Source organism: Hibiscus syriacus, unplaced genomic scaffold, assembly GCF_006381635.1.
Source record: "Hibiscus syriacus cultivar Baekdansim isolate YM2019G1 unplaced genomic scaffold, ASM638163v2 tig00111088_pilon, whole genome shotgun sequence".
Classification (NCBI taxonomy): domain Eukaryota; kingdom Viridiplantae; phylum Streptophyta; class Magnoliopsida; order Malvales; family Malvaceae; genus Hibiscus; species Hibiscus syriacus.
In genome coordinates, this window is record NW_024062978.1 from 1,411,127 (window position 1) to 1,483,215 (window position 72,089).

Sequence of the window (72,089 nt, forward strand, 5' to 3'; positions counted from 1 at the left end):
TTATATTTACATTTTTACATTTGCATATTTATATTTGGCATCTTTGCATTTGTATTTTTATGTTTGCTTTTGTATTGCACAATTTGTATTCTTATTATTACATTCACATATTTACATTTGCATTTGGCATCTTTGCATTTTTTATGTCATAATACATTAAAACATTCATTCATTAAAATAAGGATTTCAAACGAAGTGATCTTGGTTTTTCCTTGAAGCAAGAACGCTCAGAACGACACAAGAAAAATGTCTAAAGAAACTGAAGATAGGCTAGCCAAATTTGAGATAGAGCAGAAAGAAATACAAGAGGAATTGAGGAGCAAGTTGGCACAAATAGAAGCTAATATCACAAATTCTCATATCGATCTACTGAACAATATGAAAGAAATGATTGAGAAGCACCAGACCGCTGGAAAGAGTCTTGTTGAAAACCCCATAAATTCTTTGGGTGTTACACCTGTTCATATTCCTGAGTTCACCTCTGTACCCCAGGAAATTCAATCACCGATTTACTTCGCTGTTAAGAACTCACCATATCAAGCTGGAGCATCGTTCCCCACTGATTGTTCTACTACTTCTGAGTTGAAGCCTGGTGAATTTTGTATTAGTAATGAGGTCCTTGACCTAAACAAATCAGTTGAGAAGGAAAAATTCACTCAACGACTGGAAAATATAGAAGAGGTGATAAAATCTATAGAGACAGTTGAGTCATTTTATGGGTTTGATGCCAAAGAACTAAGTTTGGACCCTGGCCTGGTTATTCCACCAAAGTTCAAGGTTCCAGATTTTTAAAAGTATAATGGGACCACATGCCCTTCATATCATATCACTATGTATTGTCGTCGTATGACTGGCTATGTAAAGAATGAAAAGTTGTTGATCCACTATTTCCAAGACAGTTTATCTGGGTCTGCATCCAGATGGTATAATCAGCTAAAACGTACTCAAATACGTTCTTGGAGGGATTTAGCTCAAGCTTTTTTGGGTCAATACAAGCACATGACTGATATGGCCCCTGATCGAACAATATTGCAAAGCATGAATATGAAGTGCAATGAAAGCTTTCGACAATATTCACAACGATGGAAAGACGTTGCTTCTCAAGTACATCCACCATTGACTGAAAAAGAGTTCACTACTTTGTTCATCAGCACATTAAAATTTCCTTATGTTAATCACATGATAGGGGTTGTCCCTAATAATTTCTCTGACATCATCATAAGTGGAGAAATCATCGAAATGGCTATCAATAATGGCAAGATAAGAGGCTCTGACAATACTAAAGTCAAGAAAGAAGCTGGGGTTAATACAGTGAGGTCTTATTCAGTTAAACATGGTGCCAAACCTTATAGAGTGATCAAGAAGAAAAAGAATGTGCAGGGATTTCAATTTCCTCCCTTCCATTGTTCGAGTGAAAAATTGCATCCAAAAATGCTCTCAGCCAGATCAATTACTCCACAACTTGATCAATCACAGTGGCCTCCAAATAAGAATTGGACCTATAAGGAAGTTCCTTGGATAAATCATACTAGAATTCCAAATTGTTCAGCTAAGGTTCCTGGTAACCTTAAGGGAAATTTCCAAGACCCTTTAGAGCAAGCAATTCAAAAATGCAAGATAAAAGAAGGGGTTAAGGTTCAATGTTCAGAAACCGTTGTTGCAACAGAAACTAATGTAACCAAATCCTACGAAGAATATCGGGCACAAGAAAATGGGAAAAGAAATCAAAAGGCTCCCATGGATGTAATTCGAGATTGGCCTATAGGTCTAAGAAAGAATGAGGCAGATATAACCCAGAAGACACCTCAGATACATGTATCAGATTTTCCGAAAACTAGTAAGGCAAAGGACAACTTAAGAAATATGGTTAATATTACCCCAGTTATAGCTGAAATGAGCATTCAGAACCCCCTCGATAACATGAGAGCATTCATTCGTTCAGAACGATCAAAGAAAGTGATAGCCTCGCGAGCGAGAAAAACTCTGAAGGTGTTTCAAGAATCTATCTCAGACCTGTACCCTCATTTGGTTAAAGGTCAATACATTACACCAAGATTAGTAAATGTGTCACCAAAGCCTTATGCTCATTGCTATGATCAAAATAGCTTCTGTAATTTTCACTTGGGAGTATCTGGACATTCAACAGGGAATTGTTGGTCACTGTTAAAGGAAATAGAGATGTTCGTCGACAAGGGAGTCTTGACACAAGAAATGATCAAGAAATGGGGGGCAAATAAGGATAAAAATCCTGGGCCAAGTACACACCCAACAATAGAGGAGTAATAATGCATAAACAAGTGGAAGTGTTATCTATCACTGTAGTACTTTCTATTTTCAGCATCTTGTTTGAATATGTTTTTTGTTCCTTTCTCCGCCTTTTGTGCAATAAATAAATATGTGTTTCTTTTATGGTTATGAGCAAGGAGTCAAATTTTAATCTTGAGATTATTGAGTATCAAGTAGATTAAATATTCTTTTAATTTTTCAAGAGTTATAGATCTATTGGCAAGTGGTAAAATTATATCTTCAATATCCCATCCAATGTCAATTACTCGACCCTTACCAAAACCAAATGTTGACACTACATTTATCTGAGACTCTGAAGAAATGTCTCTACCTGTTTTTGAGACACCAACTCTAGATGTTTACCTTATCGGATAGAGTTGATTGATGATATTACCTTCCACCATATACATGACTTTAAGAGTCACACATTTGTCCTTTCAAACACAAAACCATCATAAACCAAAAGACCTCAAAAGAACCAAACTTTCAATTATCCGTGAATTTTACTGCAAGAAGAGACGAGATGAGGCATCATGGACCAACTCATTGATGATAATTTCGAGTGATTAGGGCATACTCAAAGAAGAAGGGGAAAGTGATTGATTGAAATAAATATATCATGCATTAATTACATTTTTCATGTAAGTAAAATTAATCTTGAATATTCATCCCCCTGGAGATACCTCTTTTTACAAAGGTTTCTATGTATGAGATGACGAACGGCATTATTTCATTTATCCTTTAATATATATATATATATCCTTTGTTATCCCCACTTGAGCCTGAATGATTTTTCTTCTAATTCAACCCTAACCAAGGATCACCCTCCACATTAGGGGGAAAGGTGAAGGATATTTGCTCACAAGAATAAAGATTGTCAATACATTTTTATTACGAAGACAAGTTTCCATGATGTCATGAAAGTTTTGAACTACAAGGTATGTCAAATACAGAGTGCTTGTGTAACATCCTCCATACCGGGTTAGTGATTAAAGTGTAAGATTTTAAAATGTCAGTGATCAAATTCAATTAATCGAAAAGTGAAGGAATTAATTAAAGATGTTGGGTAGGATGAATTAGTAAGTGAATGAGAACTAAAAGGGTAAAAGGGTCATTGAGCAAAGGTAATAATTAAATAATAGTTAATGGGTATTATAATATCCAAGTGAAAGAAACAAGAGTTTCCAGATAACTCTTGATTCTTCTTTCTTCTTCAACGTGAAGAGCCCAAGCTAAGGTGAGTTTAATTTCTCTTGATTAATCCTTCAAATTCAAGCATGGTTTTAATTATGGAAGCCTTAAGATAGATTATAGAAGGAAAAAGAGTTGTAGAAACTCAAAGAATTGTAAGTTAAGGGAGATTAAAGGTTAGAAGCCATTGAATGAAATATTGGATTAGAGGTCATAATAAGAATTTGAAGTTGGATTTGACTTGTTATCAAGCTAATTAAGAAGTATAAGGTGATAGAATTAAAGTTAGAACATGTTGGTATTTGAGTATGATTCTTGAATATCATGTAAAAGATAGGATTTTGAGTTTAAGGAAGTGATTATGGAGTAGAAACGAGTTTAATTATGTGTATGAAAGTTAGGAATATTAATGGAAGTGAAGTATGAGGTATGGAGCTGAAAATGAAGGGATTTTCGAATTCAAAAATGTAATTCTGGGCTAGGGGAACCGATACCCCTTCAAGCGAATAAAATTTCCAGAATGTCATGGGGGAACCGATACCCCCACAGGAGGGAACCGATTCCCCCTAAAGGAAAACTGTAAATATTGGTTTAATAAGTTCGTTTAAGTTGCTAGTATCAAATTACAAGGTGTATGTATCTAATAATTGTCTTAAAATGTATAATTATGTAGATTCAGAGCCTAAACGAGTTCCGGAATCATTGACAAGTAAGATCAATAAAAGGGAAGATAAGAGATTAGAATGGACTAGTGAGGCCAGGTGAGTGCATACAAGTTAGTTTATGATGTTTAATGGAAATAAGACTTGCGACGAGTCTATTTCCTATATTATAATGCATTAATTTATGATCATAGGCATATGTTTGATTTGGGTATATGTGATATATATTACAATATGTGTTAAATGATTGTGTGAATACATGTATTGTGATAAGTATAGGAATTAATATGAATGGTCTATATGATTGCATGGGAATGTGAAATAGGTTATATGATAAGTGGCCATACATGTTAATAGTATAAGTGATCAATTATAAGAATTTATATAATAGATGTATATGACTACATGAGAAAGGTGATGAGTTAAATAAGATTAGACTATAGAGTAATATGAGAATAATATATTAGTGAAGGGAATTGAGTATAAATGATGATACCAAACCATAAGATAAGTATTTACTTATAGGATAATATGATATTATATGAATATAATATATAACTTTATGAGGAAGAATTGGGTGTTATATGATTTAGGTATGAAAATGATCTATGCGTAAGTATATTACGTGATTATGTGACTATGTGTGAAATAAAGTAAACTAGGTAAGTATAAGATATGTAAATATATGGCTATGGAACAAAGTATGTAATAATACAATGTTATTTGATTTATGATTTTGATATGTGTATGGATACATGAAATGGATATAGGTTATTATATATGTTACATGATTATATGCATGTGTGATATATGCTATGAGACATGCCCAATGTGAAATGAAATAAGCCAAGTGACTATATTAAATATGTGAGATATGAATATAAAATCATATGAGAAGTAAAAAGAATTACATGAAAATAGACTAAGTGATTACATGTATATGTAAAAGAAGCTATGAGCTTATATGAACATGTGATATGATATGGAATACATGATTACACATACATATGGTATGTGACAGAAGAGAAATGACAAGTAATGTGAACTGTTAAATGACAATGCCCATGTTATATGTCATGAGAGCTAGGGGTATAGTTGGCATGCCAAGAGTCGAGGGTCTATGTGGTCCTTCGGGACATATATGTATTCTTTGGAACATGTGTGAAGTCTGGTGAGACACATACTTGATCCCTAGCATATGTATATGATTCTTAAGGAATGATATGTGGTCCTTCGGGACATATATGTATTCTTTGGAACATGTGTGAAGTCTGGTGAGACGCATACTTGATCCCTAGTATATGTATATAATTCTTAAGGAATGATATGTGGTCCTTATGGACATTATTATATGGCACTACGGTGCAATTCTACGCGGCACTACGGTGCAATTTTATGTGGCACTTCGGTGCATTTATATGAGCTGTGGTGACAGCATTAGTGCACAACCTCCATAAACTCACATATCTATAGTTCTCACATATGTACATGGGCTAATCAAGAGATATAAACAAATATATGTTAGTGATATGATAAATGTTATAGAAATGATATGATGTTGTGTGTGTATAGTGTTTGATTGAAAAGGCTAAGCATAAAAGTATGTGATTACATGATGAACTGTTAATGATGAGTTATGTGTATGTATGTATGTATTTACTGTAATTAATCTGATATGATTTTATATGATACAAAGAAAGCATGTAATTTGGTATAACATGATAGAACAGAACATGCATGTATTGATATATATTATAAAGTGCATTATAAGTTTTTATGCCTCACTAAGTCTTCGACTTAGCGTGTGATTGTTTCACACGTAGGTTTCGAGAAGAGTAAAGAGTAATGCGGAGTAAGACAGGTCAGTTCTCCTTACCAAATGTCAGATCAGAAAATATATGTACTGTTTATAGAGTGTAGTTGGCATGTAGTCTAAAGATATAAATTGTATGAACTCTGATATATTTTGTAAACGTTTTGAATAAGCTAAATGTTATCAAAGTTTTTAAATTACTCATTATTTTATACGAATAAATGTTTGAAAAGTCAATGTGACACTTCGAACTCGTATTCGGGTCGGATACGGGTTGGGGTGTTACATTTAATGGTATCAGAGCTAAGGTTTAGCCGATTCTCGGCATAAACCGAAGTCCAAAGTGTCATAAAAGGTGTACATGCCAACATAGATTGAAAAATTTCTGATCTGATAGTGTAAGGAATATGTTGTCTTGCTAATAGAATAAGAATAGTTTAATACAGTAGAAATCCGATCGTGATAATTTCGAAGTAAGTGAAAGGTGATATTCCTGATTGTGATAGCTATTCACCTGCCCTGGCCAGGTAGGATGAAGAGCGGACACCTCAGGAAATGCCTAGTAATATCAAAAGTTGATTTCAGAAAGCTGAAATCATATCTGAATAATGATAGAAAGTTTTCATTGTTTTGAATCGGAAACACGATATAGAGTAGTTTTGTTATTATGTGGATAAGATAGAATATGGTGAACAGGTGTCACCATAAGAATGTTAAAAAGATCTAATGACGTGGTGAGTACGTATAGAAGAACTCAAGGATAAGTGCATCCGTGACAAGTGTATAAGATGTATAAAGTCAGAGCTTATGAGTTTGAAACGAAGTGATAGTATTGCGCATAAACAAGAGTATGTTTATGATAAGGGTTTGCAGTTAAGATGGAAAGAGTTAGCATTGGCTAACTAGAGTATGTGATAAAAATGTACTGGAATTATAAGATTATAAGATATTGTCAGGATATGATAACCAAATCTGCAATGGATCTGGATACAGTTGCATATTTGGATCATAGTAATGTGGTATAGTAAAGGAAAATGAAGTAAGAATTTGTATATTTAAGTAAAACTGAGGATTGATAAGAAGAGTTTGAGAATGTGTATATCGATGATCAGATTATAGGACACAGGAAGTCAGAATGTTGAGTTTGAGCAAAAGAAATTTCAGGATGTATGAGAATAGAAGTGAAATTGATAAGTTGAGTAAGCGAATTTTGAGATAATTTAGATTGGAAATGATGTATATGATTGGTATAATAGGGATTGTGCCCTAGATTGAACAAAAGTTATTATCTAGCTGTCAGAGTAAATGTGCTAGAGTTATAAGATTGGAGGAAAGATAAAGTGGAGTTAATCAAATATGATATGAATCTGGATGTGGTTATGTATCTTGATCATACCGATATGATGTAGGCAAAGAGATAAGCATTGGTATGTTTTAAAAAGTGGCTTTAAAGAAGAAAATACAAATACAAGAGATGATAAAGAATAAAGATCGGTAGAAGAAATAGGGATATCAAAGTTATGAGGATGCAATGAAGATGGTTACACAGAGATAAGAATAAGTGATAAGACAAGAGTATGTGAACATGGAAGGAAATATATGATTTGTATATAAGAAGATTTTGATAATAAAAGGATAAATGGATAAAGAAATGAAAAGATGGTGTTTAAATGAGTAAATATGATAAAGGGTTATAAGGAAGTGCAAATTATAAGTTTGATTAGAAGTAAGAAAAGTATGTAAGGTTATATGAAGAGATTATGTGTATCGTAATACAGACAATGATGAAAGAATGAGTAAAAGTTTGGATTGTGGTGAATTAATTAGAAAATGAGGAAAGAAATGAATTGATTGATTTTTTATTTTTAGTGATAAGAATTGATGTTACTGTCTACAGGATAAGTAACATTATATGAATGAAATCAGAGTTATGAATCTGAAACAAAGGGATAGTATTGTGTATAAGAAAGAGTGTGGAGATGATAAGGATTTGTACTTTAGAATGAAAGAGTTAGCGTTGACTAACAAGATTTTGTGATGAAATTGTATTAGATATAGTTGTATATTTTGATTACATAAACGTGATATAGTGAATGAAGTGAGGATTTGTATGGAAGTGTAAATGATAAGTTCGATATAAAAACACGAAAAGTGTGCAAGGTGATGTGAAAATATTGTTTGACTCCTTAAAGTATATGTTTAATCACAATTGAAGAAGATTTAAAGTTGTGTTTTGGTCAAATGATGACGAAATACAAGTTGGTATGGTTATAAGGTAATTAAAGAGTTATGAAGAAATAGATGGATTCATGATATAGAGTGATGAGATGGATGTTACTGTCAACGTGATGAGTGACATTATATGGAATTTTAGAAAGGTCAAAGAAAAATGCATAATCGAACGAGAGAAAAGACAACAATGGATTGGTATTACTGGTTATTGTTTATATGATAAGAAACAGAAGATGAATGTATAAACGAAAAAGATAGTTGGAAAACTAAAGGATTGAAAAGTAAGTTTCTGATGATGACAAGAAAGAATAAGTCAGGGAAGCAACATAAGAACATTAGAAGATATGTTCTTATTAAGATGTGCATTGAAAATTCGAGGACGAATTTTCTTATAAGGAGGGGAGATTTGTAACATCCTCCATACCGGGTTAGTGATTAAAGTGTAAGATTTTAAAATGTCAGTGATCAAATTCAATTAATCGAAAAGTGAAGGAATTAATTAAAGATGTTGGGTAGGATGAATTAGTAAGTGAATGAGAACTAAAAGGGTAAAAGGGTCATTGAGCAAAGGTAATAATTAAATAATAGTTAATGGGTATTATAATATCCAAGTGAAAGAAACAAGAGTTTCCAGATAACTCTTGATTCTTCTTTCTTCTTCAACGTGAAGAGCCCAAGCTAAGGTGAGTTTAATTTCTCTTGATTAATCCTTCAAATTCAAGCATGGTTTTAATTATGGAAGCCTTAAGATAGATTATAGAAGGAAAAAGAGTTGTAGAAACTCAAAGAATTGTAAGTTAAGGGAGATTAAAGGTTAGAAGCCATTGAATGAAATATTGGATTAGAGGTCATAATAAGAATTTGAAGTTGGATTTGACTTGTTATCAAGCTAATTAAGAAGTATAAGGTGATAGAATTAAAGTTAGAACATGTTGGTATTTGAGTATGATTCTTGAATATCATGTAAAAGATAGGATTTTGAGTTTAAGGAAGTGATTATGGAGTAGAAACGAGTTTAATTATGTGTATGAAAGTTAGGAATATTAATGGAAGTGAAGTATGAGGTATGGAGCTGAAAATGAAGGGATTTTCGAATTCAAAAATGTAATTCTGGGCTAGGGTAATCGGTACCCATTCAAGGGGAACCGATACCCCTTCAAGCGAATAAAATTTCCAGAATGTCATGGGGGAACCGATACCCCCACAGGAGGGAACCGATTCCCCCTAAAGGAAAATTGTAAATATTGGTTTAATAAGTTCGTTTAAGTTGCTAGTATCAAATTACAAGGTGTAGGTATCTAATAATTGTCTTAAAATGTATAATTATGTAGATTCAGAGCCTAAACGAGTTTCGGAATCATTGACAAGTAAGATCGATAAAAGGGAAGATAAGAGATTGGAATGGACTAGTGAGGCCAGGTGAGTGCATACAAGTTAGTTTATGATGTTTAATGGAAATAAGACTTGCGACGAGTCTATTTCCTATATTATAATGCATTAATTTATGATCATAGGCATATGTTTGATTTGGGTATATGTGATATATATTACAATATGTGTTAAATGATTGTGTGAATACATGTATTGTGATAAGTATAGGAATTAATATGAATGGTCTATATGATTGCATGGGAATGTGAAATAGGTTATATGATAAGTGGCCATACATGTTAATAGTATAAGTGATCAATTATAAGAATTTATATAATAGATTTATATGACTACATGAGAAAGGTGATGAGTTAAAAAAGATTAGACTATAGAGTAATATGAGAATAATATATTAGTGAAGGGAATTGAGTATAAATGATGATACCAAACCATAAGATAAGTATTTACTTATAGGATAATATGATATTATATGAATATAATATATAACTTTATGAGGAAGAATTGGGTGTTATATGATTTAGGTATGAAAATGATATATGCGTAAGTATATTACGTGATTATGTAACTATGTGTGAAACAAAGTAAACTAGGTAAGTATAAGATATGTAAATATATGGCTATGGAACAAAGTATGTAATAATACAATGTTATTTGATTTAGGATTTTGATATGTGCATGGATACATGAAATGGATATAGGTTATTATATATGTTACATGATTATATGCATGTGTGATATATGCTATGAGACATGCCCAATGTGAAATGAAATAAGCCAAGTGACTATATTAAATATGTGAGATATGAATATAAAATCATATGAGAAGTAAAAAGAATTACATGAAAATAGACTAAGTGATTACATGTATATGTAAAAGAAGTTATGAGCTTATATGAACATGTGATATGATATGGAATACATGATTACACATACATATGGTATGTGACAGAAGAGAAATGACAAGTAATGTGAATTGTTAAATGACAATGCCCATGTTATGTGTCATGAGAGCTAGGGGTATAGTTGGCATGCCAAGAGTCGAGGGTCTATGTGGTCCTTCGGGACATATATGTATTCTTTGGAACATGTGTGAAGTCTGGTGAGACACATACTTGATCCCTAGCATATGTATATGATTCTTAAGGAATGATATGTGGTCTTTCGGGACATTGTGGTCCTTCGGGACATATATGTATTCTTTGGAACATGTGTGAAGTCTGGTGAGATGCATACTTGATCCCTAGTATATGTATATGATTCTTAAGGAATGATATGTGGTCCTTATGGACATTATTATATGGCACTACGGTGCAATTCTACGCGGCACTACGGTGCAATTATATGTGGCACTTCGGTGCATTTATATGATCTGTGGTGACAACATTAGTGCACAACCTCCATAAACTCACATATCTATAGTTCTCACATATGTACATGGGCTAATCAAGAGATATAAACAAATATATGTTAGTGATATGATAAATGTTATAGAAATGATATGATGTTGTGTGTGTATAGTGTTTGATTGAAAAGGCTAAGCATAAAAGTATGTGATTACATGATGAACTGTTAATGATGAGTTATGTGTATGTATGTATTTACTGTAATTAATCTGATATGATTTTATATGATACATAGAAAGCATGTAATTTGGTATAACATGATAGAACAGAACATGCATGTATTGATATATGTTATAAAGTGCATTATAAGTTTTTATGTCTCACTAAGTCTTCGACTTAGCGTGTGATTGTTTCATACGTAGGTTTCGAGAAGATTAAAGAGTAATGCGGAGCAAGACAGGTCAGTTCTCCTTACCAAATGTCAGATCAGAAAATATATGTACTGTTTATATAGTGTAGTTGGCATGTAGTCTAAAGATATAAATTGTATGAACTCTGATATATTTTGTAAACGTTTTGAATAAGTTAAATGTTATCAAAGTTTTTAAATTACTCATTATTTTATACGAATAAATGTTTGAAAAGTCAATGTGACACTTTGGACTCGTATCCGGGTCGGATACGGGTTGGGGGTGTTACAGCTTGAAGATTAATCCAATCAAGAATAATGGAAAACCTCCAAAATGCAAAAGGAAAAGAAGGTGCTCAAAGCAATTGAAGTATTACACTTATCCAGCAAAGAAAGAAGAAGGAAAAAAGAAAAATTGAAAAGCAAAAAAAAAAGCAAAAAAAAAAAAGAAGAAGAAAAAGGAAAATTGAATCAAGATGGGTGACTTATTGAGCCTCAAGTTACTAGGTTGATCAAGTACGAACAAGAAAAGCAAGAAATGCTGGAGATATGAGAAAATGGAAATGAATCCAAAATTTGGCAGTCTAGAGGGATCCAAATAATGGAAAAATCCCCAACAAAGCATATCCAATTTAAGCAAGGCAAGGTGAAGGCATCATAATAAATTGATCATTGGTTTGATTACCCTTAAACACTTATTTGGGCCTTTTTATCCCTTTCTTTCGTAACCATAAGCCATGGCCTACGTTACGTACCTGAAAAGTCCATTTTAATCATACATGGATTTCTAAGTAAAAGAGAATATTTTTAGAATTCATTCCGCCTCTCAAGATTGATTTTTATTTACAAAAATTGGTTTTTAAAATCTTTAATGCATGATATGAAAAATGATAAAAGGGGAGTTCAAGATGTAAATTTTTAAATAACATCTTAGAACCAAAGGGGGATTCGAGTTGAAAACCTGAAAAGGCGGCTCGAATAATGAATGGTGCAACAATGACATAAGAGATGATCTTAATGAAGCACCACACATCCCAAAGACGTTCATGAGAGTCTGGAAACGAGAAGCATCTTTACAAGATGAGCATAACAACCATTTCTTCAAGTTAGTGGAAGCCCGAAGCGACATACTGAACCAACTTAAAAGAACTTGAGAAACCTACTTTACCAGAATCCACCTACACCTTAAATCAGTCAATAATTTTGACACTTGCCATAGGACTATGATTTTTGAATGATTTAAAAGTAGTTGATTTATATGATATTCATTAAACTCATTGTTTATGATTTGATTCTATTGTGAACCTGAGAAGGGCATTACTTTGCAAAATTCTTTCATTCATCAATAAAGAAATGAGAAAAAACATTTTCAAACAGGACAGTCTCAAATGAAGAAGGTCCTTGAAGCAATTATTGCTTATTCTACCTCTGTTGTAGAAAAAGAATGAACGAGGCCAGAATGATGAAGCACTTCACATTTTTGAAGGCAAGTGGTCCAAGAAGCCAGAAAGTCTGGAGAATTGAACTTATGACACTCTCCTATGACATTATTAGCAGCTCATCAAGAAAGATTATTGTTTATCTCATGTTGAGGGCGATAAGCATCACCAGACAGATTATTTTCCCCAACCATCAATTCATGTTCTCTAGAAGATTACATCATAGAGCCATGAACAAGTCACTACCTGCACTCTGGTTATACCGTGATGCTGGCTCAAGTCTTGATACATCATTGCTACTTCTTCTATGCCGATCATTTTCTTTGTCAAGATGATATCCATTATGTCCTTCAGAAGATTTCTGAATTTGAATTTGAGGACTTATGGCACAGAATAAGACATTGGAACAGAATCTACCATTATAGGCCTTTTATATAGGGTAACATTGGTTACAGGATTCCAAAAGTTGAAGATGACCAGTTTTACTGTCAACTAAACCATTCCATGATATATTAGAGCAGCAGAAGAGACAGTTGTCGTAGCAGTCATTACAAGAAAATGCACCAACAAAAACTTATAGTTCATCCTGATGATGTTTATTTCTTCCAGTAAGGTTGTTACGCTGGATGCCACCGACAACAAGGTCGAATTCGATAAATCTACTCATCAATTACTCCAACTGATCATCATTCAGTTCTTGCACATCTGTTTTCAAAGATATACCAAGACAGTAGAAGGCGACCTCGGCATTACTGATCCCAGAAGAAAAAAAAGACAGGAAATTGATATCACCGGAGAACATGTCTCTAACAGCTCCTCATGTATGGTTTTTAGGGAAACCTAGAAGCATTTCCACCTCATCAGGTTCAAGTGGAATAATTTTATTCCTTCCAACCCATACCAGATTCCATTTTCAGCACTCATCAAGAACATACTTCTGGACACTTGAAGGTGACTCATCGTCATAAGCTTCAAGAGCCTTACGGATCCTTTCTATCAATTTGGCACTTCCTGTACATGTTTGTAAATAGTTCAACCTTGTTCGTGGATCCCAGGAAGGCCACCATTTTGTCAATGGAAAAATATCATGTATAGTGCGTGGAGAAAACAAGATAATAGGAAATTTGTTCTCAATTGACAGATTATGAATATAGCCCCTTTTCAGTGTAGCAGCATGAAAATGCTTCGAATCTACAAATTCTGGCTCTACATCGAATAAGTATTGTGATATTCCAGTCCAAACATTAACTGGAGCAAGTGCCACGTTCTCGTAGTAGAAATAAGGAGACCCAATAGCATCTTCTGGAAGTGTTCTTTGAGTTATCTGATCTGATTTGGTATGAACCCCAAAACCAATCATTGGATTTGAAAGATAAATTTGCTCATAGTAGAAATAAGGAGACCCAATAGCATCTTTTGGAAGTGTTCTTTGAGTTATCTGATTTGGTTCGGTAGGAACCCCAGAACCAATTATTGGAATTGAAAGATGACCTGCATGATCGTCTTCATTAAGAAGCTTCTTTTCAAGATTCTTCTTCTTATTCCTTTCCCAAAAATCATAGCTCGAGTTTAGCCTTTTTTTGTAATTAGGATCATTGCATAATGCTTCCTATCTTCTACTTAAAGAAGTGCATCAACAGCCTTAACCATTTGAGCAGCATATATAAAATTTGTCAACTTTGTAATTGATGAATTCGGACCACATCTCTCCATGGCTATTGAAGCCTCAACCTCTTAATATCCTATTTTTGTCAAGTATAACAGTTTATTCTCCTCATCAGAATAAGAATTCAGGATTTCCTCGGTATCAGAAAGAACTATCAATATCTGTGAAATCATCCTGAAAGATCGCTTCATAATCAGATGAATTGCTATCAGAATCAACATGTTGCATGGGTGTGGATTTTTGATGAGCATGTACCATTGTATATGTAGTCTTGCTATTTCATCAGATTACTGTTCGCATAAATTGGTTTCTCTCACACAGTAAGGTATATTTCAGAAATGGCCTTCACTGAAAGATGATAAGCCACTGTGTCAGCCTAGAACGGATTACCAAGCTGTTTATATTGCTCTGTCTGACTAAATCCCTCCATATACAGAAAATGGTCACCTCATTCAAAAGACACATATCTCAGACGTTTTTGTCAGAATGATTGAGTACTTCTTAAGTTTGTGACAACATGAAGAGAATTCCTCCAGTTACTTGACAACACTACTGTTAAGTAACACCAGAATGAGAGTATTCAAGATAAACAGATTTGGGGCATGAATAAAGCCACAAGTACCCATAACAGTGCATGGTCAAAATTGGACCTCATGAGGATCATGATATTCCAGTCAAACATACATTGAGAGTGAATCAGAAGCAGAATATTGAGGCATCTCGAAAGCCCAATTCAGACAGATCTAGAGGGACATCTTAAGGGCCCATTTTCAACCAGAAATAGAATATTGGGGCATTTTGAAGGCTCACAGCAATATGAAAATGGGGCATTCTTGGAGGCTCATCTCAACAAGAAATAATGTGAACACACTTTTAACATCTGTATCAGTAAATGTTGGGGCATTTTGAAGGCTCAGATCAGCAAGAAGCAAATGATAGGGCAGGCTGAAAGCCCATTTCAATCAGAATTAGGATTGTTGATGCATTTTTGAATATTTGTATTAGCAAATGTTGGGGCATGCTGAAGGCCCACATCATCATGTGTTAAAAATCATTGACTTGAGCAGATATTTCCAATGATACAGAAAGATATGAAGAATGAAAATGGTAAAACAATAACAATCAATCTGACTACACATAATTGCTTCGTTCATCAGGCAGTTGCATTAGGGTCCTGTTGTTGAACAAATATTTATTCAAGCACGTATGGTTTCAAATACCCAATCTTCTTAAACCATGTGTCACATGACAGTGTGTTCTTTGTTAAGATACATCACGGTTGCATGAATAAAGATGGTCCCCTTGTAGACCATTCAATCCAAGGATCAGTTCCTCGAGATCTCGAACTCTGAATTTGGCCTTTTGTGTGTCAGTGATAATTGAAAATATTTCTTTGAGATTCCTGTCAGTTAGTTTCAACCATACTGTTGAGGTTACGAAGATGTTTTTCACATCAGTTTTGTTTAACTTGATGACATTGAAGAGAGAAGCTCATGTATATTGCTCTTTCCCGATGTTACTGGGGTTATCATTGCCAGCCAGACTGAACTGAATTTTTATCTATTTTGGGTGCGTTTCATTCCCAGCAGCAAGAATTCCACGGATATCTTTATGTACATGGATCCTATAGCTGAAGTATTTCTACTTTCTACAATGCTCATTAAAGAAGAAAACGTGATCAGTATTACACTTGCCCTTGCCCGAGATGATATCAAGATCAATTAGTGTCTCCTATTCAATTCGACACCAACATATTTTGTGAATTTGACCAACTTTTTGGTCATACCAGTATTTCACTTGTATTCCCATTGAGTTTTGTTCTCAAGTGGTTTTGTGACATCATACAAAAACTTTGAACACCATGCAAAGAGCTTCATTGACCAGTAATTCGAGCAGAAACCACAGGAAAGGATAAATGTGTTGCCAAATGTTTTACATCTGAGTAGAAACCACAGGAAAGGATGAATGTGTTGTCAAATGTTTTACATCTGAGTAGAAACCACAGGAAATGATGAATGTGTTGTCAAATGTTTTACAAACCAGTTATTCCGATGCTAAACCAATGTTGTTATCATATGGTTTTCCTTTATTGATCCAAGATAAATTTTGTCTTCTTCAACCCCAAGATTAGAAATGATATATGATGAAGATTTCTTTCCACAGAAGGAGAACTGAAATTTTAAACAAGAAACTAGTGGCACCAACTAAGGTTGAACGACAGGTTGTTGTTAAGTATCTTGACAAGATATGGTCCAAGTTGCCTTATTCGAGATCTGATTATATGTGGAGACATGGAAGGAATTGGAATAAATCTTCCTTGTGATGTGTTTCAAGAGTTAAATTAGAACAGACTCTACTCTCCTAATTAATCCCTACTGAGTCAGGCATATCTACATCTACACTCTTAAAAGATGATAGATTATCTTTTAAAAGATGATAGATTCTCTTTTTAAAGATGATAGATTATCTTTTCAAAGATGAAAGCTTTATTGGATTTCTACACAAGTCCAGACAAAGAAAGCTGGTGTTACCAAAGACAAAATGGGGCATCAAATTCATAGTTCTGACTACGGCAAGAGTTCCACAAATAGAACATTTCTTCTGAGACTTAAATGAAGCAAAGAAGACACAAAGATACAAGTTGATCAGATGATTTTGCAGAAATGCAAGCTTGATAACATGAGTTGTTACACTGATATCCAGAGGTGACCCTGGAAATAAATGATGAAGTGAAGGAAGACCTAGTTCACCACTTTGAAGTCAAATGAAGATTGCATCAATATTCATGCATTCATAAGAATATCATTTACACAATAGACAATGCATTACATTGATACATATGATTGTATTCAAACATAAGGTTTTGCAGATCTTCATATGAAAAAAGAAGATTCATGATGAACAATACCTTACAAGAAGAAGGTAGAATCCAAAACCTCGAATACAGGAATCACTCCAACATCTGAAGAATAGATGGACGTAATCCACAAAAACAGCCTTATCTTAAGATTAGGGCATGTTACCCAATCAACATGTTATTTTGAAAAATAATGAGAAAATGATTTCCATAGTTTCTCATTCAATCTTTTCTAAAAATGAAATTATTGAAAAGTAAGAAAACAATTTCCTTAGTTTTTTACTTAGTAAACTATTTCCCACATCTGTAAGTCCTGCAGTGCATGATGTTTCCAAAAAAGCCTTCGGGAGCTTTTTGATGTTTTCAAAGCCTTAGGGTCATCTATAAGTCCTACAGTGCATGATGTTTCCAAAAATCCTTCAAGAGCTTTTTGATGTTTTCAAAACCTTAGGGTTATCTGTAAGTCCTGCAGTGCATGATGTTTCCAAAAAAGCCTTCGGGAGCTTTTTGATGTTTTCAAAGCCTTAGGGTCATCTGTAAGTCCTACAGTGCATGATGTTTCCAAAAAGCCTTTGGGAGCTTTTTGATGTTTTCAAAACCTTCGGGTCATCAGCATTTCCAGAAGAATTCATAATGAGAAGAACTCATCTGAAGAATGAAAAAGAAGTTCATAATGAGAAGAACTTGTTCAACCTTTTGCTCGAATTCATCACTCGATGGATCAGTATTACCAGAAAGCTCATAATGAGAAGAACTTATCTGAAGAAGGAAGAAGAAGTTCATAATGAGAAGAGCTTGTTCAACCTTTTGCTCAAATCCATTACTCGATGGATCAACTTTTCCAGAAGAGTTCATAATGAGAAGAACTCATCTGAAGAAGGAAGAAGAAGTTCATAATAAGAAGAACTTGTTTAACCTTTCGTTTGAATTCATCATTCGGTGAATCAGCAGTGCCAGTTAGAGTTCATAATGAGAAGAACTCATCTGAAGAAGGAAAAAGAAGTTCATAATGAGAAGAACTTGTTTAACCTTTTGTTTAAATTCATCACTTGATGGATCAACTTTTCCAGAGAAAGTTCATAATGAGAAGAACTCATCTGAAGAAGGAAGAAGAAGTTCATAATGAGAAGAACTTGTTCAACGTTTTGCTTAAATTCATCAGCATTTCCAGAAGAAGTTCATAATGAGAAGAACTTGTTCAACTTTTTGCTTGAATTCATCAGCATTTCCGGGTCGAGTTCATAATGAGAAGAACTCATCTGAAGAAGGAAGAAGAAGTTCATAATGAGAAGAATTTGTTCAACCTTTTGTTTAAACTCATCACTTGATGGATTAACTTTTCCAGAGAAAGTTCATAATGAGAAGAACTTATCTGAAGAAGGAAGAAGAAGTTCATAATAAGAAGAGCTTGTTCGACCTTTTGCATGACTCTATCATAGAAGGAGATATATCATCATCAGCATTTCCAGAAGAAGTTCATAATGAAAAGAACACATCTGAAGAAGGAGAAAAATTTGTTCAACTTTTTGCTAGATTACATCACAAAAGAAGATAAATTATCATCCCCAGTGGAAAAGTTCATAATAAGAAGAACTAATCCCAAAGAAAAACTTGTTCAACATTTCCAAGTGAAGTCAAATAAAAAAAAACTTATTGTCTTTTCATCTTTGCTCTATTCTCGTTAACACAAGAATGAGTAAAGAGGGGCAGCTGAAGACACTAGTTTTTTTTTTCTCTCTCATTTGCTTATATTATTTATTATTATTATTATTATTATTATGTTATATTATATTTATTAAATAATTTATTAATACATTGTAGGCCCAAAACCATAAGCCCGATTACAAACCAGACTGGCCCAAACTTAATAACAAACCCTAAACCCTCTTAGGGTTTCAGCATCATCTCTCGACCGCCTTTCTTCTCAACCGTTGGATCTGGCCTTGATACAACGGTCCCAGATATGCCAGAGGAAACCCTAGGATATCATCACCCTAGGGCCACGTCGTTGCTTCCCTTACTGTTGCCACCCCGCCGCCTCAGGAAGTTGCTGGCACCGCTTCAACAGAACGCTCTAGAAGATCCAGCTGCCCCCCACACGTCGCGGCTATGGGGTGAGTCACCACATAGCTTAGTGACTCACCGAACTTCCCCCTCTGGACTGGTTCGAGCATGGCTCCGTGGTGGCTATAAAAGCCACAGGATCCTGCAAAACGAAATAGAGAGACAAACACAGAGGAGGGGGAAGAAAAACATAAACGAAGAACCCAAGAGCAAAGGGGACAGCAACACCAACAAGAGATCATTCGGAAATAACGGAAGAAAAGAGAAGAAAGAAACTTACCTTTGAAGCCTATTCTGCAAACGGAAGCCAAACGTCGTTGAACCGTCGTTTAATCGAAGGTAGAACCCTTCGATTTTTTTTTAGATTTATGTTTAGTGGAAGAGTTTTAGATGAAAAATAGGTTAGATTTGGGCTTTGGGGAAATAGAGCTTCGATTTAGGCCATTTTTCCAGAATTCCGACCACCATGTACAGTGGTCGGCGGTGGTGTCGGCGTCGGAGTACGGCTGCCGGCCGGAATTGGACTCCCTCCGATGGAGGGTTTTAGAGAGAAGGTAGAGAAAATATTTTTTCTCTCAGCTAGAGAGAGAAGAAGAAGAGAAGAAATGAGGATGCTGACCCTTCGGGCCAGCCGTTTAGGGTATTTATACCCGATATAAAACGACGCCGTTTCATGATGAAACAGTGCGTTTTGGGAAGAGGGTAAACCTTGTCCGCAATGCTCCAAGTTTGTAATTATTACAATTTAGTCACTGAAATTGATTTCTGATTATTTTAGTTTAGTCTTCTAATTTTATTTTATTTTAATTTAGTCCTTATCAGCATATATATATATTTAGGGTAAATATCAAATTTAGTCCCTCATAGTTTAGTAATTATTATTTTAATCTCTTATTATGAATTATGGTTAAATTACACTTTTAATGCCCATCTTTTATATATTTCGAATTAGGACTCTAGTTTTATAATTTTACATTTTAATCATTAAATTTTCATTTTTGACTATTTATTTTTAATATTTTACATTTTAATACTATATTTTTAATTCATTTTATTTTAATCATTATTTGCAATATTATTTTATTATTATTATTGCTTTAATTATTATTTCATTATTATTATTTTTATTATTTATATAAATATTTGTTTATTTATTCTATTTGTTTTCTATTAAAATCCTATATTTCATAAATTACTTTTAATAATTATATTTTAATATATATTTATTTTTCAATATTAAGAAAAGGACTGTCTTAAAACACCTAGAAGTCCGTTTTCTGATATTTTTACTAAATATCCTATTTTTATAAATCCTATATTAACTTTTAATAAATGTTTTATTTATTTTTATATCAAAGAAAAGAGCTGTCTTAAAGCACCTAGAAGCCCTTTTCTGATATTTCTAAATAAATAAATATCTTATTTATATTAATATATTAATATATTTTCATAAAATCATAAATTTGAAATAAAAAAATATTATAAGTTAAATATATATTTGAATTTTTAAATTTATAATGATAGAGACAATTTATAATTAAAAAGTACCAATTTTGGGCGTTGTAGGGGTGCTAATCCTTCCCTAAACGTAACCGACCACGAATCCCTTTTTATTATTAAAAAGAACGAATTTTTGGTTAAAACGCAGATCAGTTTATCTTTTAATTGATGTTTTCTTAAAAACTCTTTTAAAAGATGATTTTTAGGTATTCGACCTATCTGACCCAAAAGGCCGATGGCGACTCCCAAATTATTTTAAAAACCATTTATTCACATCACTTTTCCCGCCAAGTAAAAAAATTCGTGTCCGGACGAAAACCGATTACGACAAACCTCATGATCTGAAGATCTTGGTCTGAAACACTGAGCTAATTTCCCAGTAGTTATGCAGAAGAGAGTTGACCTTTCATTGTGGAGTATGCATCTCTCAGAATTTTCCTAAGAACTACTGAAGGAATACAAAACAAATTCGGATATACCCTGTTTAGTAAAATCTTAGCTTTCAATTTCTTTTGCTTTTTCTCAATACTGGAACATTGAACTTTCCCTATACTTTTTCCGTGTCAAGCCAAAATCTTTTTTTAATTGCTAATAAACACTCATGGTACTGGTTAAAGATTGAATCTTCATTACAAAGTTCCACTCTTTTTTCATTTCGAAAGAACATTAGACAAAGGACAATGATACAAGCTTGCGTGTATGTATTCTTGTGAGTGTATGTATGAAACAAAGGCTCATAAACTTGAAATTCATGAGTTTTTTTTTAGAAAGATATGGTTTCCCATTCATTTGCTTAGTACTTCCAATGCACCAAGAATCTCTCATATGGGTTAAACACCATTCGTTGAGAGAGCTTTGTTCCTTACAAGTCCCTAATGAAAGTCTTAACTTCTTCTCTTCCTCTTACGAAATACCAGTAGCATATAATCATTTACAGGAGTTAACGAGCATTTACTTTTGATTCGAAAAATGCGTTCTCCTTTTGTTTTGATTTTCCTTAAAAGTGGAATCTGTCTGTCTAATCTATAATTATTAAAACTAGTTGATGCAGGAAGACACCGATGCCAATTAAACTTTTTCATCATGGAACCACCACCTGGTCTGCTTCGGAGATCGACCATTTCTACAGTTCTTTACATAGCGATCGTTGTCTTCAGGACATTGCTGCGAGACATGATTAATAATAGTATTAAAAGGTTTGTGGGATGCCTCATGATATAATCTGGTGTCGTTTAGGATATGCTCATGATTTACAAGAGCAATAGTGTACCCATCCCAGTTTGGAAAAGTTTAGCCCCAAATAAAAAATTGGCAGTTTGCTTTATGCATGGCTAAGGGATGCTCAACAAGAATGCCATAAGTATTGTGTGGAACAAGGCACTCAGAAAATCAAAATTGAATGTGTAACCAAACCTTTGCAGTTGCGCTTGATAGCATGGAGAGAATGCTGATACAGATAGAACTAACAGTCATGGCCGGGGACCATGAATCATATAAGATGTCTACAAAAATAAAACAGAACAAAAATGTTTATACCCCTCTCGTCAAAATCTAAGCAATTAAGATAGCACATACATGTGGAACTTGAGCAAGAATGATACATGTGCTTGTGCAAGAGTGAGAGAGCATCAGAATTTTAAATATTTGCTGCAATAACAAAACCAACTATGCTTTGAATTTGGCAAACATATGTTGGAAAGGCACAGCAAGTGTATAAAAAACGTTATCCTTCGCTCATTTCCAAAGAGCTATTTTATCCCCACCTTGTCCATTTGAATGAAGGACAAAAAGAAATAAAAATCAAGCCAAGACCTTGTGAATGGAGCTATGTGCTTCAAGAGAATGCAGCACAGATAACCTAAAACCACCCGTTACTGTAAATGACAATAGCAACACCCCACATCCATGACCAAGGAGAAGAAAATGATAGAGCATAATTCTCAAACAGCACAATATAAAGAACTCCCCATAAAAGAAAACTAATTTCTGTTTATATCCTGCAAAGCTCCTTCTCAGAGGAAGGAATATCTACACCCCTCAAAGCAACCATCTTTAAGTTTCTTTTCCCTATAGTTATACACACAATACATCTATACAACTTAAAGCAACCTTCTTTAACATTATTTCCTCCCTTTATTCCATCACTGTACAGTAATAGAGACGAAGCTATTGACCGTTGTCAGTTACCAGTTGTAAGGAACATTTGGATAGTTGGAAATTGAACTTCTACCCTTTATTTTCCATACATTATATATTTTTTGGTGAAAAGGATAGGATGGTAGAAAAATGATAAAATAGTATTCAAATATTAGCTAACATAATCTCACATGAGCATCAACAATTCTATTAACAATGTAAACATTTTTAAAGGTAACGACAGGATCCCAGAAATCCCATCATTTTCAAAGGATAAATGGATAAAAATTTAAAATGAAAGCAAAGTGAGAATCAGATCATGACATGTCTACTGCAATGCATATATATTTATAAAAAAGATAAAAATCTACAAGAGCAAACAAAAATGGCTAAAAACAGAGCATAATTATAGCAAACTAATATAAATTCATACCTAAACAAATATGGCCATTGCTATAAATATGTGGATGGATAGGTGCTGGTTGAAGGAATATCACCTGCAAACAATAACCCGAAACAGCAAATCATTAAAAGGAATTCAAAAGAAAAGAATACTAAAAAAGGGGTTTAGAATAAAAATCAAACCTGAGGGGCTTCCATAGGGTAATGTTCAGGGAAATCCACCTGAAGCTGATAGGTTTCATTGGCGTACAAAGTTCCCGCAGCTCCATTGACTTCAATTACCCACCTTTTTTTACAACAACAAAAAAAAAGTATCAATTTTTTTCTAAGGAACTAAACTAGAGAAAATGAAAAAGGATAAACGATCTAAAACCTTTGAAGATTATCAGTGGCTTTGTGCTTGAAACCGGAGAGAGGGTTGACCTGCCACTCTACCAGCTCTTTTTGCAGGCGATTGCAAGCAATCTTACTAAGTGCCTAAACAAAACCAGACAAAGAAAAAACCATATACACATTAAAACAAAACAAAACAATACCCAAATTGAAAAAGAATAAAAGGAGTGTGAGTAAGGCGAAGGAGGAACGGAACCTTGCGAGAGGAAGCGGATGAGCTGCTCATGCTTATACGGTGGCAGTTTGGGGGGGTAAGGTTCTGTTTTTGTATTTGAGTGTTGTTTGAAATCAGAAAGAAAATGAAATATCAATCCACGATGATAGGAAATAGAGTTTATAGAGCGATTTATGAGGGGGGAGGAGGTTGACCCCTCTTTCTGTTCCCCACCGTTAACTCTCTCTCTCTCTCTTGAATCCGATGGCTGATATTTGTTAAGCAGTTTATCTTTTGACAAAAAGTCGTCCTAGTCAATTGTTTTTACGGCAGACCATACGGCGCCGTTTCTTTGTCTAAGACCTCGGTTTTCCCTGAAGAATTTTAAACTTTTTATCTATAGAAAATTCATTTGTAAAGGGGAAGGATGGTCATGTTTAAATTCGAGACCTAATCCACAAGTCTTCATTTCTTTCCCTTTAAATTATTTTTAAGATAATTTTTAAATTAAATAATTTTTGAATTATTATTCTATCCCATCTATTCATTGATTAATTTTGATTGAGTTTTGTAAAAAACTTATTAGAGGATGATTTTTGAATTCAATATATTACATTTACAATTATCAAGATTCAAATATTTAATATTATTTAAAGAATTAATATACTAAAAATTATAAAAACTTGATAAAGTTTAAACATCATTTTAATAAAAATAATTAAAACAAATTAAATGTCACTTTAAAAGATTATCAAGTTGAAGGACTAACTGATACATCAAACCTTTAAATTTATAGTAATGTTGAAAATTGAAATTCCTTTTACTTTAATCTTTCGGCAGGTATATGCTTCTTCTTTTGACTACTGCAACTACGGGTGTGTATTTGATGGACTCGAATCGAATTAGGTTAAAAAAAATTAAATATATAAAATTTTGCATTTTTGAGTTTAATTATGATTTTATTTAAATTATAAATAAATTTAATTTAAACCATATTATATATAATATAATGATATCTCGTACTTATAACTGAAAAACAATATACCTTGAAGGGAAAGTAAGATGTGGAATCTGGAGCCCTCCACTAGCATATTATCCTGCTATGCTTTGCGTTCCACCATCAAACAAAGGATGTTCTGGAAGGACAATCCGGTTGTCTGAACATTGAAGAAAGGCTTATCTATATAGAAACTTGGAGCAAATGACTAGATCCGATTCCAAGACTATTCTACAGAGAAAAGTAAAGAGATTCGTATTTAATGATTTGACAAGAAATGTGGAAAGAATGTAAATTAGTCTTTCATTTCAACAGAAATCTTTGACCTGTGAAAATTATGAGTCGCATGTTGGGAGGGTTCCTGGTATGACCATAGTGTTATGCGCAATTACTGCTTAATTTGCTTATTTTCCTTGTAAAATTTATGTCTCCTATACCATTGTATAAGCTCAAACAGCCGGAAATATGTAATCCTATAGACCTGGTCGGGACGTTGTGACCAAATCTAGACGGTTACATATCGTGTTCAGAAGCTCTTTTTATTCTTAAAAGACGTTAAAATTCATGTAATAGTATAATATGAAATTAGTTATAAGAAAGATTCATACGATAAACACACACACATATATATATATATATATATATATATATATATCAGAAAACAATATAAACATATACAGAAAAAATATTAGTAATACAAATATACCAAGATAGTAGCAAAAAAAAACTTATCACCAAAGTATAACTAAAATGAATATAGAGATATACAATGGTTCAAAATAGGAGTAGTCGGTCCTCCTGATATCAAGTTTGCTAGTCTACAGTCTGCTGCTATCTGAAAAGGTTAAAATTTATAGAATGAGCTAAATAGCCCAGTATTCTCCTTACGGTGTATAAAAACATACATATAAAATACTTCACTAAAAAAACAGTTCATCAAACATGTTTTAAAAATATGAACACTACCCCCATCAGATCACCAGAATGTGAAGGTTCTCTAGAACCATACACCTACCCGTACACCCGGTAAGGGTTATACATATAGCATAAGAACTTGCGGTAAGGATTTACCCTGTGCACAAAGCAGAGGAGTCTGCGGTAAGGTCTTACACGTCATAGACTAGGCATGATATAATTCCTCCAATAATACACCCAATGACAGTAATAAACATGTATTTATTCGGGTGAAAATGGTAGTTTAATCCATTAAAACATGAAAATATTTCATACTCAAAAATTATATACAGAAATACATTAACCATATATCATATCAGAAATATACAGTAAATCAGATATCAAATAAACAATATTAAGAAAATCATGTATCATGTCATAAAAAATATTTTGTATCATCAGAAATCTAAAACAATTAAGATAAATAGTTTAAAACAATAATGTAACACCATCAAGAAACAAACATGTACCGATCTGAGTAGTCTGATAAGGAAGCCTACTACCGAGTTTGCCGATCACAATCAGTGGCAGAGCTAGATCCTACGAATCGGAGAATCTATATTAGAATATTAATATGAATAATAATAACTTCTAATTAAACAATTTACATAAACCTACGAGTAACTCTCAAAGAACGCAGATCGAGCGGATCTGACGAATGGGAAACACCGGATCTAATCGACCTTCTGTCGGGGGGAAACACTAGTATCTTTATAAAAATATATACTTGAATCAATTTCATAATCAAATCTCAAATAAATAAATAAAAATAATAAAAAATAATAAGCATTTTCATATTAACGGGCTCAATTCATGACTTTTGGGTTAAAATTTGGTAAAACGGATCGTAAAATCAGACTCATGACGTTGAAAACGTCAAAATGGAGGTTTTCGAAAAAAGTCAATGTGCGGTTAACGGTTGGTCAAAGGTTAACGGCTGACAGGTTCGGTTCGGGTTGGACCGAGTCAGGTCGGACTGGTAGGTCGGATCAGGCATGCGGGTCGGATCGGGTAGACGGTTCGAGTCGGGCAACTTCTAGAAACCTACTAGGCGGTGGACCTTTCCCACGAGCAGTGATGGCGCGTGCAGGGACTTCGGGGGTCGGAAAAATTATGAAAAAATCCTATATGCATTTTAAGGTGTTTTGAGATACTTACCAAAATCGATTCACAAGGGTGAACGGCGGAGAGCTCAATTTCGCAATGTCGAAAATTTGATTTTCCTCATCCCCTCACACGCCGATGACAACGGAGATAAGATGGACATCGGTGAACTTGGGACAAGACAAGGAACACGATGGTGCGAGATGTGTCAAAAATGGAACAACGGTCGACAACGAAACGTAGATTAAAGATTTATTTCTAAGACAGAAAAGGTTGAAGAGAGAGAGAGATGAGATGGGTTTAAACTTTTCAGAAATGTTTATTATTTTTGGGCTTTTAAACCCACATTTGAAAAATAGTATAATTATGCTATAGATCCTTCAATTTTTGTTGTTTTATAATTTGGATTAAATTTAATCAAAAGTTTTACTATGATCTTCGAATTTAATTAAAATTTTAATTTAGTTCTCGAAATAAAATTGTGACAGTAAGTGGAGGCATTCAACAGCCATTATTTACAACGCAATACCATTAATGTTGTGAAACCTCTTATGCTTTTTGATACGATCCAAACAAGCTCCAACTTTCTCCATGACTTGAACACACCATGGATGTTCTTCAAAGCTGTTTCTAAGGGATTTCTTCATTACCCTATCTTATACTATATCATTTATACATTCTATTCTATCATAAGCATGCATTCACATGTTAGTATAAATTATCATACTATTATTTCCATCCTATGCTTATTTGATCATGTTTTTCATATTATTCAAATATATGCTATGATTACATATCATTTCTTAGGTTATTATTATTACATGTTTCCATTTATCATTTATGAATACCATGTTATATGATATTCATGCATACAACATATACCCTATCTTTATGATTGATACACAATGTTATAACCATATTAGGATAGTCTTATAATCATATTAAGCATGATTATCATATATACATCAAGGCAACATCATTATAAATCATTTCATTAGTTCATATGCATTCACATTAGCTCTTAAGCTTCATGCATTATCTTACACATACTTTGAGGTGATATAATTAGCTCATGACCTTCAAACTTAGCTCACATTACCATAAACAAACATAGCAGCAAGGTATTTAGCTCATATCAGCTCAATACCATGGAATTACCTTGTTTCCTTGCACATGTAGGTACATTGGAGCATGATGCATGTTGAGGTAGCTTGGTGAATAATTTGGACGTCGTATGCAGCTCACAAACAGCTTACAAAGTACAAGGCAGCTCATGGAACACTAAGGGAAGCTCGATTCAGCTGGAGGAGCTTAAGGCTAGCTAAACTTAGCTAGTTGGACTATTTGGAGTTGAGTTGCCAAAAGTGATGTCAAAGGTAGTTGAATGTAGCTGAACATAATGTTAAGGAACTCACAAGGACTTAGCTAGGAAGCTTGTTCACAAACAACCCATGTTTGCTAGCTAGCTCCACAACTCAAGCTAGCTTGAAGAAGACACATGCACGCCCAAGAGAGAGCACATGACCAGCCATCATTCCATGCACATGACCAGCCATCATTCTATGCACAAGGTTGCACCACAAGGCTTCCTAGAACACCCATGTGCCTTGCATATGACCAGCCCCCATGTGCCTTGCATGTGGATCATTTAGGCACCAAGATGAAGAGTTCTCTCCCTATTCAGCCAAGCCATGTGTTTTGCATGTGATCAGCCCCTATGTGCCTTGCATGTGGTTCATTTAGGTGCCAAGATAAAGAGTTCTCTCCCTATTCGGCCAAGCATCAACTACCATCCAAATTGGCGCCAACATGAAGTGATACAAGAACTATTCGGCCAAGGGTTATTACCCTCCATTTAAACTGAACCGTCATCTCTATTTAGCATTAAATTATGTCTCTATAAGAAGGCACAAGGCTGGCCGAATCTCCTTGTAATTATTCGGCCATGTCTTTCCATTTCCTATAAATAGGAAATCATTCATCATTTGTAATCAGATCTTTTTTTGTTTAATTAAAGTGAGATTATTCTCTTCCTTAGGTCCTGGTGACTTTTATCGACTTATCAAGTATAATTTATACTTATGGCGTCAACCCCTTCTCTTTCACCTTGATACTTATGGTTCCTAGTTCTCTATAACTAGTGGGTCAAAGTACTTCATACCACCCCTTAAAGAAGCAATATAAAGTCTAGGTCTTTGCTCTATATAGCATTGGTTCTTCTTTGAGTCTTCTTTAAGATACTATCATCACAACCATCCCTTTGTTTCATAAACCATAACCATAGCCATATCAACCATCTTCCGCTTCCATCTCTCAATTAAACAGTCCACCTAATTACCCATACGTTTACCACCCTTAACCATTCTGTTTTGAGCCATTCACTTTGCAGGTTGTTTTGCTTCCTTCCTAGATCCACAATCAATTTGTTAAGGCATCAGAAGAGCCTTACATCATGCGTTAATCAGAGCTTTGGTGGAAGAAAGCAACGTGCAACAACAACAAAAAGGAAAATACAAAAAGAAGTGCAAGTAAAGTGCAAAGTCAAAGAAAAAGAAAATCAGAAAAGAAATTGAAGCACTCCAAAAGAAAGAAAGAAAATCCAGCACTCAAAAAGAAGAAAAACAAAGAAAAGAAAAGAAAGAAGTTGAAGCACTCATCAACAATTATCATCACCAAGCAATTCAAGTAAGTCGTTTAAATTGATTGTGGTGATAGAAGGTTGTGAAGTGACTTGTGTAAGCTTTTGTTTCTCTTCTTTCTATTTCTAAGCCACCCTTTCATTATATTTGTTTTTCCCTTCCTACTAACCCTTTTGCAGCTAACGCCAAACAAGTAAAATTTACTTGATATATTCTTGAGTAAAGTTCTCTAGAACTTGAGACAAGAGAATCGAGAGGAAAAAGGCTGGAGAGTGTGTGAGATCAGAAGAGGACAAGTAAAAGCCATTAAAGTCCTAGAGTGCAAACACGAGTGGATTGAGTGACATTCAAGTTTCCTTGGAGTGACTCGTGAGGCTTTGTGAGAGTACATTCTGGTAAGGTCCTACACACATTTCGTTTTTCCTTATTTGCTAACATGTCTCTTCCATCCAACATCTTTGTAGTTAAAAGGACTTTGAACATTCAAAGTCAAGAGGATGAACAAAGAGAGAACATCTTCCATACCAAATGTCACGTGGAAGATAAAATTTGCGTGGTGATCATTGATGGAGGAAGTTGTACAAACGTAGCAAGTACTCACATGGTGAAAAAATTGGGTCTCAAGACTTCTAAGCATCCTCATCCTTACAAACTTCAATGGCTCAATGATGTGGGTGAAGCCAAGGTAACCAAACAAGTTGTTGTACCTTTCTCAATTGGAAGATACAATGATGAAGTCCTTTGTGATGTGGTGCCCATGAGTGCAAGCCACCTTATACTCGGGCGTCATTGGCAATATGATAAGAAGGCTACCCATGACGGATTTTCTAATAAGTATTCATTCCAACACCAAGGGAAGAAAATCATATTAGCACCGATGCTTCCAAGCCAAGTCCTTGAATGCCAAGTGACCCTTAAGTCACGAATAGAAGAATGGGAAAAAATGAAGGCCATGAAGAAAAGTATTGAAGATATGAGGAGAAATGAGCAAATCAAAGAAAATACCATTGGAGAAGAATATTTTGAGGAGACAAGAAGAATTGGAAATGAATCTGTTGAAGTTGAAAATGATGATTTGCAAGTAGTGGAGCAAATTGAAAATGACATATTTGAAAAGGATGAGTGTAGAGAAGAGAAGCAGAGTGAAGGACAAATTTTACCTAACAAATCTTCTTCTATTATTTCTTTTTCCTTGCAGGATATTCCAAGAGACATATTTTTTCAAGCTGGAGATTTAAGAAACATGTCTTTTGAAGAATCAATAGATGTGACTTGTGGTGATCCACAAGATATGTTCTTTGAGGTTCCAATAATTATGTCTCTAGAAGTTCAAAAAGATGTGTCACTTGAAGTGCCACAAGTTGTGATCATTGAGGCTCCAAGTACATTACAACTATTGAAGAGATTTCAGCAACCAATGGAGTTTTCCATCATCAAACAACCAATGCCCATTAAACATTCACATTGGTTTGTTATTTCCATTCACCTTGTTAATAGTTTTTCATTTACTAACTTTGATTTATTTTACAGCAACTTGTTTCATCCTTATGGTGAAATACTATCAACCTTAAAGGCAATCATTCGGAGAGGCACAAAGGCGAAAGGAGTCATTCAAAGAACAATTATTTTCACCAAGCGACATGGTGACTCCAATCAAGAGACAAACCTTTTCACCAACAATCATGGTGAATTAAAAGGAGGAATTGAAGAGATAGAGGTCCTTTCCAAGCATTGTGATGGTTCAAAGAATAAAGTAAAAGGATCAAGTTGTTTCGTGAAGGGATATGTCTTTTCTATTCAAAGGACATGTGATGGTTCCCAAACATTGTGTCCTCCCATCAAAGGACGTGAAGTTACCAGATTTGAAGCCAAGAGGTTGAACATTTTGTATGAATCATATATTGGAGGAAAACATAAGGATTCAATCCTTCCTACATCAAGAAGGTCTTCAATGAGAAACTACTTTGATTTGAGGACAAATCGCCTAAAAGAATGGGATGATGATACGATCCAAACAAGCTCCAACTTTCTCCATGACTTGAACACACCATGGATGTTCTTCAAAGCTGTTTCTAAGGGAGTTCTTCGTTACCCTATCTTATACTATATCATTTATACATTCTATTCTATCATAAGCATGCATTCACATATTAGTATAAATTATCATACTATTATTTTCATCCTATGCTTATTTGATCATGTTTTTCATATTATTCAAATATATGCTATGATTACATATCATTTCTTAGGATATTATTATTACATGTTTCCATTTATCATTTATGAATACCATGTTATATGATATTCATGCATACAATATATACCCTATCTTTATGATTGATACACAATGTTATAAGCATATTAGGATAGTCTTATAATCATATTAAGCATGATTATCATATATACATCAAGGCAGCATCATTATAAATCATTTCATTAGTTCATATACATTCATATTAGCTCTTAAGCTTCATGCATTATCTTACACATACTTTTAGATGATATAATTAGCTCATGACCTTCAAACTTAGCTCACATTACCATAAACAAACATGGAAGCAAGGTATTTAGCTCATATCAGCTCAATACCATGGAATTACCTTGTTTCCTTGCACATGTAGGTACATTGGAGCATGATGCACGTTGAGGTAGCTTGGTGAATGATTTGGACGTCATATGCAGCTCACAAACAGCTTACAAAGTACAAGGCAGCTCATGGAACACTAAGGGAAGCTCGATTCAGCTGGAGGAGCTTAAGGCTAGCTAAACTTAGCTAGTTGGACTATTTGGAGTTGAGTTGTCAAAAGTGATGTCAAAGGTAGTTGAATGTAGCTGAACATAATGTTAAGGAACTCACAAGGACTTAGCTAGGAAGCTTGTTCACAAACAACCCATGTTTGCTAGCTAGCTCCACAACTCAAGCTAGCTTGAAGGAGACACATGCACGCCCAAGAGAGAGCACATGACCAGCCATCATTCCATGCACAAGGTTGTACCACAAGGTTTCCTAGAACACCCATGTGCCTTGCATATGACCAGCCCCCATGTGCCTTGCATGTGGATCATTTAGGCGCCAAGATGAAGAGTTCTCTCCCTATTCAGCCAAGCCATGTGTTTTGCATGTGATCAGGCCCTATGTGCCTTGCATGTGGTTCATTTAGGCGCCAAGATGAAGAGTTCTCTCCCTATTAGGCCAAGCATCAACTACCATCCAAATTGGCGCCAACATGAAGTGACACAAGAACTATTCGGCCAAGGGTTATTACCCTCCATTTAAACTGAACTGTCACCTCTATTTAGCATTAAATTATGTCTCTATAGGAAGGCACAAGGCTAGCTGAATCTCCTTGTAATTATTCGGCCATGTCTCTCCATTTCCTATAAATAGGAAAGCATTCATCATTTGTAATCAGACCTTTTTTTGTTTAATTAAAGTGAGATTATTCTCTTCCTTAAGTCCTGGTGACTTTTATCGACTTATCAAGTATAATTTATACTTGTGGCGTCAACCCCTTCTCTTTCACCTTGATACTTATGGTTCCTAGTTCTCTATAACTAGTGGGTCAAAGTACTTCATACCACCCCTTAAAGAAGCAATATAAAGTCTGGGTCTTTGCTCTATATAGCATTGGTTCTTCTTTGAGTCTTCTTTAAGATATTATCCTCACAACCATCCCTTTGTTTCATAAACCATAACCATAGCCATATCAACCATCTTCCGCTTCTATCTCTCAATTAAACAGCCCACCTAATTACCCATACGTTTACCACCCTTAACCATTCTGTTTTGAGCCATTCACTTTGCAGGTTGTTTTGCTTCCTTCATAGATCCACAATCAATTTGTTAAGGCATAAGAAGAGCCTTACATCACATTTCGATTTCAATCTTTCTCGTCGTTATTTTATATTCATTTTTATTGATTTCTCATGTGTATTATATTCATAATAGCAAATAAACGCAGTATGCCTGAAAATGCAGCTGCATTGCAATTTAAGTTCCTAATTACAACATAAATAATTGATGTAAAACAAGAGTAGAGGAGAAAATAAAACTCTGGGCATCTGAAAACACCAGTAAAAGATACAAGGGTAACATTAATAGCAACAAGAAAGCTACGGTATACAACAAACAACTGATTAATCAATACATAATCATATCAGCAGAAGCAATGAATGGTTGCTTAACAGCGAATGAATTCCATTGATTCATGAAAGCATCATCATTGAACTGGTGATGAGGATGATAATAGGCAGGCCGCTCAAAGTTGTCACTTTCAAGATCCCCATTGCTCGAGTTTATGAAATCAATTATTTCATTGAGAGAGTGCAACCTGGTTGTGAGCTCACTCATCTGAGCTCTAAGAACGGAGTTCTCAGCCTCAACCTTCATGTAAAGTTGGGAGGTGACATCGATGCTTATCAGGATCTGGTTATTGTGCTTGGTGAGCTCAGAAGCTTGGCCCATCAGTTCATCCAGGTGATTCTGTTTACGCATCCGTGACCGACGTGCAGATTCCCTGTTGGATACCATTCTCTTGCGCTTTCTTTCATCCAAAATCTGCTGAAAATCCTCCGATGAGCTCGAACTTCCCAGAGTGCTTGAAGCTGAGGATGCTCCAGTGCTTGAACTAGCCATAACAACAACAAATATCACAAAAACAAAAGAAACAATAACTGGCTTCGGGACCCAGAAATTTTATTATTGAGAAAAAAACTCAGATATGGGAGAGAAAAGCTAAAGAAAACAAGGGCTGGTTATGGGGTTTCAATCACAAAGAGATTGATAGTTCATGAAAACACGTAGAACCAGTAAAGGAAAACAACAGAGAAAGATTGAACAAGATGGGTCCTGCGCCTAAGTGTAGAGTTGATCATAAAACCAGAAAGGAGGATTTCACTGATTACAGGAGACATTAGTCTCAAACATCAGGAACAATATGTTTACAAGCATTCAAAAAAAGAAGAAGAAGATGAATTTGCCTTTAGCAATTGATGAAAGAACCAAAAATGGAAGAGAGATGTAGAGAAACTATCTTGTTAAAAACTAAAGGAAATATCAAGGTGAGAAAGTAAAGAGGTTGACGAAAGATTTTCATTGTGAACTTTATAGACAGGAAATGGCCACATGCCCATTGGAATTCGGAAACAGATCAAAAAAAATTAAAAGTTGAAATCATGGTCTCTGTAAAAAGAAGCTTGAAGTTGCAAAATTGATGTTGGCAAGCTTGCAGTAGGTGTAATAGTTAGGTATCCACTGTAAAAACAGTTAACTGTTACTAGACATTGAATTCGAATTGTTAATTTTTTACTATTAAACCAAATTTAGAATTTGATTCGGGTAAAAGTTCATACGTCTATTTCTATCTGCTGCAACAATGTAATGTTGGGTTAGTTTGTACGTTTGTCGGCTTCAGACAGTCCTTTTCTTGCTAGCCTGGCAGATTGCAGTAAATCTTCATTTCATGATTGTATGTTCTGTTTTCTAACCAAGCTTAGTTTCATTCAAGAAAAAAATGGTAAAATAAACCAATAATGCTTTTTCATGGGAAAAAGGCCACTATTCTTCACGGAATATACGGTGATATATATAAGCCGTACAAATCACATGTATTCATGTCAGATTTCTGTAGATTGGTCCCTGGTTTGGTTTAATGCATGTGGGCTGTGGCTCTTGTAAATCTCCAGGAGTTGTCTCTTCGAACAATTTTATATATATAATTCCGCTAAACAGATCCTTTTTGTTTAATTTGACAGTATTAAATTAATGTAAAATTCCCTAAACAGTGAGAGGTTTGAAGTTTCTACGACTCATCTCTCAATTAGCTTTATTTATTTATTTTAAAATCCGACGGTATCCAGACATCCATGCACGAGAACTAGTTGGTTTCTTTTAACAATGTCTGAAAATTGTTGGCTAGTTGGTTTTGGTCTATGGACTGACCAAATTTGTCTTTGATTTTCCAGAGGGAAAATAATAAATAATTATAAGCCTTTTTAAGCACATGCATATGCCATGGAAGATTCCTAGTTGTTTGCTGCAAATTGCACACATTGTTCATTCACCTTTTTAAAGTAAAATGGTGCCGCAGATGATATCTTGAAGGAACCTTAACCAGGGTCAAAGCTTGTTTAACCTTGATTAAAGCCTAATTGCATGGAAAATGTAATACTAATGCAAGCAAAAGCATGAAAAATGGAGAAGAGCTCTAGATTAAAAACAATACTAAAATATTTACAAGTTACACAACGATGAAGCCGAACTAATAAACAAGCTGTTAAGACAAAATCTTGGCAAAAATGGTGAGGTCCAAAGGAGAATTCCCGATAACAATGTCTATGTCGAAAGCAGATCATGGCAAAGCATCCGAACCAAGCAAATCTAATACAATTTCATGTAACCATTCGTTGATGCAGCCTCAGGGTGGTAGTGAAGCATCTCACTCAACATCATTTCCCTAATCATCTGTTCTCCCATGTTTTTTTCATCAATGTTGAGATTAATTGGGACTTGGGCCGGCGGATTGCAGCTTGGATCGTATAGCGCAGACATGTAAGGATGTTGGAGAGCTTATGTGAAGTGATTCTCTTAGATGGATAAAAAATTAGCATCTTTTGCAACAAATCTATGGCTGATGGATCAGCTCGAGGATATAAACGCGAAAAATGGATGCCCCTAGTGTAAGGAAGTGACTTGATGTATCTTCTGGCTTTGGGATAATCTATAAACTCAAGATCAGCCTCTTGCGACTACCAAGGACATCAATAATTAGCTTAAGCTGGTTGAGGCATTCTGTTCCGGAAAGATAGGTTGCCGGCCAAGAATCTCAGCGAAGATGCATCCTATAGACCAAACATCAATGGAGGTCCCATAATTGTCACAACACAGTAAGAGCTCGGGTGAACGGTACCACCGGGTGACAACGTACTCTGTCATGAATTGTTCATTGCCTATGCTGGTTCGGGCCAGCCCGAAATCACATTTTCAGATCACAATTAGCATTGATGAGAAGGTTCCCTGGCTTTAAGTCTTGATGAAGGATGTTTGCTGAGTGCAGGTACTTCAGCCCTCGTAGAAGCTAACCAAATAGAAATCATTACGTTAACATATGGTATAAGCTGCATTTCATTCGTAACGGAATGAAACGAACACAGAAAAGACCCTTGCCTAACGAAACGAACACGGTGATGCTAACTGAATAACTCTCTTTGGTTTGGGATCTTGAACAAGTTTTCTTCTTCAATTCCCTTTGCAGACACTGAGCGTGTCATTTATGCAGTCATCACAAACCAAGCTTTATGGGACAAAGCAAGGGGTACAAATTCCTTAGCTATCTCAATAAACCAAACAGTTGCAAGTGAAATGATTTTAGAACTTGATATTAACCATCATTAATAGGAGAATCCATTATTGGCGAGAGAAAATTACAAGTGTCTTCTCTCTTATTGGCTGCAGGGTTCAAGAGAGGAAGAAGGAAAAGAATAGCAAAAGTGTGACCTCAGAAGTAGAGGACTATGCATTGTGCACCAGTCATTAGCATCATATTTCGTTAACAGTTGCAGTAGTGGAATTTAGACATCTCCCCATTGAGAACTTAAGGTTGTACTTGTACATTAGTAATTTTGGCCTTTGCGATTATGAAGATTTATAAACTACAGGTTTATGGCTTAGGTTCAAGGTCTGGTTTATAGACATAGAGCTTTGGCTAGCTCATGTATTAGTTGTCAACCTCCATTTATAAAATCCTTATTAGGGAATAATCAACTTAGCATAAAACTTCCCCCATTTGAATGCATAATCAACAATATTTCAGAGAAGGTAGGTGGTCTGCAGGAAGAAGGAAAGAAACAGAAAAATAATTGAGAAGGTTGTCACCTCATCTGGCAATAGAATACAGCAAATTTATGAGCTAGATCCAAGTTCAATCAAATTGCCTCCTAAGCAAATCATTCATAAATATGAAATGCTAAAAACTTGCAGCAAATTACAACAGCAATTGAACGTCAACAAAGATGTATGACTTGATACATAACCAGGCAAATAGTACAATCATACATAACTAAAGAAATGTCACATAGAGTCACGCTATGAATCACGCTATGAAGGCTGGCGCCCATAATTAATAGTTCTTAGCATCCACCATGAACATGTTGCTATTGATTTGAGAATTCAAACTGCACTTCTTCGGATAAGGAACCTGATAGAAGACGGTAAATTTTTTCGTTTCCCTTTTCTTTTTCAGTCGGAATCAGAATAATGATTCACAGAAGATCTCACTGATTTGTGCCTACTCTCGTCATAAATGTCATCCTCATCTTCATTTTTCTTCTCACTAATAATACCTGTAAAATGATACCTGATTTTCAGCTCTGCTAAATGCTATAAATTGCATGTTTGTTCTAGGCAAAGTCATTACCTTTCTTTATCAGAAAAACCTCAAGTGTCCATGTAGCAAAATCATGTTTCCCCCCAAGATCTTGAAACCCAACCAACCTATCTAAAGAAACCCCTTTCCTGACCAAACATTGCAAATATTCAGGTCAGACAGCTATGATAAAAAAGAGAGAATTGTTTTCTAACTTTAACACTTGATGCCAAAACTTATCGATATTTCTGCCAAGGAAAAAGAAACTAAGCAATGGCTGACCTGAAAATTATAACACAAGGCAAAGTTTTGACTGCAAGTTTGGTAACAAAGAAGGGAGCATTCTGCCAAAAAAATTCAGAATCTTAAGTTCACAATGAAACCAATACCACAAATGGAATGAAATACTATACCAAGCTTTAGAATTATAGTAAGCTTGTTGATGTTCACCTCAGCGTCCAGTTTGATGAACTTTGTATCCAGATGCTTTGGTGCAAGGGCTTTTAAATGCTTATCCATTATCCTGGATGTCCATGCATAATACACAATTAAGTCTCGCACATTCATGATTGTGCATGCACAGTATGTGTATCCAAACTGTATGTCAATTAAAGTATATGTGCATGCATTGTAGACAGAGAAAAGTAAAAAAAAAATTACTTGCATCGATAGAATTCCTTATGGTAGAAGTGGCAAATCACTTTCTCACTTCCAGTGACTTTACCCAAGAAATCTCCCTGTACTCTTCATGCCCTTGCCACTTCATCGCATCTCGCTTCTCAGCTTCTTTCTATTCAAATAAATCTTAGTGTCATTACGAACTTCAGAACAAATAATGCCCAGATCTATAGACCACTTTGCATCAATTCGAATTCAGAAATGCCATTAAATTTGTAACCTTGAGAGCAGCAATCCTATCTGCATGCAATTTTTCCAGCTCAGGATCCTGGATACAAGAAGCACATGAGCCTATAGAAAAGAAGAGTAAAGTGGAATGGACGAAAGATGCTCCATCATTAAATACAAAAAGCTTCATAAGACTTACATCCATCAGCTCATCCAGGTCAACCTCCTCATTGGCCGAAGCTGATGATTGTGCCTTCTCTTGGGCAAGCAGCTCCTGTAAGATCATCACATTCACAAGTTCACACACATTAAACACATACCACTGCGCATACCTATTTTCTTACCAGATAACTTGGATAATCAGACATCAAATTTTTACAGCAAGTCAAATCAACCTGGCTTAGGCATTTAAAAATCACCATAAATTTACAGTTCCCAATCCATCGTTGAGAAACCATTCTATTAGACCAAAACAGAATCTTAAAATTGTATGAATATAATCTACAAGTTATTGTCTTCAAGTTCTCCAACAAATTACAGTAACTTCAGTAGCTTAACAGTAAAGTTAAAATATGCCCAAAATGCAAGCATCTAAAAACCCAATTAGTATAGTATATCCAACATTGATGAGAAACGATTTATCACCTTTGGGAAGGAACAACATAACAGACAATATGTCAACCATCTACTTCTGTTTTAACTTTTAACAAAATTTCAGAGCATTACATACTATTCAATAGAAACTTTGTGGATACAAATAGGAAGGGTCAAGTCGGCGTATAAAAAAGAACCAAAATAAGAGAAAAATAAGGTAAAAAGACAACCTTTTGATAATCACGAGCAGCTGCTGCCATAACATTCCCGAATGCTAAATTAGACAACGTTGATTTAATTGAATCCGGGTCCATTTCTCTTTCTCAGAAAGATCAAAACAAACAAAAATAAAGAACAATAGATTCAGAGAGAGAGAAAACCGAAGCTTTCATGGAAATTATATAGAAGCAAGCAGATCCAGGCATAACCTTAACCGTTTTCAATTATTTTGGTAAAAGGTTCAAAAAACAGATGAAAAGAAAATTTGGATCTTGAAAATTTGAAGAGAAAGGGCTCATGTGAAACGCACCGTTTTCTACGACGGGCACTATGTCGTATCGGCAGCAGCAGGCTAACCTTGGCTCTCTTAAAGGCCCCAAATTTGATACTTTATAGTTCGATGTGTCCATTTCAAGCACAAATAATGGGATGACTTGATAGTCTTTGCAGGCTAAAGGACTGAAGGCAAACTTATACAGATTGTCTCCCACCTGAAGTTGAACTTTGGGCTGTTCGTCCCAAGGCCCTTAAAGGTAAGTAATCTCTCACCCTCATATTTACACTGTCCATGAATATAGAGGTTCCTTGTATAATTTATATACAATAATTTTGAATAAGATACAATATAAATAATTGTTAAAAAAATAGTGTGATAGAATAGAAATGTATGCTTAGAATTGATTATGAGAAAAATTGATATTTGAGAGTGTCTAATACATTATTTCTCTTTTCTGAAAACTAATATGGTACATTGTTCATTTTTATGTTCATTGTTCTAATTCATAAATATTAAAACATAATAAAAAAGGCACGTAGTTTAAAGGTTTTTTGTGCAATAAAGGCTTATTATTACATGATAGAGCATCCTGTGTTGGGCTCTGTATAGACGACATGCATTTGCTGACAGACAGGACAAGTTAAGGGATTGTGGACGTGGGGCATTATCAAAGAGTCGGTCTTCTTATCATCTTTCTTGGGTTCAGCCTTCTTCTCTTCAGGCTTCTTTTGGGGTTCCTTTGGAGGTTGTGGAGGAGGCCCTACGCTTACCAGCTCCACATGTTTCCCTACTTTTCTCGTTCGAACGATAATCTCGTACGGGTCGGCATCGCCGGTTACTTATATAGTTCCCTTGCCACCATCCACCTCTATCTTGTCTACTCCTGTACATCATTAAGATTCAATTATGTTTATTTACTTATATACAAAGAGAATGGAATATGGAACCTTGTTTAGTGCTTTTAAGTTTTACCTTGTAGTCAGGGGCGGGCTCAGAGGTAGCCCGGGCAACTCCTCAAATTATGAGAAATATTGATGTTGTCAGCTTCTACAAGGCATTTGAAACCGACCCCAAGGATTACTTCTTTATTGAGTTCCAAGGGTACGAAATGAGCCACTCTCTGACCATCCTCTCCAATATGAGGGGTTGAACATATTTCAGTTAAACTCTTATAGGAAAAAAAATATGTAACAAAATTGTCTAACTAGTGTTAATTTTTTCTTTTTTTTAATTAATACAAGTGTCACCTTTAATATTGTGCAACTCCTAAAAAATTTAAAAGAATTTTTTTGTGCAACACCTGAATTTTTATCCTGAATCCGCCTTGCTTGTAGTCCAGAGATTGCCTTAAGAAGCTTCTTCTGCATTTATGGCATGAGATATAAACTTTCAAAACAGTCTTCTTTACCATGGGACCAACAAAAAAAAAAGATACTTTATATCTGAATTCAAAATCAAAAAACATGTTTTAGGTTAAGTGTATTCATTGCAGCATTGCGATCTTATTTAACGAGAAAGATGGAGAAATATAAAATAATCCGAATCTTTGGATTGCTCACCTGGCCATTGTAGCTACGGGAGGCTTGTCCTATTGCCTGTTTTCCTTGAATCCATCAAATTATATATAATCGCAACATGTTTCAGAGTCATGGGGTTTTTTGCATTTGACCCTATCTGTGTTTATTGTTTATATTCAGACCTGTTAGCTTAGGCTGCCTTCGGCTTTCAGTAGACAGTAGTCACCAGGTTGCACCATCTGGTGCACTAGCACTTGAAGCCTAGAATCAAAATTTGGTATATCATGATGATTTTTTCTTATACATGATCACCTATTTAGTATAAAAAATTCATTATATGCTTAAAATTATTTATATACGAACTTGGTATTGAAATTACCTCAACAATAATAAAAAGACTAACGAATTTTTCAAGACCAGACATAAAAAGGACATGTGATAACACGCCCACTATTGCAGAAGAATGAGAGATCCACTGATAACATTTTTCTGATAATCAATTATCTGACACATTTCTTTATACAAATTAAAATATAAACTAATACTAAAAAAAACTAAAAAATATTCATAATAAATAAAATAACAGAATTTAAAATTATTATGATATCGACACAATGACTCGAGATATGATTTTCATTTAAACGCAGTAACTCACCTGCTATTTTATAACTGTAAAAAGTAATAAAAAATTTAGTATAATAAAATAATAAAGTATTAAATGATTATAATATAATAAAAAAATTAACTTCTAAAAATGATAACTTAACTTTCTTAAAACTTGATAGAATGATAAATAGAAGGAAGAAATATAATATTTTTATTTGTGGTGTGTGTGTTGAAAGGGAGGAGTATTTATAGGGGGAGGTAGAGAGACGGCTGAGCAGTATTTATGGTGGACGGTTGGATTTAAATAAAAGACGCGAATCATCATTTACGTCTTTTGCCAGCTCAGACGGAACCCCGCGAATGTGAGTTTCATGATTCGCGCCTTCCAACGTGGCGCCAGTTCGGATAGAACCCTGCGAAGGTAAGCTTCATGATCTGCGTCTTTCTATTGTGGTGCCAGCTCGGACAGAATCCCTTAAAGACACGTTTCATTATTCGAGATTTGTCAAAAAAGATACTAGATCGGTAATATTTAGAGAAACAATATCTAACAAGTAATATTCCGTTGTTGTGGTGATTTTTTTTTTGTTGTAAAAAGGCCCAAAATTACAGTCTTTTATGATCCTGACATTCTTAATTAGACCTGCCGAAACATTTAACCACAATTGGTTGAACAAGAACATTAATAACACTAACTACTCATTCGATTTTGGAAGATCAATATGTGGCCGTAATTTTACGTATGCCTATATCTAAAATTATTGATATCCCCCACTCTTTTAATCGCTGGAATACCATTTTTGTAATGAAATTCCAGATCTAAGAGCTAAGGTACATCTTAGTTTAAAAATGTCAAATTTTTTAATGGATCAGAGCACGAGCAGAAGTAGTCTTTCTTAAAAAATTAAAATTAATATAAATATTATGTTGAAAGGGAACGAGATACGAATAAAAATCTTCTGCCCCATCTAATGCCTCTAATTGATATTTTTAAAAAATTGATATTATTTTACTTCTTCAATGAATTTATTTTATTTCTTTTCTTTTTAATTTTTCTTTTTAATTTAAATTTAAATTCAATTAAATTTAATTTGTAAACTTTTAAATAGATCATAATATTTTGATTTTGACACAAACAATTTTCTTTCATCGGTTCGCTTTATATTCAACGTTATATGTCTATATATATTGTATCTATATGTATTCAACCTCAACCCAGTAGTAGAAGAAAAGGAAAGGAAACGCTATGTTTAAGTGGAACGTGGAAAAGAAAAATGTACCTTCTTCATAAAACAAAGATCTCTGTATACTTCTCTTTTATCAGTTACGATCCATGGTTCAAATTAAAAAAAAAAATTGACCTATATGTGCTTATTGTTTATATTTGGACCTATTAACTTAGGCTTCCTTCGGCTTTTAGTACTCACCAGGTTGCATTACAACAAGTTTGTTATTTTTTGGCATTGAAAATATTGTCAAGTAAAACAGATTTGTAGCAGTGGTTTTGGGTGAAACGCGTTAATTTTGTAATATAGCGGTGATTTTAGACAAGCGCCACGATAAACTGACATACAGTTGGGGAAACGTCGTTACAGACATTTACTTTAGTGGTGTTTTAAAGAATAAACATCGTGTCGAAACGAATTCTTAAAAAATAAATTTATTTTTTAATTATGTGATTTAAAAAAATTTCGTTTCGATTAATTTAGTGTTTTCCTTTTAAAGTTAAAAAAACTGTTCGAGGAGTCGCCACTAATTTTTTATTAAAATGTGATTGGGCACCCAAAATATTTTGTCATTTTAATAAAACTAATTTTAATTTTACTAAAACAACATTTTAAGGTCTACGTACTAAAATTTGAGTTAGGGAGTCAATTACACGTGGGGAATGATTAACACCCCACAACGCCCTAAATCGACACATAGTTGATTAATTAATTGCTTTTGCAATGAAATTTATGAGTTCGAATTCAATTTAATTTAAGATTCGTTCAAATAATATTCTTTGGATTTTAGTACGAAACCCAATAATATTCTTTTTTTTTTAATTTCGATTCCTCCTCCTTGTTCTCTTTTTTTCGAATTTGGTTCCCTCTTTTTTTGAACCGAGACCCTCCTCCCCTTTTTCAATTTTTTTTCGAACCCCCTTTTCGAATCTGATGTTGCATGTTTATATCTCTGATTTTTTTTTTTTTTGTCTTTGGTGATGCCTTTTGAATTTTTGAATAGAACCCTAACCTCGGGCGAAGTCGATAATCGAGCTCAGAAAGTCCACTTGGTTCTCATTCCAAAATCCAACTCAGGTGATAGAATTACTTTGTTCTGCCGCATTAGCTTGTTCAACACTTCCTACAACAACTTAGCCAAGACCGCGGTTCATCGCCTTAGACCTATTCTGCAAAAACTGATTGGCCCTTTTCAAAATAGTTTCCTAGCAGGCAGAAGCTCTTCAGATAATATTTTGGTAGTTCAAGAAGATGTTCATACCTTCATGATTTTGCAGGGGTATGAAGATAGACCTCCAGAAGACTTATGGGAATGTGAATTGGAGTTTTCTACGTAAAATGCTCCAAATCTTTAATTTTCCGGAGGAGACAATAGACATTATCATGCTTTGCATAAAGAACAACGAGATTGACCCAATTTGGAATGGTGAAAGAACATAATAATTTACTCTCGGACAAGGATTACGTCAGGGAGATCCTCTATCCCCTTATCTTTTTATATTAATTATGGAACGTCTCTCCCATATGATCTTGGAGAAAGTTGATAATGGTCAATGAAGAGCAGTGAAATTATCTCGAGGTGGTACTAACATAAGTCATCTTTTCTTTGTAGACGATTTGCTACTATTTTTAGAAGCGAAAGAAGATCAAATTATTGAGATCAACAAGTGCTTCGATACGTTCAGCAAAGCTTCGGAACATAGAATGAACTTACAAATATCGAAGATGTTTGTTTCTCCAAATATAACAAGCGAGTCAGCAAATTATTTTAGCAGTCTATGTGGGATCCCTCTTACGACAGATCTCGGAACTTATCTAGGCGTTCCTATCATTCATAAAAGAGTCGGCATGAACACATTGATAAAGTTATGAAGAAATTGACCGGTTGGAAAGGTCGTGTTTTATATTTAGCGGGCCGACGAACACTCATTTTGGCAGTTATAGCAGTTATTCCTATACACACAATACAGATAGCACTGTTACCGTCAACTGTATGCCATAAACTGTATAGTCTAAATAGGAATTTTTTTTTATGGGGAGGAGGGACAGAATACTCCCATAAACGTCTGGTGAATTGAATTGGGATTCGGTTTGCAGATAGAAAAGGCTAGTGGTCTTGGATTAAGGAAGTCAATAGAGATGAACAAAGCCCTTTTGGCAAAAAATAGCTGGAGGTTATTAAAAAATCAAGACTTATTATGGTGTAGGATCTTCAAGGATAAGTATATCAAGCAAGTTGATTTCATGGTAATGGACCCTCAAACCAATAGCTCAGCAACATGGAAAGGAGTTCTTTCAACTCGTCATATTATCAAAGAAAGGGTGCAAGAGCCAGATAAGGTCGGAACTCGGAAGCACAGACGGATTTTTAGAATGATTGGTGGTTCGATCGTGGGCCTTTAATAGATGAGAACCCAGAGATTAATACGACCAGGCGAACTAAGAAAGTTACTGATTTCATCTCAACAGATAAAGAATGGCAGTTGCAAAAAGTCAGACACCTATTATCAGACTCAACGATCAATAAAATCAAAAGTATTCCTATTCCACTTGTGGATGTAAACGACGACATAGACAGTGCTGGGAAAACTCTAAAAATTTAAAGTTTACCGTTCGATCAGCGTTCAGAGAAGTCATCAACAAAGATCCAGCAGAGGTACAAAATCATAGATTCAAATGGATATGGAAAGTCAAGAGAATAGAGCGGGTCATAATTTTCTTGTGGTTAGGCATACACAATAAATTATACACTAATGAAGTTAGAGCCCGGAATTATACGACTCAGATAAAGATTGTAAAATAGGTAAATTAGTTTGGAGGGATCTCAAAGCATATATCAAAGACAACCAATTTGATGATAGGAGTTTTGAAGAGTGGCTTACCAAAATTGTCGTTTCAAGAAAAAATGTTCGAATGACTTACAGTGGGGGACCTTTTTTACGGCTACGATTTGGGGGCTGTGGAAAGAACGGGATAAATCAATCTTCAATAATGAAATTAGAGATCCAAAAAGGGTTGTTTCTTACAGTCTCAATCTAGCGTTGGACATTAAAAGGGATGTGGAAAAACAAAAGAGTAAAATCATAAACGACCTCACCGTGTGAAATGGGAAAAGCCTCCCGGAGGCACTTGCAGATCGACCACCGGTCATAAGAGATGATAGAGGGAACTGGGTCAAAGGCTTCTTAATGAACATTGGTCATACCTCGAGTGCATTAGCTTAGATTTGGGGCATCAGACATTAATTAATCCTTGCTAAATCCTTAGGCGTGAGGAATCTAATCGTCGAGACGGATGCAAAAAGGGCAGTCAATTCGACAAATGGGGAGAAAGTCGATGACCTTCATCAGCGAATAATTCTTAGCGACTACGTGAAGTTGAAGAATGAAGGATGGATAACGGAAATCAGAAACAATTGGGGAGAGAGAAATCGTTGCACCGATCGTTTGGCTAACCTAGCGATTGGGATGGAAGAAGGAACTATAATGCTGTCGGAACCTCCTTAAGACCTTATCCCCCTTCTCCAGGCGGACGCGATTGGAGAAGGAACCCTAAGATACTAAGCAGCTAAACGCAACCCTTTCACTATCCATTGTACCAAAAAAATGTTACGTTTATGCTCAAGTAGTCTTTAAGTATGGCCTAAAGTTTGATGTGTTAATGCTTGATAATATGTTGATTTAATTCAGTGTTGGTGTTAAACATACTCAATAAATGATTTAGACAAATTCAAGATTCTAAATTGGTTATGTTTATGAATAGATTTCCAAACTTTTAAAAGATTTCAAAAGGTCCCTTTGTAAGAAATCAATTATCATTTGACTAATGAGTGTTAAACATGATAATGTCTTTTAGAATCCATGCTTCGTGACCATTTTGGAAATGGGATTGATTTAGACTACTTGTTTAACAATTATGGGAAGATGATTGATGCGGAAATGATTAAAGAAGATATTAAGCCCATCTCCTTTGTTGTAGTTCTTAATAAATTATAAGAAGTGTCGTTTTTTTTTATAAAGTGCTTTAATCAAGAAGTCGAAGAATCGACATGAGGCTCGAAAAAATAACTCATGCCTCCAACAGGGAGCCTGATAGAATAAATCAGCTATGGACACTGAAACCATCTACGTAAACAAAAAATGACCTTTCACCCAATTGGGTAGAAAAACATAAAAAGAACACTAAACACGATTCAAGAGAAGTAGAAAAAGTAAATTCCGCAATAATTCAAGTCTTGAAGATCATGTACTTGAATGGAGTAATCATAAATCTTAAATATAAACAATAATATAAAAAAAACTTATAAGCAAAAGATCGAACAGACAAGACAACAAATATATGCTTGTAATTACCGTTGTTTTCTCTCTCGGCGCACGATAAGAGTCTCTTTCAATGCACGTTAGCTGGACTAACGGCCCTGAGTTTCTCCGCCGTTCGTCCGTCGATCTTCTCTGATTTTCGGTGCTTTTCAATCCGTTCTGTTCGTCTCGTCCCTATTTTGCTTCCCTTGCGAAATCCCTATGGATTGGAGAAAACTATTTGGGTGTTCAGCGGGCTACGACCTCGAATTTTCCCCCCTTAGGGTTTGCGATGGAGTCAAAATTGTTCAACCCCCATGGGAAGTGCTCGAAGCAGGGATTCAGGAATGGAACCTGTCGCTTGTGGGACAAATTCTTGGCTCAACTCCGAGATTCTCCTCGATGCAAAGACTCGTGGATAACCTGTGGAGTAAAGCCCTCGCAGGAGAACGCGTACAGGTAAGATATGTTGGAAATAACCTCTTTGTTTTTTCATTCTCTTCTGTAAAAGCTCGTAATTGGATCTTAGAAAATGGACCCTGGCATGTATTGAACAAACCTCTAATCTTAAGAAAATGGGAGCCAAACCTTGAAAAACTTAGTTTTGATCTCTCTAGTTTACCTATACGGGTTCACCTCCATAATATCCCGTTAGAGTTATACTCTCGTCTAGGTCTAAGCTACGTTGCAAGTGCTATCGGAACACCCATCTCCATGGACTCTGTTACTGCAGGTAAATCTGACCTTGAGTATGCAAAGCTTTGCGTGGAAATAGGAGCTAATGATGTAATTCCTAATTTTGTTGAAGTAGAACTTAAGGATGGGAATAAAGCTTCTATTGTGGTAGAGGTCCCTTGGATACCAGTCCGGTGCAAAACATGTAAAATTTTTGGCCATAGTGATAAGGGCTGCATTAAGTCTAAAACTTCAGTTCCTGTCAAACCTCAAGTTTGGAGGAAAAAAGAACAATAACTAAAGAGACTGATTCAGAACCTACTATAGGTGGAATAGAATTATTACAAGAAAAAGAAGCCTTACCTTCAAGTAAAGAATCTGATTCTAGCACAATTGTTAAATCTGACTCTAGTACTATTGTTGATTCTATTGTGGTTGACTGTAATCATGCGTTAACAGTCAATTGTGAGCAGCAGATTACATCTCCTGCTCTTACTGTTAATGCTGAGGAACTTTTAAAGGAAAATTCTGATCAAGTAGAAAACCAGCCCGAAACTCTGTCTTCTTCTGCTCCTTATGATACTCTCCTAAAGAGTAAAGGTGAGTCTAGTACCATTCCTGTAAAAGGAAGGGGCAGGCCACCTAAAGAAAAAACAAAAAAAAACAATTACCAGTTACAACAAATAGATTTCAGGTTCTTAATGAAGTTGAGGAACTCACCCCTGACTTAGCTGTCCATCAAAGGAAACCTAGAGCTTCTTCTCAAGGAGTGGCTGCTATAGTCAAGGAATTAAAGTCGAAAAAGAAAAATAAAATTGATAACTCAAATCTAAATGTTACTAGTAGTGGAGGGGGTAATTCAAACGCCAATCCCCAATGATTCTAGCTTTTTGGAATGTAAGAGGACTCAACTGTCCTCTAAAACAAGATAAGGTTTTAAGAAGAGCAATTCATAATAATGTGGATGTTTTCTGTCTTCTAGAGACTAGAGTGAAAGCTGGAAAATCTGTTACTATAATAGATAGTAAGTTTTCTGACTGGAATGTTCATTCTAACTATGATTTTGCCTTAAATGGTAGGATTTGGGTTGCTTGGAAAAAATATTTAAATTTCTCAGTTTTTCATTCTTCAGACCAGTGTATTACTATTCAAGGCCTTTATCAAAACAATCCCATTGTAATCTCTGCTATATATGGTAGTAATGATGGCACTACTAGAAGACTCCTCTGGCAACATCTCCATGATCTTGAGTCTTCTGTAGGTCACCTCACTTGGGTTCTTGGAGGAGACTTTAATATTATTCTCCATTCTAATGAAAGCTCTGATAGTGACCTCCTTGGCCCTCTATCTTCTTCTGATATAAGAGATTTCCAAGATGTTCTCCAATCTCTTGAACTCTTTGATCACCCTTTCTTTGGGCCTTCTTTCACTTGGAGTAATAAACAACATAAAACTTTTCTTGCTCGTAAACTGGATAGAGTTTTAATTAACTCTGAATGGGCGAGCACCTTCCATGATTCTCATGTTGAATTTCTTGCCCCTGGCATCTCTGACCATTGTCTTGCTAAAGTTTGGCTCAAAAAGGAAATTCAAGTTAATAGACCTAAGCCTTTTAAATTCTTCAACTATTGGACTCATCACCCTGATTTTAAAGAGGTTGTCAAAGAGTCCTGGCTTAGACCTTCTTACGGCAACCCAATGCAGATTCTTTTCACTAAGCTTAGGAGATTGAAAGTCAGTTTAAAAGCCCTTAACAATTCTTGCTATAGTGACCTATCCGCCAGGGTTAAACAAATGAAAACTGACTTAGAGGTTCAGCAAGTTAAAACCCTTAGAGGTGAGGAGGGAATAGAAAAAGAGCTTATTCTTCAAAATGAGCTGAAATCTCTTGAGGAAGCTGAAACCTTATTTTTTAGACATAAAGCTAAAGTTCAATGGCTAAAAGAGGGGGATAAATGCACCAGATTTTTTCACTCTGTTGTTGCTCTTAAAAATAAAAGAGATACTATTAGAGTTCTCCTAGACGACCAAGGCAATAGGCTTGAAACCTTTGATGATATTTCTGCCGAGGTCAATAAATATTTTTCCACAATGCTAGGCACTGTTGATTCTGCTGTTAATGATACTGATCCTAATTTGTTAAAGGACTTAATAAAAGTTTCTATTCCTGCTGATAAGGATGCTGCCCTAGTGAACGTTGTCACTAAGGAGGAAATTAAAGAAGCATTTTTCTGCCAAGGTAATGATAAATCTCCTGGTCCGGATGGCTACTCTCCTTTATTTTTCAAAACATCCTGGACTATCATAGAAGGTGATGTCACTGCTGCAATTTCTCATTTCTTTCAAGAGTCCTTCATTCTCCCTGCCTTTAATGCCACTATCATAGCTTTGGTCCCTAAGATTCCTAATCCGAGTAAGGTTAAGGATTTTAGACCAATCTCTTGTTACTTAGTGGTCTACAAATCCATCACCAAAATTCTCGTCAGAAGATTGACGGGTCTAATGCCTGATTTGGTTACTCTTAATCAAACTGCTTTTGTTAAAGGGAGAAGCATAATAGAAAATACTCTTCTGGCTCAGGAACTTGTTAGAGGCTATAGTAGAAAAACTTTATCTCCAAGATGTTCTTTGAAAATAGACCTCCATAAGGCTTTTGACTCCCTTAGTTGGAACTTCATCTCTGCTATTTTAAAAGTTATCGGTCTTCCAAATATTTTTTCTACCTGGATCGAAACTTGTTTTTCCACAACTAGCTTTTCTGTATCCATAAACGGGAGTTTGTCAGGGTTTTTTAAAGGAGCTAAAGGCCTAAGAAAAGGAGACCCTCTCTCTCATATTCTCTTTATCCTCTCCATGAACATCCTCTTCAGGCTTCTCAATGTGGCTGCTACCAAAGGTGTGTTTAGCTACCATCCCAAATGTAAAAAAATCGGGTTGACTCACATTTCCTTTGCTGATGACCTTCTTATTTTTTATAAAGGTTCTGTTGAATCGGTTGTAGGGGTGACTAGTGTTTTAGACTATTTTTACAAAATGTCTGGTCTCAAACTGAATGCTTCTAAAAGTGAATTTTTTGTTGTTGGTATGCCAATTGCTGTTATTGAAAACATAACTTTAATAATTGGGTTTAATCATGGCTCCCTACCAGTAAGATATTTAGGTATTCCTTTGCTTACTAGAAAGGTTTCTGAAAAGGATTGTGTGATCCTCATTGACAATATTAAATCTAGATTGCATCACTGGTCTAGTAAAATGCTTAGTTACGCAGGTAGGTTGGAGCTTATTAGAACTGTACTTTCTTCTATTACTAACTTCTGGTGCAGACAACTCTTTCTCCCTATCTCTGTCTTGAGGAAAGTTGAACAACTATGTTCTCGTTTCTTCTGGAAAGGGTTTGACAAAGCTGCTACAGGAGCCAGGGTTAGTTGGAATAACATATGTTGTTTGAAATCTGAAGGAGGTCTCAGTATTAAGGACATGAAGTCCTGGAATAAAGCTTGCATGATCCAGTTAATCAAAAATATCCTCGCGGGTGAAGGACCCCTTTGGGTTGCTTGGCTCAACAATTACGCTTTCAAGGGCAAAGACTTCTGGTCTGTTGATATTAACCCCTCTGCTAGTTGGAGTCTTAAGAAACTTCTGAAATTGAGACCGGAAGTGCACCATCTCTTTTCCTCAAGTATCGTCAAAGCTAGTTCAATATGGGATTCTATCCGGGTGATAAGGCCTAAAGTCTCTTGGCAGAAACTAATATGGTTTCCCCTTCATATCCCTAAACATAGTTTGATAACTTGGATGGCTTTTCTGGATAAACTCCCCACCAAGGAAAGGCTTCATCGAATGGGTCTTATTAATGATTGCTTATGTGTTTTTTGCAATACTGAACTGGAAACTAGAGAACATCTCTTTTTACAATGCCCTACTGCTACCCTTCTGTGGGAAACTACTTTCACTCTTTCTGGTTTGCAGTTCACTTTTTGCTCTTGGGATGTCTTTGTGGAGAGGGCATGCTCAACTTGGAGGGGTAAATCTATGCTAACAATGATCATGAAGCTTCTTCTTAATGCTCTGGTTTACTTACTCTGGGAGGAACGAAACAAACGTATGTTCCAAGGTCGCTTAAGGCCTGCTAGTGAATTAATAAAGACTGTTAAAGATGTAATTAGTTTACACCTTAGAGGTAGGATTTTTTAAAAAGTTGATGTGAATATTTCTCTTTGCAACCACTGGGGAATAGTTGATTGCTGATTATTTGTATGTATTGTTCTGTTTTGGACCCAGTATGTTTATGTAGCTTTTTTGGCTATTCTGGATAATAAAATTTTGACTTATCCAAAAAAAAAACTTTGCAAACAACATGCTTCCATAAGCGGGCCAACAAGGAGCTCAAAACAAACCAACGCTTTTTAGTTTTTTATTGGTGATGCCATCGATAAAGACTGCGCTCACAATTAAACCCATCAAAGGGTTCAGTCCCTAAATAATTTCGGTCTGTACCTGACGGCCCATGGTTCACTCTTGCCACCTACAATGCGCTGGTCAAGTATTAGCCATTATGTCTTGCATAGGTTCTTGCACATATTCGGAGAGTCACACCTTGATTATCCTTGATACACTTATCAGTGGAAAGAAATAGACAAACTGGTAAGAACTTTAAACACAATCAAGCGCATCACCTTACTGCAGATAATTAATATGATTTTGTCGAATTGACTGAGGTTGCAGATAATTAATATGATTTTTTCCAGACTATAAATAAATTTCAACATGTACGGACAAGACCAAACATACCTAATCCTTAATACCCGGAAATAATTATTTATACAGACGTAAGTTTTCCTAGATTTTGTTAGAAATCAAACTTGATTTCTAAATATTGAAAAGTTATTAGGATGATCACACACAAATATTATAAAATTACAGCAATGATAAAGTTACAATATGCTTAATTATTAAGCAAAGTTCAAGGCGGCAGAATGTTGTAGCATGGTTGAAAAGTCAAAATATGGATGAGTTGGCAAGCTTGACAATTAAGGAAGAGTTTTGGCATGGCAAGCAAAGTTTGCTTTGATATAAACATGTCCACGTGAAGTACTGAAAAGGCAGCAGCTATACTACTTAATTATTAAGGAATTATAAGGCGATAGAATGAAAGCAATCTTGAAGCTTTATGAGACGGTTAAATTGCCTATAAAAAGACGTTGATAGTTTTAGTTTATGTATGAGAAGGAATATGAAAAAAAAGCTTAGAAAAGCCAGAATGAGATATAGCTTAGCAAAGCTGTTAGATAATAAAAAAGCTTAGCAAAGCAAGGACGAGAGGTTGTGTTTGTAAACAAACCGCAGCTAGTATTGTAGTGTTGTAATATTGAGGTAATGTCGTTGTAATGTATTTTGTTTTGTATGAATAGTAATTTCGAGTTTGTAAAATTATTGAGAGCCCACCTATGCTTCCAACAAGTGGTATCAGAGCTTGGTTCGAGTTTAACGTGGTGGAGAAGATGACCAACATGATTCAACCACAAATTCCGAGATTGGTAAAGACGAATTATGGAAATTGAAGCATTCAAATGAAGGTGTTACTAGGCTCCCAAGATTGTTTGGATATCATCGATGATGGTTACACCGAGCTTGAAAATGCAGCAGCAGAAGCAGCCATGACCAATGAAGAAAAGAAGGTATTGAAGGAATCCCAGAAAAAAGATAAAAAAGCGTTGTTATTTATTTTTCAAGGAGTAGACGAATCTACCTTTAAAAAAATTTCTGATGCGAAGACTGCAAAACAAGTGTGGGAGATTTTGCAAAAAACTCTCCAAGGTGCAGAAAAAACAAAGAAGAATACATAGCCGCAACAGCGTGCACTTTCCAAGAAATGAAGAATCGATTGGAGAAGACAAGTGGAGAAAAGCTTGGAATGAAAAATCAAGTTTGAGGGGAAGTGTTAGAAATCAAACTTGATTTCTAAATATTGAAAAGTTATTAAGGTGACCCCACACAAATATTATAAAATTGCAGCAATGATGAAGTTACAATATGCTTAATTATTAAGCAAAGTTCAAGGCGGCAGAATGTTGTAGCATTGTTGAAAAGGCAAAATATGGATGAGTTGGCAAGCTTGGCAATTAAGGAAGAGTTTTGGCAAGGCAAGCAAAGTTTGCTTTGATATAAACATGACCACGTGAAGGATTGAAAAGGCAGCATCTATAATACTTAATTATTAAGGAATTATAAGGCGGTATAATGAAAGCAATCTTAAAGCTTCATGAGGCGGTTAAATTGCCTATAAAAAGACCTTGATTGTTTTAGTTTATGTATGAGAAGGAATATGAGAAAAAGCTTAGAAAAGCCAGAATGAGATATAGCTTAGCAAAGCTATTAGAGAATGAAAAAGCTTAGCAAAGCAAGGACGAGAGGTTGTGTTTGTAAACAAACCGCGGCTAGTATTGTAGTGTTGTAATATTGAGGTAATGTCGTTGTAATGTATTTTGTTTCGTATGAATAGTAATTTCGAGTTTGTAAAATTATTGAGAGCTCACCTACGCTTCCAACAAGTGGTATCAGAGCTTGGTTCAAGTTTAACGTGGTGGAGAAGATGACCAACATGATTCAACCATAAATTTCGAGATTGACAAAGACCAATTATGACAATTGGAGCATTCAAATGAAGGTGTTACTAGGCTCCCAAGATTGTTAGGATATCATCGAGGATGGTTACACCGAGCCTGAAAATGCAGCAGCAGAAGCAGCCCTGGCCAATGAAGAAAAGAAGGTATTGAAGAAATCCCAAAAAAAAGATAAAAAAAAGCGTTGTTATTTATTTTTCAAGGAGTATACGAATCTACCTTTGAAAAAAATTTGATGCGAAGACCGCAAAACAAGCGTGGGAGATTTTACAAAAATCTCTCCAAGGCGCAGAAAAAACAAAGAAGAATACATAGCTGCAATAGCGTGCACTTGCCAAGAAATGAAGAATCGATTGGAGAAGACAAGTGGAGAAAAGCTCGGAATGAAAAATCAAGTTTGAGGGGAGTGTTAGAAATCAAACTTGATTTCTAAATATTAAAAAGTTATTAAGGTGATCCACACAAATATTATAAAATTGTAGCAATGATGAAGTTACAATATGCTTAATTATTAAGCAAAGTTCAAGGAGGCAGAATATTGTAGCATAGTTGAAAAGTCAAAATATGGATGAGTTGGCAAGCTTATCAATTAAGGAAGAGTTTTGGCAAGGCAATCAAAGTTTGCTTAATATAAACATGTCCACGTGAAGGATTGAAAAGGCAGCAGCTATTCTACTTAATTATTAAGGAATTATAAGGCGGTAGAATGAAAGCAATCTTGAAGCTTCATGAGGCAGTTAAATTGCCTATAAAAAGGCCTTGATAGTTTTAGTTTATGTATGAGAAGGAATATGAGAAAAGGCTTAGAAAAGCAAGAATGAGAAATAGCTTAGCAAAACTATTAGAGAATGAAAAAGCTTAGCAAAAGCAAAGCAAGGACGAGAGGTTGTGTTTGTAAACAAGCCGCAGCTAGTATTGTAGTGTTGTAATATTAAGATAATGTCGTTGTAATATATTTTGTTTCGTATAAATAGTAATTTCGAGTTTGTAAAAGTATTGAATGCTCGTCTACGTTTCCAACAAGATTTATTGTGGTCACTGCTGTCTTTATTGCTTAAGTAATATAGTGGAACTTCTAATGGCAGGCACGCTATTATCAGCTAGGGAGAGCACAGGTTTGAACTAATAAGTTTTCTATGCATGGTTTTATATACATCCTCTCCATGATTTCATGCAACTACGAGCATATATATGCATGCATATACATCATTACATGCATGCATGCATGATATATATATATCATTGTAAACGAGCATGCAATTATCAGGGTGAGGATAGGTAAAAACAAAAGAAAAGGCATCGGCAGTGCTATTCAATAATACAAAGGCAACATTCAATATAGCCCTCCAGACAGACTAGACCCCAAGTCCATCGGGTTGTCAATTGCCTTACACATACAGCTGCTGACTATGCTATACCCTACGAGCCCCTAATTTTGCCTTTAATAGTTATATGCTCACAAGGCGATATGTACAAATATTTTTTACTCAACCCCAACTTTTTCCTCAATAATTAGGTCAAGTTAATCCACATTATTTGGGTTAAGGTTAAATTTGAAATTTGCATGGATATGCTTTATAACCCATCAATCAACAGTTAGCTCAGCTTTTGGATGGGGGATTTATTCTGAAAATAGGTGATAGTGAATAATTGTCCAATGCTGCTACCTTGAACCTCTCTTATCGTCACTAAAACCCCTCAATTGAGATTGAAATTAATGGGGAAAAAGGCAAGCGTCACTAAACACATGGAGCACCACATAACTTATATTAATCGCTACATCAGATAGATCTTGTTGCATCTGTGGGATAAACCTAATCTTTAAAAATATGGATTAGGCCAATTACAAATTTTACCTAAATTTCGACTCAACCTTCTTGTTTAAATTAGTTAATAAGAAAATTTCGTCATAAATTTGGACAAAAATGAATACGCTCTTACAAAAATAATTAATATTAATTAATAAAAAATATGCAAGAAATTTCGTAAAAATCCCATTTTTAATATCCAATTAAATTAGTAAAATTCAACCACTCCCCATTGTTTCTTTATGGTGTTACTAACTGTGATTGCTTACGAAAAGGTGGAGGGAAAGCAATAACGTTAGGCAAAGTTCTCTGCACTAGTTTCTGTTGCTTAAAGAAGATATTAGAAATTACTGTTAGTAGGACAGTGCTAAATATGCACTTACAAAGCAGACAACAAAAAGCTTGGGTGATTGATTAGACTATCTATCAATGCTAGAAATACCAACTCTAGGAGTTTAATCTCAATCTAATGCGTATCCATAATAAAAGAGTATTATAGTTTAAGTTTTATTATTCCAACCAAATTTCATTTTAAAGGTAAAAAACCATACCATGAGCACTCTACAACCGAATTACTCCATTCTAGTTTTAGCACTGTACAAACATACCATAAGCAGTCGTTTTTACTTTCTCTTTTCAAAGGTGAAAAAGAAACAGTAATAAACAATGTTTTTTTTTTGAGCGGTTAAAATTTACTGAAAAAGTAAATTTATTTTTTCAGGATTTGAACATTGAAGAATAATAGACAGAGATTCTTCTCGCCGAAACCTCAAATGTTTGGCGATAAAATCTTCGATCGTTCGTTGAAACTCTTCGTTGCTCAGCTCGTCTTCTGGAAATAATTCCTCGTCCGTGTTTTCCATTTTGTGGCACTTTTCTGTCTCCGATCGTCGCAGTTCCTTCTTCACTTGCTCTTCAGTTTTTCTAATCGGCAACTTCTCCGACTTACTCCTTCTATACACTCTCGGATTATCCGTCTCAGTATCGGAATCCGACTCAGACTCCGGCTTCATTTCTTCACATGTGAGAGTAGTTGTGTTCGGTTCAGAGATGGTCTCCTTATCTTGATATACAATCTCTTCTTGAGACTCCGATTTGGAGCGATTCTCAGCGATTTTGGTGATTTCGTCGTAGATTTTGGAATCGGCATTGCCAAAGGCGGAGAAAATGCCAGACTTAGCAATGAGAGTGACGATGATGACGTTACAGACGAGGAAAACGAAGAGAGGACTGGCGACAACTCCTCCGAGCTTCAAAATGAACTCGCCGTTGATGTTGACGAGGAAAGGCACGCGCCCGAAGGCCCACGCCAAAAACAGCGAAGCCAAGAGCAATTCCAAGAAACGAAAGGCGTTCGCTAAGCTTCGAAGCCGATTGTACCTTCTCATGGCCTTGGCTTTATCTGCTTTCACGTTATCGAAAACAAACGAATCCATCAAGACAAAAGTTTTCAAGGCATTCAAAAGCTGATGTTCAGAAAGAAATTCGAAAAGTTTAAGCTCCGTTTGGTTATCTGGAAACGAATGTCTTAATTTTTCCGGGAAAATAAAAGGAGAATTTGGAAGGTATTGGGAAAATAAAAGCAGAGGTATTATTTGCGGAGAACCGAACCATCCTAAGGAAATGCTTATATAGACTGATAGTTATGTAATTTAGGAATTATTTCTATTATTTATTAAGAAATATTAGTAATAGCTAAAAAAATTTAAGCAAAACCCAAAGGTTAAAGGGGTCTAACAAGGCATGCTCGGAGTAGAACACAGAGAAATATCATGCCCATAAAGTACATCACACGTGGACATCCATTTAGATAATCCAGAAAATACATGAAATAAATATATATTAAAACTCAACTTTAATTATTAATATAAACAACAAAATATAAATCATTAAAACATTATAATTTAATTCCTTCTTCAGTTTGATCTATTTCCTTTCTCAGCATGACATTTTGATAAAGTGAAAAACACCATGCATAAATGACGTTTCCTCCTTGAATTTTGCAGACAAAAACACGACGCATCGAATGCGTTGAGGTCCCAATATTGCAAGTTGTCCAACATTGAAATGACATACATTTCAATAAATCGAAATATATTCACTGATTCAAACATCAAAACATATTCGGATATTGCAGCTTTCCCCATTCCTAAAATCTAATTCCGTTCAAATGACAGCTCTTGTACATTTTTATGATAGCAGCTTCTTCCACTTCTGTTCTCCTCGTTGATTTGGCCTCTCCTTTAAACTACAAGTCCAAGGACTTTCCATTCCAGAAAGAGGATTCAATAATACCTCTGCACTTTTTCTATTTTAAGGGACTCCATCAAACTTAATAATTACTTAATTGACTATGATATCAATTATCGTACATTTTGAGTTCAAATAATATATAAATTTACCAAGAAAAGAGGATCAAAATGAGATTTGGAAAAGAAATGAGTAAAAGCAACAATATTTACGAATGAAATCCCCCAAGTGTTTATTATATTACATATCCGACATTGAATTCTGCTTGGTGGATTTTAAACTGATCTGTGTGTACGTACAGTAGATTCAAAACCAAAGGAGGGAAAGACTAAAATTTGCCAGAGACCTTTAATATGGTTCTGATCTGAAAGTCACGCATGTTAGTGTTATCCCATTCAAGCCAAAAATAAATAGAGAAAATCACTAGTAGTTTTAGCTTCTCATCATCTGTCATCTCTGTGTTTAGGTATGGCCCGATAAAAGATTTTTATGGTTCGGAAGTGAATTTATAAAATTTTGTGAAAAGGTTAACCTGTAAAATTTTAAGAAAATAAAAAAAAAATTAATAAAAATATATAAGAATTTAATTTTTTTTAAAGAGGACGGTCCATTGTGCTTAGGGGCTTTGCTGGAGTGGTGTGTGATTATCTTATGGACCAAACTCAAGTAAAGATTGAGCTGCATTTCTTACAAATATTAGCACATGGTAATGCAATGTTGATAAAAATATCTGTGTTTTAACTTGAAATGAATTGTGGCAGTGAAGTGAAGTTTACTAGTGCTAGGCCATCCAATCCTACAGATCTAACTGCAATTCGTCAACGAAGCTAAGGGGGAGGAAAAGCTTCATTATTGAACATCAAAGAATACCCCACAAGGATATTGTTCAACAAAACATTGTATTTGATCCTACACCATTTTAATAAATAAATAAATTAATTATCTGAATTATTCCAATTTGTTTTTAAAATTTTGTAATATATATATATATATGAGAAATTTCCGGGTTGCATCACAGCAATTATGGTACAGTTTAAGTACAGAATATAAAGATAGCATGATAACCCTCATTCATGCACTTGGCACACAAAGTCACGTATACTTCCCAAGTCATAACACTATATTCCCCTCTTCTATAATTCGATTACTTTATTCATTCAATAAATTTAAAATTAGAATCAATAAATTTTCTTTTATTCTCAGAACACGATCTCAGCTGCATCGATATGTATTCTAATCTATAGTAGCAGACCCCCTTTTTATAAAAAGAAAAGAAAAGAAAAAATAACAGGTTTTGTTTGATGGGCTCTCCATGTATCTCACATGCTCTGCACCATGAATTTATTCCATATTTCCAACGCCCCAGGTATGTTACTCGGATTTTCAAACCAGGTGTGCTCCATAAATATCCAGATTATCCCAAAAGAACGAGGAGATAAGGAAGGTCGATGGAAAAGGGTTGAAGAGATGGATTCAATGGTGGAAATTGGTCCCCATGGAATCTGCCATCGGTTAAAAGTTGAATGATTCTTTGCATCAATTGGTAGGAAATCCATGATTTTTCATGATAATCTTCGTTGTAAATTATTTTTTAGGGTAAAATATACTACATAACATTCAATGACGTGTTTAGTATCAAACGATTCACTTCCTTTTAGTTACAAACATATCATTCAATTAAGTTATCATCTATTTATTTGCACGAACCAAATGATTTCCGTAGTAAAGAAATTATTGTTATTCTTTGAAGACCTTAGTTCGAGTACTATAGATGCCAAAAGTATAACCGTTCAATGTCAAAAGATTGAGAGTTATTAAAGTTTTCAATTAAGTCTTTGATAATATGGATTATGTGGACTCAAACTTGTTCTACCTAAAGAAAAAATAGAGACTATAAAATAATGACGTGTGTAATTTAAAGTATGTTTAAAAATTTTAAAACTAAATAAATATTTACGTTAAACCTTCCTTAATTTATTGGAATTTGATATTAAATCTCTTAATTATAACATCTACCTCCAATTAACAAGGCTAGAAAGAGTGCTGATGATGGTGACTTAACAACCATGCAAATTAATTTTAATTTTTATATTTCAAACTAGTAAATAGTGCTGATCTGTAGTCCCCCATTAACCACAAATTGAATACAGATGCATTTAAAAATATTTTAGTTCATTTGCAAGAGATGCCAATGCTATTAAATTAATCAGCAGGCTTAGTTTGTTTTTTCGTGAGATAACTTTTTATAAATTTAAAATCTTAATTCTAATTTTATATAGAAAAAGAAAAAAAGAAAAAAAAGAGAATAATCCTAATGAGTTTAAAACTTATTACATAAGATAATACGAGATAATAAAGACGAGTAATTTGATTAACCGATTAAATTTATTTATTTATTTTTCTGAAAATAATCGAATATATTTTCAATTATAGATGATAATGATATATTTCTTGAAAAACGTGAGAAACTAAATCTACGTATTTGTTATTAAGTATCATTTTGTATGATTTTCATACTTGATAACAATAATAAATCATATAAATGATTGTCGGTCATAATAAAATCATATAAAATGTAAGAAAAACGTGGGGAGATGATGGGAGATAGAGATATACAACCGATTAATTCATTCGATTATTAATTCGTAATCGGATTATCAGATTAATTAAAAAGTTAATTATTAATAAAATTAATTTTTAATTTTTAAATAAAAATAATAAAGTTCGACTAATTTAATTAATTTTAAAATTTATTATAAATTTTAAAATGTTTAATAAATTTAGTACGGTTAAAAATACTTCAACTTTAATTTTTGCTAAGTAACCGAATTCGGTCATAGACAAGTATGGCCAGATATGTCTCGGTATTTTCATCTTCTTGCGAACAAAAACTTCTAATATACGATCATTTTTCTAATAAATAAATTCTAATCATTAAAATTTGAACTGCTATTTCAAAATTATTTAAATAAATTCAACTAAATAAGTTATAATAATTTAAATAATATATAATCGATTTCATAATATTTATAAATTTAAAAAGAATATAATTTTGTATTCTTACCGTATCAACAAAATGACTCAAAATATAATCAGCATCCAATCGTAACAATTTGTCTTCCATTTTTTAATTGCAATTAATAAATATTAACTAATTAAATAAGTTTACAATTAAATAATCAAATAAAAAATAAATACTAAAATAAAATAATTAATTACTTAAACAATAAAAATTTTAATGAATAAAAATAAATTATAAAACAATTATATCTTATTAAATTGAAAATAAATAGGAATGATAGATATTTAGGTGTGCTTTATTTAAGTTGAGAAAGGGGGTTTATATAAGTAGCCGATTGGGAGTTCGGGGCAGGAAGTGGAAGGCGTGCCTCTTGGGATGCGTCTTCCAGAGCGCGCTCCTGAGTATGTGCCTTCCAGGGGTATCATTAGTGTCAAGCGATTTTTAGCTAAGACGCTTTCCACCAATCACGTCTTACCTTTCGGTCCTCTTAAAGTGTGTGTCACCGAATTCGTCTCCTTCTCTTAGGTTTTAAATAGGGTAACATTTAGGAAATGGTGACTAACATGTAATATTTTATTTATAAGGAGTTTTTTTGGTAAAAAAGCATGTAAATAAACTTCATATCTTAGGTTCTATCCTCGGAATTTTCTCATCCATTTATTACACTGAGAAAGAAACATATCTTCCCCGTCTTCACTCCACACGTTTTACAGAATCTCACACGTTTCATAAAATAAAACCATGCTTCTAATCTACACTTTACAATTTCCCCAAAAACATGTTTTCCATTTCAACTCCTTTCCAGCCCCTACTCTTTAAATTCAAGCGTAATTCTTCACCTAAGCCCTTTGACCCAGAATTTTCCCTTTGTCTTCGAACCCGGAAAACTAGTTTTCTTGGGGGGATTTTGACCCAAAAAATTGGGCTGCGGGATCGTTCAAGAACTATGATTCAAACTTCGGTGTTAAAAGACTCCAGGGACGGAGACGATGCTACTCAAGTGCTCGAAGTTGAACAAGAAGGTCTCATCGACGGATCAATACGGGTCCAAAGTTTCGAGGCCACTTTGAATCGTCTGGTGAGTTTATTTATCTCATATCCAGTATTAGGCTGTATATTTGTTTTCAATGTTTAATGCAGTGGTTTTTTTTTGGCTGGCTATTTGGAAATGATAGAGCAAGTGGTTGGTGGCGGCTTTGTTCGGTGTGGTGATACTTTGGAGGCACGACGCCGAGGCTTTATGGATGGCGATGGGTTCGATTGTGAACGCGCTGCTCTCAGTTGCGCTGAAACGCGTCCTGAACCAGGAGCGGCCTGTGGCCGGGGTTAAGTCCGACCCGGGGATGCCATCTTCTCATGCTCAATCCATTTTCTTCACTGTCGTCTTCACTATAGCTTCAAGTAAACCCTTACATTACACTCCTCCATCCTCCACTTTGCATTAAGATTGCAAGTTTAGCATTTCAATATACAAAATTGAGTGAATAATATTTCAATTATGTATTTTTGGTGTTTCACAGTTTTGGAATGGATGGGAGTTAATGAACTTTCTGTGAGCATCTCCGTTCTGGCTCTGGCATTCGGTTCATATTTTGTGAGTGCACACATCCTAAAAATTAAATTAGAAAAATAGAAAGACTTGATGTTTGTAAGCTTGTGAAAAACTTTATGTAACTTGGTGTGTGTATTTCTGGTTCGCAGTCATGGCTTCGAGTGTCACAAAAGCTTCATACGATCAATCAAATTCTTGTGGGTGCTGTCGTAGGTTCGATTTTCTCAGTTTTGTGGTACCTATCATGGGATGCTGTTGTTTTGGAAGCATTTAATTCTTCCTTGTTGGTAAGGGTAATTGTTCTTCTGGCTTGTGCTGGATTTGGCCTAGGCTTTCTTCTATACGTGATTCAGTATTGGTTCAAGGATGAAAGATGAACTCTGTATTTACGTTTCAAACTCATCCTAGGCAATTTGTCTGTCATGATGTTTTCCAACAGTTCCAACAACTGATTCACTGTTTACTAACTGTTGAAAATGCGGTCCGAGTAAGAAATCAATGTACTCGAAATAGGATGCCATGTCGAAACTTTCAGAAAGATGCTTTATGAATTGTAAGAGATGGTCACCAATGGACTGTAGAGTGCAACTGAAGACTCGGGAGTTGAGCTGCATCTACTCATTTTAAATTGACTTGCGCTTAAAGCATCTCGCATGATCACCTCTTAACGAGCTGCTTTGGTCTCGGTTGTAAGCCAGTACAAAACCAACTGCTAACTAATTGTTGTAAATTAGCTCCTTGCTGCTGTTAGGGATTTGCATTATATACATCTATTTCTAAATTTATCCCTCTCATCTAGGGTAGCAAAACTCGACTCGACAAATCGATTTTTTCGACTCAACTTGTAAAAACTCGACTCGAATTGATTTCGAGTTATAAATTTAAACTCGACTCGGAAAATTTCAAGTTTAAATCGAGTTGTAAAATACAACTTGAATAACTCGAAATTTTTAGTTATTAGTAGTATATCGATTTTTAAGTTTGAGTTGAGTTCATCGACTTCATATAGTATATGTAAATCACATATGAAAAAAAATAATATATATATATATATATTGTATAAGTTTATAATGTATCATTTAATTTGAAATCAAATAATATTATAATGTTATAAATATTAACAATTAAATTTAAATAGAAACAAGATTTTTTTCTCGACTCGAATAGGAAAAATGCAAATCAACTTCTAGTTATAAAATAAAACTTATTAACTCGAATAACTAAAAAAAATTCGACTCTACTCAATCGAACTCTCACCTTTACTCTTGTTTACTTTCACGGTCACTTCCGTTTCAAGTATAAATGGTTAGTGTTATTATGACATTCATTTATATTCATTTATTAAAATAAATAAAATAAAACATTTTTATCTATTTTTATCTTTATTTAACTAAAAAATAAATGCGAATAAAAGTATGTTAAATTCATATATATATATATATATATATAAACTCATTTAAAAAATCATTTATCCAAATCTCCTTCTCTATATATATTTTAATAATTGAAGAAAGTAAAAATTAAATTAAACATTGAGTAAAATTTAAAGTCCAAATTATGAAACCTAAAATACTCAACTAAAAACATAGTTTCACTAGTTTATACCAACATTATTAAACCGGAATACCTTAAAAATAAATAAAAATAATAAACAAACAGAACATAAACACCTTAAAATGTAAATGAAAAAATATGATAAAAAAAGTTTAAACGACTATAAGTTAAATATAAACACCTTCAGAAAAATAAACAAACAAATACAAATATAACTTTATTCATTCAAATTCGATTTATTTATACCCCAACTTTCCTCTGCCCCAGAAGAACTGCTCTGGGGGTATTTCCTTGTTTTAGTCTCACCATAGCAGTTTCCAACAAGAAAAAGAAAACTGTATTGTATTGACGGACACGAATTCGAATCCAGAACAAACTCATTTCATATTTGAAAGATGAGATACAGTTTCTGGAATAATCCCAAACAAACCTCATTCACTAAACAGGTCAATAAATTCCCACATGGTGTGCTTTATCACTGAAATGTACTGCACAGGAAGTATATCTGCCTGAATCTACTAAAGGACCTTTAAAACAAATCCATCAAGGTTTTATGTGCATTACGCACACACTAGGCCAAAATTGGGTCAACAAATAACGATACATAAATTTGATAATACATCAACTCACAGCCTGCTAAGGAACAATTAGTAGTATTGAATTTATTATTTATGGTACTGCACATCCTCCGATGGCTCACGGCAGTTTCGACTGCTATTCACAGGAATGAACGTAAGCATCTAATTCGATTAGCCACAGTGACAGGTTCTCGCAGCTTTAATGATTTAAGATAATAATCACTTAGCCACATCATCAACAGGATCTGAAGCTTGAGGAACATCAACAGAAGATGATCCTTTACCTGCTGGAAGATACGACCAAGCCAAGGCTGCTGTCCCAAGGGTAATTGCAGTTGCAATTGAACCCCAGACCCATCTCTGCATCCTTTTCTTCCTTTGTCTCTCCCGCCGTGCCATCTCTGTAGAAACAAAGATGATTGGTGAAACCAGAATCAGATAACATAAACATAATTGTATCATATTCATGTGTAAAGCCCCCGCTTGCAGCAAATTTCAATAAAGAGAATTAAACTAAAGAAACTAGTTGAAGATATGTGTTTATTTTCAAAAACTAGTAACGCAAATGAAAGAAAATTAGGACTTGGCACTCACCTATAGCCTCTTGGTTCCTCTGAGACATTTCCTGATTCACGGCCTCATAATAGTGTAGTTTGTCCCATAATCGGGCAATTTCAAAGTTCTTTGATTCAGTTTGAACTTCCATTTCCGTCTCCATCTCTGCCCTTGCAATGCCCTTTCCAACACATAATGATACAAATCGTGAAATATCTGCTTGCTGCTTCATTTCTTCAGCCCATTTCACCAGCTCATCATCTGTCACATCAATAGGATCTGCAGGCAGTAACAATCCCACAATAACCAACTTTTGGCTCATTCTTTTCCACACACATCGCAGCTTGTTTAGAGCCTCTTCTGCCTGCTTCCTGTTTTCTATTTCCATGAGTAAGCTCAATCTTATTTCTCGCACTTCAGCTTCAGTGTCACGATAGCCAGGCTGTATACCACTCTCAGAGGATAATTCTGAAGGAAACAAGAAATCTAAGTAAAATTGCCAAAACAACCACAAAATCATCCCTATTCCAAATTAAGCTGTATCCGTGGGAAAATTTTCATAGTTCTCAATATTTCAACAAAAGTGTTGTATTCCATCCAGACATACTGGACACACATGCACACGTGAACGTGGGAAAAAACTATAATATGGTTTATATACATAGGTCTTTTCATTGCTAAGACTTAATGTAATCAAGACATTTGAACAAAGAATAGCATATATCATAATATCACAGTCGAAGTAGATACACCAGGTTGTAAACAAAAAAATTAGCAACATTCAAGAAAATTGTTTTTCAGCAGAAAGAACATGCACATACATCTAAACATATGCAGTTATCCATGATCGTATTCGGAAGAAAGTAGAGCTCTACATACCATCACAAGCATCAAAAAACTCAACCCCTGATGTACCAAGCCTTGCAGCACTTTCATCATCACCATCAGTATTAGTTGTGGCGCTCATGGAATCCTTTGGATCAAAGAAATCTTCACTTTCATCACCTCTGTTCAAGTTCAATGAAACAAGCTTGGGCGAAGCAATATCACTGGCCATACCATTATTCATTTGGCTGCTTCCAACTGCTTTATTACCGCTCCCAAGTTCACCATCATGGACACCATTCATTTGCTCATCTTGAATGGAGCTAGCATGGAAACCATTTGCCTTCTCTACTTTAATAGGATCATTATTGATACCATTCTCATGTTCCTCTTCATCAGGTTCATGAATGCTAAAATTAATAGAACCATCCTTAGATAGATCAACAGACTTGGTTTCTATAAGCTCTGCCTTCCCAACCTCACTTTCTTCAGTGGTTTTCTTCTGAGTTGATACGTTGTTTTCAGAAAAGCTCTTCAAAAGGCGAGGCCCTCGGCGCTTGTGATTAATGATGTAAGGTGATGGAGGGAACGAAGATGGTGAATCAGGTAGTGGAGTTGTTTCAGGAGTGGCATAGAGTCCAGGTGATGATATTTGGGGATGATTTATCTTCCTTTCAGTTACTGATGCACTGTTCCTCCTCTCTAGCTTCGAGTTGGTTACAAGCTTTGGCTTGGGCAAAGGTGGTTTCATATTAGGACCAGACTTATCAACAGATTCTGATGTTCCCGGTTCTAACAACCTATCCAAAGCTATAGCAGAAAACGTCGGCATGGCTCTGGATTATAAAAACAAAGCTTAAGTCAATAAACCCATACATATCATTTTCTTAGAAGAATAACAAGAAGGAAAGGGAAAAAAGAAAACCTCATTGTTACTACATATGATAACATTCTACATTCTGTAAACTAGATAAGATTCACCCATAGTTGTTAAATGTCCGTTCGAATGGCATAATTACAACCTAAACTTCAATGTTTTTCTCCTGCCTCTAATGGAACTGTAAGCTAACTACAACCACCCAAACCCTAAAGCCAAAGTCCCTGAACCAACATAGCGGAAAAAAGTGTTATCCGTCTTCCAATCACTCAATCAGCAATCAGAAAAATAAACAGCTCAAACAATCTTAAATTCATATAAAGACATTTACTCGGCATTTCCGATATACCGTCACACTGAAATAATTTTATTTGCTTCGTGAAAAACTAAAACCTATATGCCGGTATTGAATAAGAAATCATTTAGCTAAATTAAATATCAAATTACACGCAAATTAGAGCTCCCATACAAATATGACTCAATAAAAAAGAGAACCCAAAAACAGAGGTATCAGACACATACATAAGTAAACACGAGTCTTCCTCTTGATTTAACAGCAACCAAACAGAACGAAAAAAAAAGATCCTATAAACTTTCAAAATTCAACTACCTACTTCGACTATTAGATGAATTACAAAAAATGGAAAAAAAGATAAAAAAAATTATAAACCGAACACGACCACCAGTGTGAGAACTAAAAACAAATTACATCATTTCCGCTTCTGAGTTAATTAACGAAAATAAGGAGGAAAAAAATAAAACCGCAAAGGATCCCTAATATAACAAAGTTAATACCAGCTAATTCAAAAGCTAGAAAATAAAATACACCGAGAATATCATGAAAGGAAAAATTAAGAGATTTATTACCTAATACGCTCAAAAAGATATAATCCTTCAATAAGAAACCCTAAGCTCGAGCTGCGGTCGAGACGGCGGCGCAACTGGAGGGAATCAAAGAGATCGGATCAGAGCGCGTGCGGTGAAGACATAAGACACGGATTTTGATTGCTTATACTTATATTTTCCATGGAAATAAAAAAAATCCTCTGATATTCTGGAAGGGGGAAATTAAAAAAAATAAAAGAAAGAAGAAGAAGAAGAAGAAAACCTGTTGCCCAAGTTATAATCGCATAGACCGCCTCCACTTCTCTCCGCGAAAATTTCAAAACGCTGACATTGTTTTGCTATTCCTAGCCTGGGGAAACTACTGAAATGTCGGATTTGACCTTATATGGTGGGTGAGATGTAGGGTTCTGTTTTAAGATGGGAGTAATTTCGGGGTTTTGTGATGTTGGGGGAGGTTTCCAAAGTGTTTGGAGATGTTCTGTGTTTTACTGGGTTTCACCACGACATCGTTTTCATGGGTTCTTTGTACTCTCTGTTTCTTTTGAAAAAGCCTTGGGCAAAACGGCGAAATAATTAAAAGAGCGTGTCAGCTAATGAAATTGACCCACAGCGCCCAAATTAAGCCGCGGGCACACAGGTGTCATTATTTTAAAAACTTCCACAAATTAAATTTTTAAAAGAGAAAATAACTTCATTGACCAAAAAACTTAGATAATATACGATTTTGACCAATTTTTTTTTAGATTTGCGAAAATGACCAATAAAATCGCAATGCGATCTCTAATTCACATTGCGATCTCCACTATCGCAAATTCGCGTTGCATTTCGCGTTGCGACAGTTGAAAATCGCGTTGCGATTTTCCATTTCGCATTGCGATAGTTGAATCGCGTTGCGATTTTTCATTTCGCGTTGCGATAGTCTACAGTTGTTGTTGCGATAATCTACAGTTGTCGTTGCGATTTTCCAAATTCGTTGCGATAGTTAAAAAAAAAAGATTTTGTTTCTTAAGAATTTTCTCTAAAAAGATAGTATCCGCGCGGATGTGTCGAAGACACGTATTACCACGACCACGACCCGACCCGAGACGGACGGCGGCGGAGGCGGCGGCGCGCGAGAGTCTCCCTTGTTCTCTATCACTTAACAAGGAAGTGGGAAAGTCAAGCCTTAAATACCATTCCCAATAGTGTTTTCAATACTATGTGGGATTGAGCATTACCAACACTTGTTTCCAATACAATGTGATTATTCAAGAAACAATTAACAATCATGCACCTTAAAACAACTAAATTAGCAACCAATTGCATTAGTATTATACGATTAAATATGTCATAATTAAAAGTCAATTTACAATCAATCGCGATTATTGCAATTTTAAGCAAAACATTCAAAAATAATATCACTATTTAAGGCTCAATCCCACATAGTATTGGGAACAAGTGTTGGTAATGCTCAAATCCCACATAGTATTGGAAACACAATTGGAAATAATATTTAAGGCTTGGCTTTCTCACTTCCTTGTTGAGTGATAGAGAACAAGGGGGACTCTCGCGCGCCTCCACCGCAGCCGCCGCCGTCCGTCTCGTCTCGGGTCGTGGTCGTGGTCGTGGTCGTGGTCGTGGTCGTGGTAATACGTGTCTTCGACACGTCCGCGCGGATACTATATTTTTAGAGAAACAAAATATTTTTTTTTAACTATCACAAGAATTTTGACAACTGTAGACTATCGCAACGAATTTGAAAAATCGCAACGACAACTGTAGACTATCGCAACGCGAAATGGAAAATCGCAACGCAATTTTCAACTATCGCAATGCGAGCTGGAAAATCATAACGCGAAATGAAAAATCGCAACGCGAAATGCAACGCGAATTTGCTATAGTGGAGATCGTAATGCGAATTAGAGAATTAGAGATCGCATTGCGATTTTGTTGGTCATTTTCGCAAATCTAAAAAAAATTGGTCAAAATCGTATATTATCTGAGATTTTTGGTCACTGAGGTTATTTTCTCTTTTTAAAATAGTATCTCACACAGATTTATTAGAAAAATATTTCCAGAATAATAAAAAAAATACTTGAAATAAAAGTTATCCTCCTCATGGAATCAAGCTCAAGTGGCAGGGTTAATTGGGCTGATGATACCCTCGTGGTCCATTGTAAGGGATAAAATAATTCAGAATTACTTCCCTCAACATCTCTAAATAATATCTTTTATTCTGTATTAGCAGTCAATAAACTGATTTACATCAATACTTTAAAAATTAAATATAAAATTAAAAATTAATATAAAAAAATATCATAATTTAAAGACAATTGATCTAATTAATTAAATAATTCACAAACATGACTTTGAAAAAGGCCGAATTAGATCCGATCGGTTAACAGATATGTTAAAAGATATGGTTCGATTAATAAATTCCTCCATGTTTTTAAACATTCTTTTAAAAATTTAATTGACATGTATCGAATACAAAAACATATAATACATTATATTAATTGTTTTTATAATTATATTTTGGATAAACTATGCAAATAGTCCCCTATGTTTTCAGTTTGATTGATTTTACTCAATAATTTAAAAATTAAGGGGAATGATCTCTAACGTTATCGATCCGTTCGATTTTAATCCCTAACATTATCGGTCTATTCGATTTTATTCCCTCAACTATGTTAGAGACTTAAACAAAAGGGGGTTAATGAAAATTAATGGCTAATGGTCTAAAATCGAACAGATTGATAATGTTAGAAACCATTTCCCCTTAATTTTTAAATTGGTGACCAAATTCATTCATACTCTAAACATAAGGACTATACACATAGTTTACCCTTATATTTTTACATTCAGGTACGATTAAACCTTAGATAAAATAGGGTAAAGTACATAAATAGTCCCCAAACTTTTAGGGTGCTTGCATTTTGGTCACCTAACTTTTGAAACTTGTAATATAGTCATCGAACTTTTAGTTCATTTTCATTTTGGTCCCTACAGTTACCTTTGTTAGTTTTTGCTGATTTAGCACTTAACCATGTTAACTTTTCTGACGTGGTTTTTTTTCTTTTTCTTTTTTCTCCTCTTCTGTTTCTTCTTCTTCTTCTTCTTCTTCTTCTTCATTCTTTCTTATTTTTCTTCAAAGTAATCATCTTCAGCTTCAAAACTCGATTCCAAAATCGACCCAACATGCAGGAGGGATGGGAGATAGCAATTATCAAACTACAAAGACGTCGCGGTTTGGTTTGAAGCACAGTAGGGGCGAGATCGTTGAAGGTGGTTCCAGTGGTGGCAATGCAAGGTTGAATCCACCATGGCAGGTAAGAAGGGTGGCAACATTGGTGGAGAAATAGGACA

The 72,089-nt window shown here is 34.8% G+C and overlaps 5 protein-coding genes, 1 long non-coding RNA gene and 2 pseudogenes across 8 annotated transcripts; 2 read left to right on the forward strand and 6 right to left on the reverse strand.

Annotated features, from left to right (window-relative positions):
* Positions 1-9,206: 9,206 nt before the first annotated feature.
* LOC120152320 lies at positions 9,207-34,556 on the forward strand. The gene is made up of 4 exons (XR_005518669.1): positions 9,207-9,217; positions 14,870-14,875; positions 22,051-22,054; positions 34,362-34,556. It is a non-coding gene; the product is annotated as an uncharacterized LOC120152320 (long non-coding RNA).
* LOC120152319 (probable ubiquitin-conjugating enzyme E2 16) lies at positions 21,734-24,121 on the reverse strand. Of its 2 annotated transcripts, none has more exons than XM_039164573.1 (6): positions 23,982-24,121; positions 23,766-23,869; positions 23,576-23,678; positions 23,424-23,487; positions 22,268-22,356; positions 21,734-22,018 (listed from the first exon to the last, which is right to left on the reverse strand). In XM_039164573.1, exons 1-6 carry the CDS (start codon positions 24,009-24,011, stop codon positions 21,923-21,925), a joined length of 486 nt encoding a protein of 161 aa, XP_039020504.1. In that variant the 5' UTR covers positions 24,012-24,121; the 3' UTR covers positions 21,734-21,922. The 2 variants fall into 2 exon arrangements, with proteins under 2 accessions (XP_039020504.1, XP_039020505.1); XM_039164574.1 differs by having other exon boundaries at positions 21,959-22,076; positions 22,217-22,356.
* On the reverse strand, positions 33,760-34,368 carry LOC120152318 (bZIP transcription factor 11-like). Its single transcript, XM_039164572.1, has one exon. The coding sequence runs from the start codon at positions 34,267-34,269 to the stop codon at positions 33,775-33,777; it is 495 nt and encodes a 164-aa protein (XP_039020503.1). The 5' UTR covers positions 34,270-34,368; the 3' UTR covers positions 33,760-33,774.
* A 1,352-nt stretch (positions 34,557-35,908) lies between the features above and the next one.
* Positions 35,909-37,366, reverse strand: LOC120152366 (annotated as a pseudogene).
* A 144-nt stretch (positions 37,367-37,510) lies between these two features.
* Positions 37,511-56,357, reverse strand: LOC120152317 (annotated as a pseudogene).
* Positions 56,358-57,377: 1,020 nt separating this feature from the next.
* On the reverse strand, positions 57,378-58,143 carry LOC120152367. The gene has a single exon (XM_039164598.1). It carries the CDS (start codon positions 58,119-58,121, stop codon positions 57,378-57,380), a length of 744 nt encoding a protein of 247 aa, XP_039020529.1. The 5' UTR covers positions 58,122-58,143.
* Positions 58,144-62,720: 4,577 nt separating this feature from the next.
* On the forward strand, positions 62,721-64,126 carry LOC120152316 (lipid phosphate phosphatase epsilon 2, chloroplastic-like). The gene is made up of 4 exons (XM_039164571.1): positions 62,721-63,035; positions 63,133-63,358; positions 63,478-63,551; positions 63,659-64,126. Exons 1-4 carry the CDS (start codon positions 62,736-62,738, stop codon positions 63,884-63,886), a joined length of 828 nt encoding a protein of 275 aa, XP_039020502.1. The 5' UTR covers positions 62,721-62,735; the 3' UTR covers positions 63,887-64,126.
* A 1,431-nt stretch (positions 64,127-65,557) lies between these two features.
* On the reverse strand, positions 65,558-67,857 carry LOC120152180. Of its 2 annotated transcripts, none has more exons than XM_039164452.1 (3): positions 67,076-67,857; positions 66,236-66,664; positions 65,558-66,042 (listed from the first exon to the last, which is right to left on the reverse strand). In XM_039164452.1, exons 1-3 carry the CDS (start codon positions 67,851-67,853, stop codon positions 65,861-65,863), a joined length of 1,389 nt encoding a protein of 462 aa, XP_039020383.1. In that variant the 5' UTR covers positions 67,854-67,857; the 3' UTR covers positions 65,558-65,860. The 2 variants fall into 2 exon arrangements, with proteins under 2 accessions (XP_039020383.1, XP_039020382.1); XM_039164451.1 differs by having other exon boundaries at positions 66,236-66,682.
* Positions 67,858-72,089: the final 4,232 nt, after the last annotated feature.

Excerpts from the sequence above, each read along its gene's own strand:
- LOC120152319 (XM_039164573.1), bottom strand. The coding sequence starts at position 24,011 with ATGAGCAGCTCATCCGCTTCCTCTCGCAAG. Across the intron at positions 23,870-23,981 it reads CATCCGCTTCCTCTCGCAAG|GCACTTAGTAAGATTGCTTG; the intron begins GTTCCGTTCCTC and ends GGTTTTGTTTAG. Across the intron at positions 22,019-22,267 it reads TATCAAGCGCAACTGCAAAG|CAATGTCCTGAAGACAACGA; the intron begins GTTTGGTTACAC and ends CATGTCTCGCAG.
- LOC120152367 (XM_039164598.1), bottom strand. The coding sequence starts at position 58,121 with ATGGATTCGTTTGTTTTCGATAACGTGAAAGCAGATAAAGCCAAGGCC.
- LOC120152318 (XM_039164572.1), bottom strand. The coding sequence starts at position 34,269 with ATGGCTAGTTCAAGCACTGGAGCATCCTCAGCTTCAAGCACTCTGGGA.
- LOC120152180 (XM_039164451.1), bottom strand. The coding sequence starts at position 67,853 with ATGCCGACGTTTTCTGCTATAGCTTTGGATAGGTTGTTAGAACCGGGA. Across the intron at positions 66,683-67,075 it reads GTTTTTTGATGCTTGTGATG|ATTTCTTGTTTCCTTCAGAA; the intron begins GTATGTAGAGCT and ends AATTTTACTTAG. Across the intron at positions 66,043-66,235 it reads GAGGAACCAAGAGGCTATAG|AGATGGCACGGCGGGAGAGA; the intron begins GTGAGTGCCAAG and ends TTGTTTCTACAG.
- LOC120152316 (XM_039164571.1), top strand. The coding sequence starts at position 62,736 with ATGTTTTCCATTTCAACTCCTTTCCAGCCCCTACTCTTTAAATTCAAG. Across the intron at positions 63,036-63,132 it reads AGGCCACTTTGAATCGTCTG|AGCAAGTGGTTGGTGGCGGC; the intron begins GTGAGTTTATTT and ends TGGAAATGATAG. Across the intron at positions 63,552-63,658 it reads TGGCATTCGGTTCATATTTT|TCATGGCTTCGAGTGTCACA; the intron begins GTGAGTGCACAC and ends TCTGGTTCGCAG.